Raw genomic sequence first — 72089 nt, 5'->3', positions numbered from 1 at the left:
GTTTATGTTCCAATTGTGGATGCTGGCAGCTTCCTCCACGCAGGAGGCACACAGTCCCGGAGGAGAAGAGACCGAGCCCCGAGGCACACACACCTACTGGGCAGAGCAAGTTGGCTTAACCTCCCGGGTCCCACTGGCTCCCGTGCTGTGTTCCAGGGTGGGAACAGATTGAGCCATCTGCTGGGTGGGGGACAGGACTCCGAAGCCACGTCACTAGAAACCCGTCTCCTCTACGGAGACATTCTCTTGGACCACACGCCCCATGTCGCTCTCATAAAAGCTACAAAAAGGCTCGATGGCCCTTGCAAAATGCAGTGTCTGTGGTGGTGGCTGGCAGTGACATCACACCACTTAGGGGAGAGAGATTTCCACATGTCCTTTATTCTTCTGGGAAATTTGCTGTCCACGCATTTAAAAAAAAAAAAAAAGATGTTTATGGCAAAATTTTAGCTCTTGTTATGAAGTAGTTTCATTCTTCTAAAATGTAAAATCTTCAAGGGCGCAGATTGTTTGCTGATTGCGCTCTGATACATCCCAAAGACCCAGAAAAGTACCTGGTGCAAACAGACCCGCAGTGAACATCTGCTGAATGTATTCATCCTTCCAGAGCACGGGGCTACGTCAGCATAGGACAAAGTCTCTGCCCTCACGGGAGTTTGGGGATGGAGACAAAATGGTCAAAAGACAAGCCATAGCGACCGTAAGCCTCACGGGGAATGAAGAGCACGTTCATCTCTGTGCCTAGATAGTGTCTGATGAGAAGCGTCTGGGTCAGAGTTGGTGTTTAATCAATTTCTCATTAATTCAGCCCAGCGAGCAGACGTGTCTTGGCCGCCACCTAAGAAAGCTACCATTTACTGAGCTCTTAATAAGTTCCATTCACAGGGATGAATGTTTCACACACATGAGCTCCTCGAATTCTCAAAACAAACACATAAACACCCTGTGACGGAGATTTTAAATATCTCCAGCGTTTAGATACGGAGCCGGAGCTCCTGGAGGGAAAATAACTTACTGGGGATGTTGAGTCAATGCCAGCGGGGGTAGGGATTCGGGTCTGTCTTGGTGGAGGGTCGGTGTTCACGCAAGCTCCCCACTCTCGTCTGCCCTGCCCAGGGTGTCCGGGGCTGGCCTGTCACCCACCGAAGCTCGGGGATTTCATGCCCACGTGTTCAAAAATCTGAGACCACATGATCATCTGGGAAACAACAGTCTCATTCCCCTTTCTCCCTCGAAGCCCCTGGGTGTTACGCCGCCGGGTCCCCTATTGCCACCCTGAGCACCGGCTCCCGGAAGCCAGAACGTCCTCAGCTTTTGGGTTTCCTGGGTTCGGCCCAAGGAGCAGCTATTCTCCTGTTTCCCGAGAATCACGAGGCGAGTGATCTATTTTTCTCCCTTGGCAGTTGAAATGTTATCCTGTCGGGTTGGATGGACTTGGCAGGCATGAATTAAAGAAAACCACCCAACTATCCCCATGTTCTCTTTCTCTGATGATTTTAATAGAAGTGTAACAAAATCCCTTGGGCCTTCATAACTGAGTCCCACCCCCAGCTTTCCAGAAAGCAGACAGGAACTCCCCAGGGAATGTCACATGCGAGGCGGTGCGGGTGACTCGACAGTGGGAAACGTGGAAGGAAAGGCTGGAGAGTTGGGAAAGAGGAGAGACCCTCTGATTCTGCCATGGCCAAGCATCGCAACGCACTCGCACAAACGAGCGGCTTCCGAGGTGATGTGGTCAAGGGGGAAGCTGGTCTCCAAGTCCTTGAGCCTGACATGCAGGGGCTGTGACTCACACGCTGGGTCTGGAGCGGACTAATGAGTTATGAACGAACTGCAGGCACTAAATCTGCATGTGTGTGTCTATGATCTATTTGTCAGCTGTTCATTTATCACTTCATAATATCAATCACCGCTTCTCAGTCTCCACGCATGGTGGACCAAGTGCTACCCGGGCAGCGAGGGAGACGGGCCTCTACCCAGAGAACATTCCATTTAAATTCATTAAACACACACATACACAGATACGGGATAGAGGTAAGAGCTCCCGCAAAGAAAATAGGAATGCCGGGGTGGGGAGTCAGTGTGTTGATGTGAAAGATACAAGTAACAGTAACAACAACAAAAATAGTAATACGATTTATTTCGTTTCTGCTATGTGCCGTGTACAGTGCTAAAAGCTCCACAGTGACTTTATAAGGACCTGTTACAATAAATGTCCTTACCCCTATTTTACAGATGAGAAAATTGAGGCTCAGAGAGATGAACATTTTTAGGTACCAGAGCTAGTACATAAAAGAAGCAAATTTAAACCCACCTCTTTCTGACTCCCAAACCTCTGCTCTTACTATTTTAATGCCGTGTATTTTAGGGGTATTAGTGGGAAATGTGGTACAGAGAACTCTGTTCTTTGAAGGAAACATTAAGAAAACAGAGAAGTGCCCTGGCCAGTTTGGCTCAGCGGTTAAAGCGTCGGCCTGCGGTCCGGAGAGACCCCCCGGGTTCGGTTCCCGCTGAGGGCATGTATCTCAGTTGCAGTTTGTCCCCGGCCCTGGTTGGTCGTGCGGGTGGCAGCCACTCGATGTGTCCCTTCACATTGATGTTTCTCTCTCTCTCTCTTTCCCTCCTGCTCTATCTGAACAAAGAATGAAAAATTGCCCTCGGGTGAGGATAAAAAATTAAAAAAAAAAAAGAAAACAGAGAAGTCTGAAACTTAATATAGGATCCTAGAAATATTCCTGAACTAGAAATCAGATTTAAATTCTGTTTTCTGCTACTTCTCTAATTGCTTTATACCTTGGGTAAGTCACAATACATCTCTTCTATCAAATTAAGGAGATTAATTTAATGCTGTTAAGGATTTCAGTGGAATATTTCTGGTGCCCAAATCCCACTCTACCCTACCTCAGGGTTCTCTATTGAAGGGGAGATTTGAGCAAGGCTACATAGCCAAATGGGGAACCATACGCCAGCATTTCAGGTGTAGGGCTCATTGGCTAAGTCCAACTAAAGCATCGTGGGCTCTGACGTTAGACAGGACCTTCCTTTCCCTACTCCCATCTAGCATGATTGGATCTGCATCGCACATTCTGAAATTACTCACAAAACTAGCTTCATGGATAAGAACACCAGCCTCCCTCAGCCGTGCGAGTGCAAATGTGGGTGAACTTTCCCTTCTAAAGGCACCAAAGCAGAAGCAGGAGAAGAAGCAGGAGAAAAGACGAATTTCTCTCCTCTACAAATGACTTCTAAGAGTATTCAGAGTCCATGATTGATGAAACCACCGCCCAAAAACATCCAGGGCTAACATTTAATGACTATCATTCAGACTGAGATGTGTCGTGACATTGTGGACTACCTATAAAGAAATGACTACGAGATTAAAAGCAGACTTTTAATCAGAACAATAGATATCAGAAGACAATAGCATAAGACATGCAGAGTGCTAAGGGAAAAATCATTGTCAACCTAGAATTTTGTACTCAGCTAAACTACTATTTAAGGGGAAGGGGGAAATCACACAATTCATCATGCACAGTTTCTCACTGAAAAGAATGATCAGAGGATAATGTGCTTCATGACATTATCAGTTCAAGAACCAGGAGTGCTCCTGGGCTCACACAACAGGTCTCCTCTCTCCCTGCTTTTGCTGTGCCTCTGCCCACAAGGCAGACTTGCAGGGCTAAGGCATGGACCCACCTGGAATCTGCCTCTCCTTCTAGACCCAGAACCCCAGAATTCCCTGCCCAAACACTCCAGAGTCTACTTACACATCCTATATGGGTCTCTTTCCCCAATCAGTTGTCCTGAGAGTGGGAGTTGCCACAAGTGGTCATACCCCAAAACCCAAGGGGTGGCCAGGAGGTAGCCGTTTGCAAGAGCTGTGAATGGAGCTTGGATGTACGGGAGGTGGGGACTATAAACGTGGATCTAAGGCCTTTGAACGTGAGGGATGAACCAGAGTGAAACAGGATGGTGCAAGCTGAAGCCCAAAGGCCAGGGGCCCACTCCTCCCAAGCCATGAGCTTCTGGCTTGGAAGTCCAAGACCTAAATTTGGACCTGGACCTCCAGCTTGTTAGGAAGATATGTTTGTCAAGAAGGAAAGAACATCATTTATTTAATCACGTGTAGACTTTCTTTACAAAGGTTGAAGGTTGGGGTGTAGGTATGGAGGCTTCCTTTTATGTTCTTGCTCCAAGCTCTGCAAATAGTAGGGGAAGTTGAGGATATAAGGGAGCTTTGGTAAAGGAACAGAGCATAAGAGACAACAGTAGGTATGGAAATTGATAAACCATGCCAATAAATTAATAAATTGGTGACCATAAGAAAACTAATGACTAATTTTTGTAGCTAAAGAGAAGGCTGGCATCTTATCATTCAAGAGGAGGATACAAGTAGTGATTAAATCTATATTCCATTTAAAAATCTTGGAGTTAATTATGCATGATAAAACAATAGAAAGTGGGGGGATGGGAACATCTGTAATAATGTCAACAATAAAAATAAAGGAAAAAATAGAAAGTTTAGGGTAAGTACTAAAGGGATAGATTTACTACTTAGTTTCTGAACTTAGAGAGGAAAAGAAAGGGAAATACATTGAACTCTATTAATTCAACAGAGGAAAAAAGGTAAAGAAAAACTGAAAGAAAGAGTGATACAGAAAAACTCCATATAAGACAGGAGAAATAAATTCACATTTTAATTTATATTTTAATAATTAAAATACATGTGAATGCAATGAAAACAACTATTAAAAGGCAGAAAATAGCAGTTTGGATAACATAAAGGAATAAAATTCAGCTACATGCTACCTAAGATACCCAACTGAAATAAAATCACACGGGTTGAAAATGAAGTTATGAAAAAAGATAAAGCATGTAAGCTCTAACCAAAAGAAAGCTTATTTTTAATGTTAATATCTGATAACAGAATTTAGAGCATTAATGCAAATAAAATGTGATACAACATAATATAAGGAGAAATCAACCAAGAAGAAATAGTAATCACAAATATATATGCTCCTAAAAAGCATAGTTTCTAATATATATGGAAAAACCCTAACAGGCACTTCCTTCATCAAAGTAGACCAAAAAAAGCAATGATATAGAAGATTTGAACCAAACATTACCAAGTTGGATATAATATCCATATTTCTATCTTTATATCTATAGACATTATCATTTTCCCTCTACTTAGAAAATGTACATTGTTCTCTTTCTTTTTAAAAAAAAAACGATTTGAGAGAGAGAGGAAGGGAAAGGTAGGAAGAGAGAGAAACATTGATGTGAGAGAAACATCATCCATCAGCTGCCTCCTGCACATCCCCTCCTGGGGATGGAGCCCACACCTGGCCATGTATATATTTACAACTAAATGATGAAAATACTAAATTTATAATTTGTTGGGATATAGCTAATGTGATACTTAAGTGGAAGTAACGCCAAGAAAAATTAACCCTAAAATAGAACATAATAAAATTTGAAAACAACAAGACAAGAGAAAGTATCAGATAGGAGGTTAGATAATAAAATTAATTTTTAAGGAATGACATCATACTCTTTATTTTATTTTTATTTATTTTTTATAATTATTTTTTTTATCCTCGCCCGAGGACATTTTTGCATTTATCTTCAGATAGAGCGGGAGGGTGAGGGGGGGAAGAGAGAAAGAGAAACATCGATGTGAGAGAGACACATGGACTGGTTGCCACCCACAGGACCCCAACCGGGGCCGGGGACAAACTACAACCAAGGTCCGTGCCCTTAGCGGGAACCGAACCCCGGTCTCTTTGGTCCACAGGTCGTTGCTCTAACTACTGAGCAAAACTGGCCAGGACTCTTGATAATAGTTTAAATAAAATACCCAACATTTAATTTCACTTTAAGAAGAAAAAGGAACAGAAATAAATAGCTGAATGTGAGATTTAAAAAAAAATTTCTTATGTATCAAACCTATGACTTTTTAAAAATCCCTCTAACTTCAATAGAAATATAGGAAGAAAATTACTGGTGCTATTGTCATTTTAAAAAAACATATTTCAATTGTAGTACGCTTTTCCTCCCCGCCACCAACATCGAAGCCCCTGGCGCATCCAGTCTCCTACTGCTGTTGCTTATATTATTTGTACTTGTCTAGGGTTATAAAACTTACATTGTGTTTTGCAATTAGAATTCCTCTAATTGTCAAATTTCGTTCTATTTTTGAATGGATTCAATAGCCACCAGTGTTTGTTTTTGTTTAGTTTTACCACAATTTTGCAATCTGGTGGTTCTTAATTTCTTTAAAAATCACTTTGTTGGCTGGTTTTGATTATTGAGTATTTTAGCCCAGAAATCTTCATTGAGTCCTTTGTGTTTTCTTCACGTAGGCGGTGTCTGCCTTTTCTCCTATTTTTCTGAATGGCATTTGGCTGGGTTAAATATGCCAGGGTTGACATTTATTCCTGTAGAATTTTGTAGACATTGCTTCATTACCTTCTGGAATTTTTCCCCCTTCTTTGGTAACTCACCTTTTCTGCCCAAATATCTAAAGCAATTCCTTAAAAATAATGTGTTTAGCCCTGGCCAGTTTGGCTCAGCAGTTAGAGCATCAGCCCGAGAAGAGTTGAGGGCTTGACTCCTGCGCAAGGGCATGAACGTCGGTTGCAGGTTCGATCCCCAGCCCCACTCAGTGTAGTGCAGGAGGCAACCAATCGATGTTCTCGTTCATCACTGTTTCTGTCTCTCTCTCCCTCTCCCGTCCTCTCTCTCTAAAATAAAATCAATAAAGAAAAAACATTCTTAATGCGCGAGGAGGCCTCAACTTGTTCACCGCCGCGCGTCTTTGTCCTTGATTCTCTGCCTTGCTTGTTTACCATCAGAGCTTCTCCTAACTGGATCGAACCGGGAAGGCAGCTGGACCCAGAACCCCTCTGGCGTGTGCAGTGCAGCTCCCGCACAGTGCAGGAGAGGCGGGCACCGAACTGAGCACCAGCTTCTGTCCCGAGTTCCCAGAATAAATCTCTTTCCAAATAATTTAAAGAGATTTAAAAAAAAAAAAAAGGCAGACTCTGTATGGCTGGTAAAAAGTTGGCATCAAAGGCAGATGATGGATTTGAATGGCAGTTTGCTGTATTTTCATGCTTTGAGTGACAGCATAAGTATCTCTCTGTTATTCCTGGCAAGGCAAAAAGCTCAAATTTTGCTTTAGGGTGGTTTTTTTTTTTCTTTGTCATTTTTTTTTTAAACTGTAGCAATGCAGTATTTTCCAAAAGTGAGAAAAAGCATTAGGTCACCTTCTCTACTGCTCTGGCCAAAGAAGTACTCCCTATGCTGTGTATTCTAGGACTTCTGTGAATGAAGTTAACCTTAAATTACAGTAACGCCCCAATACTCTCTTTGGGACATGTCCCCCAATTCAAGTGATTCTTCTTATTAGGTATTTCTTTATGATTCTGATTTTCCTTTCTTAATTTCCAAAATTTCTACCCATATTTATCTGAACTACATCTATCTATATCATGCTATAATCCTGACGTGGGGTTATGACCTCCATATTAAGAAAGGCATTTAAGCCCTGGCCGGTTTGGCTCAGCGGTTAGAGCATCGGCCTGCAGACCAGAGTCCCTGGTTCGGTTCCCACGAAGGGCACGTACCTTGGTTGTAGTTTGTCCCCAGCCCCAGTTGGGGTCGTGTGGGTGGTGACCACTTGATGTGTCTCTCTCATATCAATGTTTCTCTCTCTCTCTCTCTCTTCCTCCCTCTCTCCCTCCCGCTCTATCTGAAGATAAATAGGAAAATGTCTTTGGGTGAGGATAAAAAAAGGAAAAGGAAATCGTCAATACATTATAACGAATACATAAATTTAGCAAAGTCACAGAATATAAGACTAATTACATTTTAATTTTATTCTAGAGACTAACAATAAAATTTGGAAAATAAAATTAAGGAAACAACGACACGTACAACAGCTCTCCAAGCACATAATATCATATAATATACTTCGGGTATATGCAAAACTACAAATATTGCTAAAATTCAAGAGCTAAATAAATGGGGAGATATGCCATATTTATAGATTTAAAAATTCAATATTGTTATGTCAATCCTCTTGAAATTAATATCTGGTTTCAAAGCAATATCATTGAAAATCACCAAGCTTTTTATATAAAATGGGCAAATTGTTTATAAAATCATCTCAGAACCTCAAATGGGCCACCACCCTGGACGGCCAGTGACCTTCCAGCTCGGTGTGTGAGACCCACGTTGTGTGTTTCCTTCTCATTTCCTTGCACAGAGTGCTGACAAGACACATCAGTCTCTGCGATTGAGTCACATTCGCACTTTTCACTGTTTCCTATAATACTTCGATCAAAATCCAGTGACATTTCAGCAAGGGAAACCATCAACAAAACAAAAGGCAACCTACCGAATGGGGGAAGATATTTGCCAACGATATATCCAATAAGGGGTTAATATCCAAAATAGATAAGGGATTCATACAACTTCACACCAAAAAAGGAAAACAAAACGCAAACAATCCAAATAAAAAATGAGCGGAGGACCTTAATAGACATTTCTCCAAAGAGGACGTACAGGTGGCCAACTGACATGAAAAAATACTCAGCATCGCTAATCATCAGGGAAATGCAAATTACAAACATAATGAGAACTTGACACTGATATAATTTTAATAACTAATGTCACCCCAATACATTTAATAAAAAATTTTAAAGTGTTGACGATGATGTGGAAAAAATGAAACCCTTGTGCACTGTTGGTGGGATTGTAAACTGGTGCAGCCACTACTGAAAACAGTATGGAGGTTGCGTAAAACATTAAAAATAGAACTACTATGACCCAGCAATTCCAAAACACTCATTTTAAAAGGTATATGCACCTCTATGTGCATTGCAGAATTATTTACAATAGCCAAGATACGAAAGCAACCTAAGTGTCCATCTATAGATGAATAGGTAAAGAAAAAAGTGGTACATATGTATAGAGGAATATTACTCAGCCATAAAAAAGAATGAAACCTTGCCATTTGCAACAACATGGATGGACCTAGAGGGTATTATTCTAAGTGAAATAAGTCATACAGAGAACGACAAATGTCACATGATTTCACTTATATGTGAAATCTAAAAAACAAAATAAAACAAACAAACTCATAGATACAGGGGGAAAAAATTGTGGTTGCCAGAGGAGAGGAAAGCTGGGAAGAGGAGTGAAGAAAGTGAAGGGGTTAATAAGCACAAATTGCCCATAATAAACACAGCCACATTGTTGTAAAGCAAGGCATCGGGAACAGAGTCAATAACACTATAATAACTTATTAGCTATTATAACCAAATGTGAACACAGCAAAAGATAACTGAGCAGAGGTCTACCAGGAGGGGTACAGAGGGTGTGTTTGGAAATGTTTATCAACTTCCTTTTGTGAGGCCCAAGAACCAATGGGCAGTTTTCATAAAATAACAAAACTTTGGAACTAGGATCACCCGTTTTTACTCCTTTCTTTTACTGAAGAGAAAACTGGGGCCCAGAGAGGTCAAGTACTTTGCTCAGAATCACACAGCTGGCAATTAAACACCATCCCTAGAATCTAGATCTCAAGATTCCAGTAGGACGATTATGTGCTTCCTATATCTCAGAGTTGTGTCTATGGGGAAAGTGCATTCACCCATGAAACCAGTTATGACTAGAGCTGTAGATATCTTATGTTGATATTTTTCCGAAAAGTTGGGAAACAGAGGGTGGAGTCAGTGCCACGGGGCCAAGGAGATCTAGAGCGGACAACCTGAGCATCGCTCCCTGTCATCAGGAAACAGAAGCATTCCCTACCACTCCTCTCTTTGTGCCGCAGGATCCGGTCTCCAAAGGATGCTGCAGGCCAAAGCTTAGGCAGCAGTACCCATAATGGCTCTTTCAGCTCTCTGCTTGCCTTCCTTATTGAAACTTCATGGCTAATGAGACCCCTCTGAAGGGTCACTCCTAGAACTCAACAATGACAGTGGGGTCTGTGTGGAGGCATCTGAAAATATCATTTATTTGCCTTAAAATAAAGAAAGCATTTGTGTTCTTTGAGCGTGTCCTAACTGTTCATGGAGAACATCCAAAGTAAGCACTTTCTTTCCCAAAACCAGTTTTCAAGAAGGGTGTGTGTTACTTGCACTGCCAAGAACGAAGCTTTCATCGGTGACGCACTTGGGGGCTACAGTGGATTTCAAATACACACTCAGCTCATCTCTTAATAGATCAGCTATTCTTGGGAAATTTCAGTGGCCAAGTTTAAGAAATGTTCACAAAGGAAATTAAAATTTGAAGTCATCATTCAAAATACTGTCTTTAAAATGCACTGTTAATCCAAAGGAGCCTTTACAAAGTCAATCGACCCTTTGTATATCTCCTCACCACGGAAAGGTCTCTGGGAAAAGAGCAGGTACTATTCTTAGAAACCTCGTATTCATTTGCATACAGGGAAGCACTTTGTAAACTAAGCAGTCACTTCAACAAAGTAGCTTGTTGTCTTAAAAACATTTCTCAATAACAAATATGCTTGCAAAAGAACAATTGTTCTAGAAATTATTGACATCGTGACCTTCCATATGCCTGGTCACCTATTTGTGGCTACTCTTTGCTACTAGTCCAAGCTTTGGTACGAGGTGGTGGACTAAAGTTAGTTGCACTGTGGAATCTGAAACCGTAGCAACCGACTTGTCATACTCAATGACATTGAAATGCACTTGTCTGTCTTGCACTTTGAGGGTTATATCTTTCATTCCTGTCAGACTTCAGGGCATCACACACTGGTCATCTGGAACACACTGGTTGACTGAGTTATGCAGATCTTCCCAATGTTGACACAAAATCACATTTGTTAATATCACCGCCAATTTAATCAGATAAGTCTTTTAATATTGGGAAGCTGTTAAATTCGTGGTGGTGGATAAAATTTTCCTAGATTCTAATTTTATCTTCAAAACTTTGATTTCATCATTGGCAACAAATACTTGTTTTCCCCGAAGTGACCAGCTTCATTTGTTTTTTGAGAAAATGTCTGCCAAACACCTGAGTCTGAATAACCAGAGCATGTCATTCTTTCTTGCAAGTAAAAAATATATATATATTTCATAAATAAAGTGGTGAGCTTCTAATAGAAACACACAACTAAATGAATGGACAGAGAAGATATGAGAGATATAGAGATGCAGATATAGATACACACAGAGAGAGGAAATGGAATATTACACAGCAATAAAAAAGAATGAAATCTTGCCATTTGTGACAACACGGATGGACCTAGAGGGCATTACGCCGAGAGAGATAAGCCGGACAGAGAAAGACAAGCACTGTCTGTCACATCCTCTTCGTGTGCGTTATCAGGAATAGGCGGGATTTGGAACACGTCCTCCCAGTAAAGGAAATCACGTTTTAAAGGCCCAGTGGAAATAGCTCTTGAAAAACATCGTGACGAGTTAAGCGTAAATGAATCAAAAGTAGAAGGATTGGGTTTCCCTGGAAATACACGTCGGCTGAGAGATGAAGGGAGGGGGAAAATTTCCACCCAAGGTCCTTCAGAAAGAATCGGAATGTTTTGCCAAGAAATGACAACCTGTTTTTCCAACACTCATTTGAATTCTCTTGCCTTTCCTTTTCAGGCACCTGACAGAAAGGACTTGCTGCTCAGATGCTTTCCTCCACCCTGAAGTATGACTTTATTTCCGTGAAGTAAGGTCCAGGCTTTCTTCCCGTTCCACGCACGTCCGGGGCAGCCACAGTCCTGCAAGAACACCCGCGGAGCAGGGGAGGCACACGGTGCGCAGAAGTCCGGAGGAGGGCGCTGCTGAGCCTCTGATCACCGGCGTTCCCGGGCCAGCGTGGAATTGTGTTACCCCTCCCAGGTAACAGGCAGAAGTTCCCATCAGCAGTAAAGGCTGCCTTCCTGCAGGGGAAAGGGTGGGTGATGAGGGTGTGGTGTGCGAGGTGTGCCCTTGCTGCTGGCTCATTGGTCCCATTCTCCCCTGAAAGGCGGATCCTTCCTTCCCCAAACACTATAATAATGGACAGAAGAACAGTGGCTCTCTGGGTTTCAGTAACTACGTGTATCAAGAAGCTTTTGTGATGTAACAAACCGCAGAGAAATTTAGTAGCTTAAAAGAACAACGATTTATTATTTTTCAGTATCTTTGGGTTCTTTGGGTCTGGCCGGACTCAACCAGGGCTTGATGGTCCCGGACGGCCTCACGTCTCCGGGTTGTGGGTGATTTCTGTTGTCTCATCTTTCCATTTCCGTAGGTTCCAAATTATGTATATTAGTCACCCATTAAACTTTTTGTATATGGTGAGCTATTTTTTTGTCTCGTATTTTTCTCTAACGTTGATGTCATTAGATTGACGATGTATCTAGTTTTGCATTCTGATTTGAATTAGTAGAAATTACATTGTTAGAGTTTCTCCATCTTTAAAAGTGCTCCCAAATATCATTTTAGTACCTGCATAATATTATTTAACTTGGGGTATACCGCATAACTGAGGCAAGCCTTTTTCTTCTGTTGATACTTACATCATTCCTATGCTTCACAGTACACATCACACCGTGAAGAACGGCTTTGCAAACAGAATCTGAATGACGCTCTTGGATCTCTGAAAGGGTGATTGTTGTGTTGCAGGGTGTGAACTCTTCCAAGACCCTCGACGTTTCCAAAGCATGTGGCAGGAAGGGCCAAGCAGGTGCTCCCAGCAGGAGCGAGCGAGCGCAGCGAGGACGTGGTCACTGCAGCCTGGACAGCGAGCCCCACCCAGAGCCCTCCTGCAGCGTCCCTGGGAACCCGCATTTCGAGAACAAAAGAGAGAGGCGTGTTCTCGAGGTCAGAGAGGCAGCAGGTCTGAAATGTTGGGGAAGAAATCAGCCCCAGGAAGAACAAGAGGGGATGAGAATGACCTCTTGTGGGCAGGACCTCCCTAAGTTAACCTTTGTACGCCCCCTTCTTCCAGAACCTCCCACGGTGTTACACGTATGTAAGGTGATAAAATCCGTTTGCGTGAGGAAAGGCTAGTTTTCCCAATCCTGACTTTATTTAGTAGCAACTGCTTTCCTGACATTAAATCTCATATAGTTCTGTGTTTCTATCCGTTTGGACTCTGCATGTCTGCAGGTGATAAAAGCTTAAGACAGTAGATTAGGAGATTATCTGTCTGTTTATGAATAAGGTCCGGAGGTCAGTGCACAGGTTGCCAGGTCAGTTCCATGATCATCGAGGACCTCAGCACAGCGCCTCCACCCCACCGTCCAGGCTGCAGCGATCACGTCCTTGCTGCAGCCAATAGGGATGAGGGGAGGGATGACAAAGCGAGCCTCTCCACTCAAGGATGCTTCCAAGAATTTGCACATGGACCCTGAGGAGAAAGGCTGGGAAATGTAGTCCTTATTCTAAGCTGCCATGTGCTCAGCTAAAAATTGGGAATTCTATTACTATAGAAGGAGAAAATGCCACAGTATTTAACAAATTTATAAAGTATATGAAAGAAAATGTTAAGAGTACATTAAGGCTGGCCAGTATGACTCCGTTGATTGAGTGTCATCCCATGCACCAAGATGTCACCGGTTCAATTCCCAAGTCAGGGCCCATGCCTGAGTTGCTGGCTCGATCCCCAGCAGGAGGTGAGCAGGAGGCAGCCGATCGATGTTTCTACCTTTCTCCCCCTCTCCCTTCCTCTCTCTCTAAAATCATTTTTTTTTTAAAGAGTACGTTAAAGAAAATAAAAGTATATGAAAAACCTGAGGAAGAACAGCCAGAAGAAGAAGGTTTTGTTTGCCTCTTGGAATATGCAATCAAGTACTTCTAGCAGGGATTTGTCAATATGTCAAAAGCACTGTTCAAAGAAAGAAACCACCGCCTTCCTCGTCTCTCTCTCTCTCTCATCTACCCTCTCTGACCCTATTAGGGAGTCAGGGAGAAGGGAAGAGACCTTCTTTACCTGCTCCTGGCCTTGGCCAGGTGTCCAACAGCTCTAGCCTGGGGAAGAAGCAGCTGTCATTTGGAGTGAAACGAGTTGTGTTAGCACAAGAAATTGGACCATTTTAATTACTAAATTTCATAGTTCTGCTACGTAAAGTGACTGTAGAACTTTTTAGGATCGATAAAAGATCAGAAATGTCATCGGTGTGTCTGAGGGTTTTCTTCAGGAACAGGGAAGAGCTTTTCCTGCTGAGCGAAGTTCAAAGGGATAATGAGAAATAAAAGTAAAGATCGCTTGTGTTGACATTCCACGAGTATTTCTTGTACAAATGGGTACAATAACTACCTCGCAGGGCTGGTGTGTGTGTGTGTGTGTGTGTGTGTGTGTGTGTGTGTGGTGAAGATTTTAAAAAGGAATGTAAGAAAGCAGTAGAGAACAAGTCATGAAGAGGCATTAAATTAATGTTGGTTTCCTCCCTTGATTCATCCTATTCATTCAACAAATATGCGTTGGATTCACATTATTTGCCAGTGATGACTTTCAAAATAAAGACACAGAGGGAGCCCTGGACGGTTTTGCTCAGCGGTTAGAGCGTCGGCCTGTGGTCCCGAGAGACCCGGGTTCAGCTCCCGCTAAGGGCACGTACCTCGGTTGCAGTTAGTCCCCGGCCCTGGTTGGGTTGTGCAGGTGGCAACCACTCGACGTGTCCCTTTCACATCGATGTTTCTCTCTCTCTCTCTCCCTCCCACTCTGTCTGAACAAAATATCAAAGAAATGTCCTCGGGTGAAGATTAAAAAAAAAAAAAGACACAGAAGGAGGGGCAGGAAATCATAGCTAACAGTAGAGATGGATTTTTTAAAAAATCTTAGCTCAGGTTTTCTTTCCTAAAGAGAATTCGATGTATGTGACTTACTCCCACCTGGGGAGTAGCTGTTGAAATTTTACACAAAATTTCCAGGAGGGGCCCAGCACTTGAGGCCTGGAATCTCAACCACGTTTCATTGACAGAGTCATCCTACAACATGTGTCTTGAGTTTTCTGAGCTCGTTTCGTTATTCTTCTGTTAAAAGCTGATGCCAACTCACATGGGTCCACACGCAGATGTGACACACAGGGTCTGGAGCCATTTCCTGGGGGTAATGGGTGGAAACGTCCGTTTTCTCCATTAACGTGGAGAATTGCCTGTGGTGCTTTCCCAGCTAGCCTAGAATGCCACACGGTTTATCTTTAGTGACACCTAGTGGCCCCGTGTTGTAACGAGCACACTGTTGGGCTGGAAGCTTTCCCAGGCTTGGGTATTGGGCCGAAAGGGGCTGGGATTGGGTTTGCTTTTCACCCTGAACCTCGTCAAATAGTCACGTGAGAAACCTGACTCAGTATCATGTCCATTCAGAATCTGGGTCCCACTCCTGCTTGTAAAGGAGAATTTGATATCTGTGCGCCCAAATCATGGATGGGATGTCAAAAATCTCTGGAAGTGAGGTGCTATGTGATGATAACTGTAGAGCAGCTCCCTTGTCCCCCTTTGGAAGCTGGGGAGGTGTGGGGGGAAGGAGAGAAACCCTGTCAAAAGTTTCCTTTCTTTGGCTGGAGCAGAGTCATGCTACCGACATTTTTAGAGAGAAAGACGTCAATGGTTCACATTGTTCTGTCTGGTTTGAACTTGTGATTATTTAAAAACAAAATGAAAACCAGAATTTGACATTCCAGATTTGAAAGCCATTTCAAGATCATTTTATAACAGACCCAACTGTGGTTCAGCACTTATTTATCTCGCTCTGTCTTTTGTTTTCTCTCCACCCACAGATTATAAAAGAAATTGGACAGAGTCCATGAATTCCCAGAGAATAGAAAAATTTAATTCAATATGACATTCTTTTTTCTTCCTGAGTTTTAAATAGAGACAAGCACAAAAATAATATAGCCAATACTCATATCCATATTTTCTTTAAAAAAATATTATAGAAAAAGTTGGCCTTTCCCCCCATCCCAATCCCCCCTTCACTGTACACATTTATCCTCCCAACCCATGTTTAGTAAAAGTAATTTTCTCTCTACATACACACTTATCAGAAATATTCTGTGTTTTACGTCTATAAATATTATTGCACTGAAGGTATCATTCTATAATTTGTGTGGGTTTTTTTTGTGGCTATTCATGTGTAGATATATAATCTCAGTCTGTTGTTTTAACTGTTGCGTTCCATTGTGTGAAGAGATTACAATTTTTTTTGTCCATTCTCTTACTGTAAGAATTTTTTCCAATACCTTTTTCCTCTGAAAAACAATGCTGTGTAAGTAGTTTTATAACAGTGAAGTAATAACTTTAAAAATTTTGTTCCTCCATAAAAGCAATGAGAACACTGGAAAAATTGTCAAAATCAACTTTTTCAGAACTCGGGGAATTAATCAAAGGCTTGCAATCATCTAAGACATGTTTATTTCTAAGAATGGCTGAAAACCAACAGCAGCTATGAACATCAGTGGCCTCGCCACTATTAGAGAGAGCAGAATAGATTGATAGCTTCCCCCAAATCCTCCATCACTATTTGACTTATTTGTTACCTTCCTGAAAAAAGGACCATTCACAGGGCTTGTTTGTGTTTCATCTAACTCAAAGCTCTTCCAGGGCAAACAGGGCTGTTCCCAGAGCATTTGTCAAAACCAACCAGTGGCAATTGTTTAACACTGCAGCTGCCTGAGACGGCGAGACAAGTTGGGGCCAATAAGAAGCTGACCAAAAAAACTTAAAGGGAAAAATTAGGGAATGAGATGCTCACAGTGGGCTTTGAAGACTCTGACATATTCTTGGAAATCTAGAAATCATGCTCATGGCAAGAAAAGACCTGAGAAGATTCTAAGCTCTCACCTCTGGGCAACCTTGAGGTTCTTTGCAGTCTAAGGCAGGTGTTATAAATCGCTGGACGTGTGAATAGCATTCCTCAACACACAGAGCTCCTTGGCAAAGGTCGGAAGACTTATTTTAAGAAAACCTGCCATATTAGTAGCTAACTGAACAGCGACTTCAGGGAACACATGACAAAAAATATAAACTTGACAAAATAAGTCAAGTCACTAAATTCACAAAATAAAACCAGAGCAGGCAAATCCATGGAGACAGCAAGTAGATTCGTGTGTGCCAGGTGCTAGAGGAAGAGGGAGCCACAGAATGACTGCAGATGGGCACAGGATTTCTTTTGGGGTTGATGAAAATGTTCTCAAATTAGATAGTGCTGATGATCATACAATATATTCAAATACATTATAAATATATTCAGAACTACTAAATTGTACCCTTTAAAAGGATGCATTTTATGGAATGTGAATTATATCTTATAAAAAAAAATGCTGAAATGAACATCCTTACGATTTGTCTCCTAGAGCACAAATTGTACAAATGTGTCTAAGTCTATGGACCCACAATCGGAGATGCTGGGTTGTAGGTTTTCGGTTTTGCTAGGACTTGACAAATTGTTCCAAAGTAGCTATATCCATTTATACTTTCTTCAGAGGCATGAGAAAGTTCCCGTTTCTTTCTACCTTCACCATTCTTTGAACTTAATAGATTTTAAAATGTCTACTTATTTTTAGTTATTATTTTATTTCTACTTATTTGTTGTGAAATGGCATTTCATTGGTTTGCATTTCTATGACTCCAAGGGGGATTAAGCGTCTTTTAATATTTATTGACCATTCAGTTTATTCTTCTGTGAATTTTCTGTTCATATCCTTTGCCCACCTTCGATGGGGCTGTTGGTTTGCAGAACTACCTTTCAGTGCTGGTAACACACGAACCAAAGTTTTCTCTCCTCGGTGGCAACAGGTAAGCACTGGAGGCCACCTGAGCATGTCACTGCTTTCTAGGCACAAACCACGTCTGTTCCAGAATGGAATCTTTGAAGTATGTGGTTGCCATGACAAGGGGCAACATTTCAAAGGATTCCTTTGGTTGATCGAGTACTTTACCTTTGGCTAAGAGGTAGAGCCTCTTCTCTGCCCTACGTCACCAACAACTACAGAAAAATTACACACACGTAAGTGACTTCTCTCCTATTGATCCTTCAGTCAGTCAAAGGCCCACCTTCTTTCTAGCCTTGACTACTTAGTGTTTGTTCCGTTAACAGAAAGAAGTATGGATGTATTAGAATTTATTTCACCGTGGGCCCTTTTCTAAAGCTTTTACCAGATTTACTGATTGGAAGAGTTTATCTTTGTTCATTAATCTCCTAACTTCAGGTCTATTTTCTCTCCCACCACCTGACTACATCCCTCCTGTCTTGCCGACAGACACCTTGAGCACCTATGTTAACACAGAGAAGTCTAAACCAACCAATGGTTGACACCCACAAACACTTGGTCTTCCTCCAACCACTCAAAGGTCTGAAATCAAACTCCCCTCTAGAGACCTTCCATTTTCCTCAATGAAATAAAAAAAATTCATCAAGTAGTGAAAAGCTCATGAGACTAAATAGTTTAAATATCAGTAAAAAATGTTGGTCACAATGTATGTATTAAAGTAAATCAAACACATGGAAAAACATTCAATAGGAAAAATTAGAAAGGGGGAGATTTTAGAGCTGTTCTATAATTTCTTCAGGTGTGTATGGAATCCTGTGAGAGTTTTTGACTGAATTCTGCCAACAACCTACATGACCTTGGGAGAAGACCTTGAGTATCAGATGAGAGAGCAGCCCATGACAACCACTTGAGTCCAGCCATGTGAGTCAATACTGCATCCTATCTATTTAAAATCATAAACAGAGCTTGAACTTCCGACCTACGGAAGCTGTCAAATAATAAATGGGAAGTTTTTAAGCTATTAAGTTTGTGGTAATTTGTTGCACAACAATAGAAAATTAATACAACCTATATACCATGTAACATAGTAGTAACAAAACTGATAAAGCAAAACTGTAGGAAAGTCGCTGGTTCATGTATTAATACAAAATACTCTTTTGCAGCATTAGTGTAGAAGACTGACTCACCTCTGTCGGCATGTCATCAAGAACTCATAAACCAAGTAAGAGTCCAAGAGTTAGTAGAGACAGAGGTAAGTATGTGTATATGTGTGTATGTGTGTGTGAGAGAGAGACCCACACATCAATCTCTATCCATGAAACAAAGATAGACATCTTTTTTTCTAATGCTCACAAAAAAGTATATTCATAAAGGATAACCATATATTAGGCTAGAAATTTCTGTATAAATCCAAAAATCTTGAAATCACAGAAATATTCTCTGATTACAATGCCAAAAAAAAAAAGTAGTAAGGAATTTATGAAACAAACACAAAAAATGACCTACTATTTTCCATCTAAACTATTCTACTTTAAAGAATTCTTGGGTCAAAGAGAAAGTTAATACAGAAATTAGAGAATATTGACAATACTACATCTTAGAACCTGTAACACACAACCAAAACGAGAGAAAGAGAAAAATCCAAAACCTTAACTACTTAGAATAATAAACTAGAAAGAATGAGCATAAACAGCCCAGCCAGTGTGGCTCGGTGGATTGAGTGTTGTCCTAGGGACTGAGAGGTTACCTAGTTCCATTTCCGGTCAGGGCACATGTCCAGGTTTGGGGCTTGATCACCAGTAGGGGGCGTGCAGGAGGCAGCCAATTGATGTTTCTCACATCAATGTTTCTATTTCTCTCTCCTTCCTCTCTCTCTAAAAAAGTCAGTAAAAACCATATTTTTAAAAAATGGTCATAAACAAAACAAACATACAAAACAAGAAGTGAGAACAAGAACAGGAAAATAAATCCAAAAAAGGCAGAAGTAAAGACAGCCTACATTAAAGAGGAAGCCGAATTCTTGAATTCCATAAGAAAAAAAATAGTAGGACTAACGAATGGATTAAAAAATCGGATACTTTCTCTTGAGGAGGACATTTTGCTTCTGTGATCTTTTTTTCCAAGACCCTGTATTCCCAGGCTAATCATGAGAAAAACACCAGATTAATGCAAATTGAGGGATATTCTACAAAATGCCTGACCAGTACTCTTCCACCTCTCAAGGTCATGACCCCAAAAAGACTGTAAAACAGCAACAGATCAGATCCAAGGAAATTAAGGAGACACGATGATCACCTGCCATGAGGGATTCTGGATTGGCTCCTGAAACAGGAAGAGGACACAGGCGGAAAAACTACTGCAACCCAAATAAATCCTATAGTGTAGTTAATAACACTGTTCCACTACTGACTTCTTAGTTTTGACAAATGTGCCCCGGGTAAGTGGGATGTTAACGTCACGGAGAACTGTCGGTGAGGGGCATATGAAAACTCTGTTCTAGCTTTGCGACTTTTCTGTAAATCTCAAATTATTCCAGATAATTAAACTAAGCAAAATAAGCCAGTCGGAGATAGATAAATATCACATAATCTCATTTATATGAACAAAATAAACTGATGAACAAAACAGGACCAGAGGCATGGATCACGGAACAGACTGAGAGACCTCAGGGGAGAGGGGATGGGGACTCGGAAGAGATCAGCCAAAGAACATATATGCATGTATGCGTAGCCCATGGACAGAGAGTAATGGGGTGAAGGCCTGGGGGGGGGGGCTGGGTACAGGAGAATAAAGGGGGGGATTGGGGACATCTATAATAATGTCAACAATTTTTAAAACAATCAGACATTATAAAAAATAAAAATATATATATTTTTAAAAGAATTATAAAAGTTCTAAAAAAAATCTAAATAAATTAAAATGAAAGACATAAAAATAATCACCAAAGTACTAGCTCCTCAAGGTTTTAGAAGGGGCTTTTACCAAACATATCAGTACTTAATGACTACAATTCAAATTAAATAATTTTGATAACAGAGAAATTTAAAAGGCACTCATATTCTTTCCCATGAAGTAAATATCTCAAAAATAATACAGTTTTTCTTTCCAGCTTTTTATTTTGATATTGCTAATCCTCACCCAAGGATATTTTTCCATTGATATTTTTAGATGAGAGTGGAAGAGAGGGGGAGGGGGGAGAGAGAAACATCAATGTGAGAGAGACACATGGATTGGTTGCCTCCTACACAACCCCAATGGGGGCTGGGATTGAACCTACAACCCACGTATGTGCCCTTGACCGGATATTGAACCTGAGACCCTTCGATCTCTGGGCTGACACTCTAACCACTGAGCAAACTGGCCAGGGCACCTTTCCAATTTTAATATACTTTTTTCCAATAACGGTGGATGGAATGTCCAGAAACGGCATATGACAGCAGTAATAAAGATCATCTTTGTTCTGTTCTTAAATGAGAATGCTTCTAATTATTTCCTTATTATAGCTGGTTCTGGCTTTTGTGTCTACATACCCCATTAAGAAATTAACTGCTTATCTATATTATTATGAATTGCAACCAGTAGATTCAAAACTTTACCAGAATTTTTTGCCTCAATAAAAATTATCATGAATTTTTTTTTTTAGCAATTAATGTTGAGAATTATATTATTGGTTTTCTTTTCTTGAACCATCTTTGCACGTTGGGAATAAATACCACTTGGTTCTAGTTCAGTATTCTTTTAATACGTTTCTGTGTCCTGTTTGCTAATCTCTTTGTTAAGTGCTGTCAGTAAGATTCCTAATGAATTTGTTTGAAGTTTCAGTATGTGTGTGGGGGTCTGTTGGGCTTGGCCATCAGGGTCATACTAGCTTCCGATTTGGGGACATGCCCCACTCAGTGATAAGATACTAAATGTACTTCCTTTTAACTGGTCTCCTTTTCTCCCTGACCAGTAAGCAATCTCCAGATTTTGCAGTCCGTTGTGAAATGGCACCACCTGGTAAGTTATAGACTGTAAGGACATTAATAGAACTAGAAACTCTTGTTGGGGGGGGACACGGGGCTGGGAGAATCCCTGTTCTTTCTCTCCATCACGAGGCTGTCGTAATTAATGCTTAAAAAACGTGTGTGGGAGAAAATAGCAGTTTGGTTGAACACTGTGTTTAGCGTGTTCCCTACAACGCCCTGTTCTTGCTCATCCTCTGCACCCCTGGAAATGACCTTCGATACTACTTCAAAAGGAGGCAAGTTGGACTTGGAATCCCACTGTGTGTCCACCCACCCTCTCGACAGGTCTGCTACAGTGTCTCATACCCTTCCCACCAAACGGCGTCCGATGTAATGAGCAACGGGAAGAGGACACGAAGTCACGCTGTGGGCAGACGAAATGTACATATTTCCCGATTCACAGCCACAACCCCAGAAAAATAAAGATGGGCGGAGCTGCGAGAGCGCGAACACCCCTTCCCACCCCAATAAGAGCAATAGCGGCATCGCATTTATATAGCGTGCGAGGCATGTTCTAAGGGCTCCGAAAAGTAACTCGTTTAATCCCCACAACAAACAGCCCTACAGGGTAAGAGCTACCATCACCCCACTTGGCAGAGGAGGAAACTGAGACAGGAGGTGATCTGCCCATGGTCACGTCACTACCAAGTGTCAGAGGCAGGACACAAACCCACGGAGTCTCGTTCCAGAGTCACTGATGTAAGCACCAAGCTATCCTACGGCAACCCTGAAACCAAGCATCCCGCCTGTCATGGGAGTGGAGGAAGGCCTGAAAATAATTATGAGACCGAAGATGTTCCATAAACAGGGTTCCGTACTAACAATAATGGCAACGCTGTTGTAGTAACTCGAAGATGGGGCAAATCCATAGGATCGAGTCGGTAAGGAAGACAGTGACTCGGGAGGGATCGCAGGGTCGGAGGCTGGCAGAACATTGGGACGGCAGCTACAGGAAAAACAGAACCGCTTTTCAGTCTTCTCAACCAAAAGCGTGGTACTCACTTTCCCAAACGTGCATATTCCTCCTCTGGGTGGATGCACAGGACCCCAGCACAGCTGCACACTGTAGGGTGGAAACAGGGGCACGGGAGCTGGTGGTGTCGGGGGGCTTGGAAACTTTGTCCTCCGTTTACCCATCTGTACATGTGTGTGCATTGCTTTCAAAAGTGTTTACATAGCCCTGGCTGGTTTGGCTCAGCGGTTGGAGCATCGGCCTGTGGACCAGAGAGTCCCGGGTTCGGTTCCCACTAGGGGCACGTACCAAAAAAAAAAGTCAATAAAAGTTTATTGAAAGAGAGGTGTCTATAGACAACCTAAGTTTCATCACTGGTCAAACAATGCATTTATATCTCAATTTGCAATACAAGGTCCAATAAAATCCAGAAGAACCACAATACTGAGCGTGTACAGTATAGTGACAAGGGTTGGGGGGCTTCTGCAGTATGGGAAATAATTTCAGTGATTTGGGGAATGGTGGGCACATTTATTCTGTGTGTGGCCTCCAGCTCTCTCCGTATCGGGCCTTTGCAAGGGTGGTGGGGACAGGACACCAGCAACAGTGTCACTGCGTTCGGTGAAACCCCGGCACCAACGGCGAGCCTCGCAGGGAAGGGCTCAGGATATCCGTGCCCCCGGCTCAGCTAGCTCCTCTCTCCGCACTTGCTGGCGTTTTGCTGTTGTCTAGATCCCAGTGATCTAGAGCTGAAGGGAAAAGTGAGGCGCACAGAGTCCTCGAGAGGACCGAGTCTGGCTCCCCTTGAGCATTCCCAGGATTCTTTGGGAATCATTAGAGGGGAGACCACATTACTCCGGATAACGAGGACGATGATAATCCCATTTCCCCCAGGCCAAGGTGGCATCAGAAACATGCATTATATGCATTTGCTTTGAAACATCTGAGGTTTAAAGGAACTAGTGAAATCGGCATGACTCCAATTTTTCTGGCCAAGAATGACAACAGATATGGAACGAAAATGTCAGTGCTATAAGATCTGCATAAAAAGCAGATGGTCAGCTCAGGAGAAAGCCAACATAATAAATCTGGACGCGCAAGGCCACCAGACTGGCCCTAAGTCCCGTGTTGTGAGATACGTTACAAGGTACAGATTCCCAGGACTGTGGCCGGTTTAGCATTGACTGTGGGCTCCAGTGAAGATTCACAGTGATCAGGGAGCAATTGAAAATGAGTTACAAGGGAACTTGGAGTAGAAGTCAAAGCCAGAATGACAACCACGCCTCCCAGAGGAAGCCCTGCGGGATTCCCAGGAACACTGGTGAGCATGTCGTCTATTCCGAGCAAGAACAAAAAACCTAACTGGGGAATGCAGGTGACGTTTCTGGCCAATCCCGACACATGACACCCCCTGAGAGCCCGTTTCCAGAAGCTCACGGACCCCCGTTGCTTACCGGTGCACGCTAGGGGTTTGCAGCCGTGACCGTCAGCGATGACAGGGCGCCATGAAGGCATGTGGACAAGGCAGGGACACGCGTGGGGCAGTCACTCAGCAAGAGATGTGACCTTCAGGGAAAGGGGGCAGAACAATAATCTGGTGGTGGAGTTCTAGTGACAACACGTGGCTCCCTGGAAAAATGAGACACTAGCCAGCGGATGGGAGGCGGAGGTCACGTTCCCCAGAGCTGAATGACCACAGCTCCAGTGTCCTGTGGGAGGGCACCGGAAGGCGCCTCCCTCACAGCTGTGTCAGGAAATGCGGTGACAGCACAGTGGTTGGCTGGGAGAGGCCAGCACCTGGTACTGTGGGTCTCGACTGCAGTTGCCTTGTTGCAACACTTCCATGAACGCTTGGGCTTCTATTCCAGTCCCATGTGGCCCCGTGATGCCTTGAGTCTCCCAGGTCTGTTATCCTAGATTCTTCTTTTCCCTGATACAGGAGCACAAGGCTGCCCACCTATGGGACGTATTTGCAGGCGTCTTAAATGACCAAGCCATAATCCTGTCTGTGAACTCCAGGTACGATAAGCTGTAGTTCTCTCTTATCTCACCGATCGACTACCTTTAAAATGCAATAGCGGTGAATCACAATGGTGAAGGAAAAAAAACGATTCCGAATTCCACCATCCTAATTCAACAAGTATTTCTTCCTTTCTCATGTCCTTTCCCCATCGTTCTGTGTTACCTGGGTAGGCAGACCATTTCATTCTTGCAGAGTCATGCGCAGATGGCACACTCATTTTTCCGTAATACTTTCGATGTGGGCATTTTGTCTTGTTTTTATTCTTCGTTGTAATCATATGGTTATTTTAACGGCGGTGGAGTACAGCCAAACTTTGGAATTTTCTAAATTACGTTTCACTAAAATTATGATAATCATCTTTGCACATGAAAGATTGTATCTTCTCTGAAATACTTCTTTGAAACATCACTCTGCGAGGGAGGGTACTGGTTCAGATGACAGGCAACCATGAAAATGTCCGGCTGCTGGGGTTCCTGATGGGTCAACGGCCCCAGAAAGTCGGCAGGCTGGATCCTCCCGGACCTTGGCTTCTGATGACCAGCATGGTGGGACAAAAACTCCAGTGGGCGACGTGGCTGGAGGAACCCCCATCAGCCTGCCCAAACCTTCCTTGGAACTTGTGGCCTAAGACTCTTCCTCTCCTAATCTCCCACCTCGCTCTCTCCTTCTCTTGGACACCTTGTGCCCTCTAACCCTTATTTTGGCCTCTGCTTCCCCTGAACTCCAATTGATGCAGATGGGACGGACCTTCTTAGGGCTTTTAACTAACACTGTCAATTTGTTGAAGAACTGCACTAGTCATGAATGCGTGTTCGAAACCTAGTCACCTACATGTACATATACCTTTTTCTATGTTGCTGATATAATCGGTTCAACTATTTGCCTCGTTTTTTAAAAATTCTTATCCCTTTCCATATAAGCAAGATTCAAGACTTTCCATGTTCATGCATGTACGAATTTTCTCACGTGGGAATTTTTTCATGTCCTTTGCCAGTATATTAGGATGTTAGTGGTGGTTTGGGTTTCATAAGCTGCTTGGGGTGTTTTTACTGTTTTTCAATGCGTTCCCCTTTTATCTCGCCAGCTTTGTGGATCCCCTTCTGCAGTTTGAAGCTCAGTTGAAGATAATAGAGGCGTCCTTTAAAATGGTATTTTCTATACCAAGCCTTGAAGAAGTGAAAGAAATGGGGAGCAGCAAAGGTGGCAAGGAGGACCTGGAGGTGAGAGTCGCTCCCTTTCATCGCGATGAGACACGGCCATGCACACAGCAGCCTTGCGCAGTGTCGCTCCACAGGTCACGACCTCGGTGACTTTCTCCTTGCTCTCCTTAGATACAGGAGACACAGCACTTCTCAGTACTACACCCCTGGACTGAGGAATTCTCAACCCAGTGGGATTTAATGGGTAGTATGGGTTTTATAGGAACAACTGGGTAAATGGATTTTTGGTTAACTGGTTAAGCGAGGACACGGAGTGTACTGGAAAGTTCTGCAAAGAAGGAAATGTGAGCAGAGAAAGGTGGAGGTGGGAAGATTCCCACAGTGAGATCAGCAATGTGTGTGGTCTCTGTTCCCTCAGCCTAGCTTCCCAGGGCACCGGCCAGGGGGTGCAGAGGAAACACATGGCATATGGCACATGGCTCTCATCACCATAGCTACTGCCCCCCTTCCTACCTGCAGTTTCTGGGAAGAACTCAGGACACAGGATGCAAAACTATAGACAATGGGGTAAAGGCCTATGGAAGGCTGGCTGGCTGGTTGTACAACATTTTTTTTGTGTTTCAGGAATTATACCAAAGTATTTTAAACATATATGAGGACACTCTTCTGATCTTAGTGTCTAAGGACATCTACAAACTGCAGATCTTAAAGGTACAGTAAAGGGAAAATGAGCACTTCTGATTTTGTGTTGCAAATCTGGTGGCTGAAAAAATTTTTTTCTCCCAGGGTGTGCAAGTATCTTCCAAGTGAAATCACTTCCCTTTATTTGAATTACAGAGACACCCTTTTAAGAATTCAGTTTGGGGAGGATGGCGTGACCAAACACTTGGGAAGGCAAGTGCTGTGTGGCAATGTAAGAGATCCCCACAGGGGGCGGCAGAGAGCCAGGTGATCAGCCTGCACTCTGTTCAGGTCCACAGAACCGTGAGCCTTGCCTGACAGGGTCTGTATTCACCCTATTCCCTAACAACTCTGGGGCTAGGGAGTGCGTGAGCATCCTATCGTCATGGATACCGTGGCACGGCAGGAAACCCTAACAATTACCCCAAACCCACTTTCACATCCGAGACCTCGCTCACTGTGTCTTCAAGGTCCCAGTCAGGGACAGAAGACTTCGCTGGCTAGCTCAGGGTCTTTAATTTTGCAATCCCTACATGAAGGCATGAGAGGAGGTAGCAGTCTGGAGATACTACACAACCATGTGAAGTTACTCCACCAGGAGCACCTGTGGGTCGTCCGAATCATAAAACACACGGAAGGAAAGAAGCAGAATCGGTACCTATGAGGCCAAGACGGACTGTGGAGGAAGTGAAATAATTGAGTTAACTGGTACCTAATTCGAGCCAAATGTTTTCTGCACATTTTTAAAATTTCGACTTCACAACTTGCTCAAGTATCATTCTTGCTCCATGATTACAGCCCTCTCCCCAGGCTGCTCTCGCACCCCTGACCCCCCAAGCTGAGTGCTGAGCAGGTCCCCTGTGACTCTGAGCTGAGTACTTCCCACATGGGCTCTCTCATTTGATGCTAACATAACCCTGCGAGGCCCCAGCCAGTTCGGCTCAGCAGTTAGAGCATCGGATTCCCGGGCAAGGGCATGTACCTGAGTTGCAGGTTTGATCCCCAGCCCTGGCAACCAATCACTGTGTCTCTCTCACATCAGTTTCTCTCTCTCTCTCTCTCTCTCTCTCTCTCTCTCTCTCCTTTCCTTCCACTCGATCTAAAAACACCAATGAAAAGATATTCTCAGGTGAGGATTAACACAAACATTAAACATTTTAGCGATATTAAAGAATAGTGATGAAGTTACCATTGTTTCTCCCAGTTAGCAGCTCCTCGGGCTTGGGAGCCTGTTACTTACCCATCTCACACCTTCCACGTCTAGAAACTCCCCCGGTTCTCAGAAAGTGCTGCCTCACCCCTGGGAACGGAGAGGCTGGCCCCCCGGAAACAGACGCGCTGCCCTAGGAAATGAGCCCCAGAACAGGTGCACGCGGTGGGAGCAAGGGGAGGGGACACGGGCCAACCACTGGCATGAATGCGGTGGGGCCACAGGCTGCCCCGAGAAGGGTTAATAGCGACAGGCCTGGGAAGCAGGGGCAGGGGTCCTTCCCTTCCCAAGGTCCCCTGAGGATGCAGGACAAACAGAGGTTACAGCAGGACGGCCTGGAACCCAGATCCGCGAGCCCGTTTCCACTGGGCGGCCCGCCAGGACCGCACGCAGCAACCACGCGCCAGGAAATCCCTGGGCGGTGAATCCGGAAAGAACATTCTAGGACGAGGTGACATTTCAGGATCAGATAATAGTTCAATTCTTTAAAAACTGAAAACCGGGCCCTGTGATTTTTTAAAAAGAGAAAGAGAGAGAGAGAGAGAGAGAGAGAGAGAGAGAGAGAGAGAGCGAGCCCTGGCCGGTTTGGCTCAGCGGTTAGAGCATCGGCCTGTGGTCCAGAGAGACCCGGGTTCGGTTCCCGCTAAGGGCACGTACCTCAGTTGCAGTTTGTCCCCGGCCCTGGTCGGTCGTGCGGGTGGCAGCCACTCGATGTGTGCCTTTCACGTCGATGTTTCTCTCCCTCTCTCTGTTCCTCTCTCTCCCTCCCGCTCTCTCGGAACAGAAAATGGAAAAATGTCCTCGGGTGAGGATTAAAAGAGGGCGAAAGAGAGAGAGGGAGAGAGAGAGAGAGAGAGGGAGAGAGAGAGAGAGAGAGGGAGAGAGAGAGAGGGAGAGAATGTGTATTTTGAAAGAAAAGGAACAGAAGCCACCAAGGAGCCGCGTGGCCGCGGGTTCAACCTCAGGACACCTGCCACGTGCGTGTTGGAGCGGATGCTGGTAAACTTGTCGGGTAGAATCAATGAAACAACACGCAGGTGTAACCACTGTAGTAGAAGGAGTGTCCCGGTAGGTAGTAGTATCCTGGCTGGTTGTTGTGTTTTAAATAAATACAGGTTAGGTGAGAAATCATCAGAGACCGAGGGGACCCTTGGCGTGGCGAAGCTGCCGCTGTTTCCGAAACGGAAGCCCCGTGCTTCCAGCGTGGCTCTTGTGGCTTCCCGCAGGAAATGGCCGTGTGGATGAGCGAGGACAGCTCGTACCAGCAGGAGAGAGTCATGGTGATCATCACCAGGGTGCTGAACTTCGCGTCCAGGAAAGTCCGGGGACACGTAAGTCATGGCGCGCGGCCTGGCCACCTGCTTCTGGGCTGCGTGTGCGCACTGCGCGGTCCCCACACCTGGGTCCCGAGAGCATCGGGTGCCAGCTGGGACGGCTGTGCCCGTCGGTGGGTGTCGGGAACGCAGCCGGTAGCCCGCGTGCCTGTCAGTCAGCAGAATTGCTCAGACGACAACGCCTCGCGCTTTCCCCCGACGGCAAGAGTGTGTCCGAACCCGCTGTTTCCTTCCTGTCTTCATCCTCCTCTGTAGACCGCAGTCGGTGTTATCTGTAACCTTCGAAAGTCTTCCATCTTTCCTTTCCTTCTTATTTCTCCTTTTTCTATCATCTTTTTAAACCGCTCTTTGTGTTGAATGTATACAAGTGATTCTCAGGTACTTTCCTTCAAACATGCTGGAGGTAGAGCCAAAGTCTTCCTTTACGGCTCTCTGCACCCCAATCCCTGCTCCTGCCCAGCACCCTTCAGACAGATCCACCAGGCACACAAGGGACACACAGCTTCGTTCCCTAGCTTCGCTAAAGTCACATCACGCTTACCTACGGTTCTGCAAGTTGCTTTATTTTTTTCAAAAACATTATGTCCTACAGATATTTTCATAGATTTATTTCATTCTTTTAACCACAGCATGTATTCCATACCTTTAATATGTTATACCCTATTTAACTGTTCTTTAGCCGATAGACTGGATAGTTTGGTATATTCTGTGTGTGGCTTTTTTTCCTATTTCAAACAATACCAACAAAACAGTCATCTTTGCAAGTACGTGGGTATGTATAAAAGCTTAGAAAGATAATAAATCGAAAAGTAGGAATGGATTGAAGGTGAGTCACACACACGGGCCCCCCCGTTTGCATTCCTCGAACATCAGAGAGCCCATTTCCTCACAGCTTCACAAACATGGGGTGTCACCAGACCTCCCCATTGCTGCCTTTCAGACGGAGAAGGGACAGGTGTCTCGGAACTGCCGACATTTCTGGGGCTTCTCTGTTGAGAGCTCACTGCCTGCCTTTTATACTATCTGTGGCCACGTCTCACTCTTGGGGGTGCTCAGTCTCTCTCGGTGGTCACCGTCCCCTGCACACGTGAGAGAATGAACGTGTGAATTCACACGTGAGCAGAGGCTCTCATGCACTGCTGAGGGTTCCTAGCCTGGACTGCGATCGGCCTGCGTGGACAGAACCACCGCTCTGTTCTGCAATGTCTGCTCCAGGCCACCAGGTGGAAGCAGACCAGCGTTTCCAGGGAAACCAGGAGCTCATCATCCCAGAAGCATCAAACTTGACTAACTTAACTTTCTCTTTAAACAATGTCTTCTACAGATGGCTACGCCAATGAAATTAATGGGGGTGGGTAAATACGTCTATAAAATAACCAAAATGTCACTGATAAATATTTAAACTATTTTAATGAATTAAACGCTGAGCAGCCCACACGCTTGAACTTTGTACCTCCATGACACGAAATCCATGAAGATGGGTTCTGCCCTTCTCTAACTGAAATAACTATCAATTCTGTCCTCGGGAGTAGCCACCTAACCCCTAACCGCTCCATTCACTGACTAAAGACTTTTTCTTCATAAATTACTCTAGCCTGTGCCTTCCAGAGTCTGAGGCTCGGGTCCTACTGAACAATCCTGCCCCATTCATACTCTTTCAGGAATATGCTTCCTCTTACATGACCTATGTGCCCATCTGGATGAAACAAAAAACAAAAACACTGCTACAATCAGAGAATGTTTGTCCCTTCAATTAAACTATTAAAAACATGGGAACTAAACATGTCATCTTAAAGCATTGAAAGAGAGTTTTCCTCGGTCTGTTCTTTTGGCACCGGGGAATCTAAAAAAATGGGAGGAAGATTCCCAAAGTTAACAGACGGGCACATGCCTTTGCCTCCTCCCTCCGGAGTCCTCCCACAGTGATAGTCATGGCATTGGTGGGAGGTGCCAAGCCCCAGCCCCAGGGAACGAGCGGAGGGTTCTCAGTGGGCAAGCAGTGTCTACACACTTCTGGATGAGAGAAGGGACCCGATGGGAGCGGATAGAGACTGAGCGGCCAGGGCACAGGAACTTGGGGTGGGGGACACTGCAAAGCAAGGCAGTGTGCCCTGTGGAACCCCAGAGGGGCTGGAGCTATGGAGCCCAGGTCGTGATGATGGGTGGGAGGCAGAGGAAGGCTGGAAACATGCATGAACTAAAGGATGCAATGCAGGTTCATGCAGAAGACTCTAGATTGCTCCCCTCCTCCTTGACCCACACACTCTATTCCGAGGGGACAGGAGCCCACTGGCAGGCAAAAGCTGAGAAAATTTTTTTCTCAAAACAATCATCAGTTCCCCAAGAAAAGTATCTTGATTCTGCTGTTTAGATCTACATGACCCCATCTCTCCACCTCATCATTCTAAAGTGAAGCCCCGTTGACAAGCTTGCTCAGGTGGAAAACCCCACCAAGAGAAAACCCCACGGTCTTCCACATGACCAGACAACCAAGACCTGCCAGCAACTCCCCAAACACGAGAGACCAACCAGCGTGAAGGGAAGACACGGCGATCGGAATAGACCATCGGTGCAGATGGTAACTTAGGCTCAGAAAGAGTCGATGAGACGTGTGTGTGACTCCTAAAACAGGGACAATCCCAAGGCATCCAAGAAGCAAGAGTTTATCTTCCCTCCTTCCTCTGAGATCATCATTCTCAGCATGCTAGTTCAGTTATGCTCTTAGTAATGAGCCAGCCACTTCACATTCTCCTTCAGACTGTGTGTAAGAGAGAGAGAGAGAGAGAGAGAGAGAGAGAGAGAGAGAGAGAGAGAGAGAGAAGGGTAAATGGGGGGGTGAGGTATGGGTAAGTCAAGCAACATGAGAGGCAGGGCTAAGGATGCATGAGAGAGGGAGAAAGAAGGAGAAAGAGGCCTCGGGGTCCCCCTGGAGGGCTGACTTGGACTCTACTTTTACCACCACCATTTGCTCCAATCATCAAAGCATTTATCTAGGAAAACTAGCCACTGTCTTAGAGACAGGAAGATTCTGCAGGCCCACTAGCTTATCAAACCCACATGTGGACACAGCCCTTTAAAAACAAAACAAACCATAACAGAAACACATCGGTGACGGTACTTACACCTTCGCGAAAACAAAATGTCTCTTCCACTCTCCTCTCCTCTTTTACGTCTCCACCCCCTCCTCCTCTGTTTGCATTTGATCAGGCCAGACAGATCAGTCGAGATGGAAATCTAAAGAGTGGGGCAGGCTATGTGTGCAAGAAGTTGCAGGGAACGATACATACGTGTTGTGGTCGTAGCTTTGACATCAGAAGTAAATGCTCTGGGTTTAGAAAATGAATTGCCCTGGGAAAAATCAGAGTCCTTTCAGAAGGAAAAGCCACATTTCTCCAGTGGCTGTCAGAGTCATCTGAAGCTTCCCATGCAGGGAGACGGGAGCGTGAGAGGGTTCGGATATCGGACCCTCAGACTCCCCCCAAGTATCCTGGGAATTGGCTACCTGCAAATTGCTACCTGGTTTATGAAATACAAACTAACAGGGACCCAACAAGTGAGTCACCGTTATCTCTGGGCACTTTGCTACAAATTGTCCTTTTTGTCATCCATGGTACCGCCTGAGTCTCCACAATGAGTGTTATAAGTTAGCATTGGTTATGTGCGTGTCCTAGATGAGAAAACTAAAGCTCAGTGAAAGAGCCCAGATGGGAACACAGATCGGTGGACTCTGAAGCTCACCCTCTTCTGTAGATACGTTAGAGGTTGAGGTGCAGACATTTAATATTGACTCTGCACAGCAGTACATCTGTCTCCTTTGTTTTCCACCAGGCGACGGTGGACGCTCCGTGTCTGGGGTTCCTAGCAGCAGAACTGTCCCTTTTGTGTTCCCACACTGACCCGGCCATCACACAGCAAGCGTCTTTGGGGATCTATTACCTCCTCTGCATTGCAAAGTGCCAGAAGGGTAAGAAAGAGTCACCATCTTTTCTCAGAGTTCCTAAGAGTCCGTTACCAAGATCGGAACAAAACCCTATAAAAATAGAAAGGAGAAAAACAATAAGAGAACAGCAGATTCTTTGAGAAGGTCAGGAGGGACATTAGAGAGAAGACACAAATCACCAGTATCAGGAATGACAGAGATGATGTCACTAGAAATTGTATGGGTATTGTAAGAATAATAAGGGATATTATGAACAACTTTATGCCAGTGAATTTAACAACGTAGATTCATTCGTTGAAAACACAAATTACCAAAGCTCACTCAAGAAGGAACGAATAACCTGAATATTCTACATCTTTCAAAGAAAATGAATTTCTAGTTAAAAGCCTTCTTACAAAGAACACTCCAGACACACAAAGCAAACTCCAGCAAATATCCAAGGAAGAATATACCAATTCTATACAAATTCATGCAGAAATGGGAGGATGAGGGAACACTTACCAACTCATTTCATGAGGCTGGCATTATTCTTATACCAAAAGCACATAAAGACATTACAAGGGGGAAAAAAAAAGCACTACAGACCAACATCTCTCAAAAACACAGATGCAAAATTTTCGACAAGTTTAGCAAATCAAATACTACGATACATAAAAAGAATAATAAACCATGACCATATAAAATTTATCCCAGGAATGAAATATCAATTTTGCATTTGAAAATCAACCAGTGTAACATCCTATATATATTTTTTAAGAAAGTTTTAAACTTTTTTTCTTTATTGATTTGAGAGAGAGAAGAAGGAAGAAAGAGAGAGAGAGAGAGTGAAATCAATGAGAGAGAATATCAATTGGCTGCCTCCTGCATGCCCCCCACTGGGGATCAGGCCCACAACCTAGGCATGTCCCTTGACTGGGAATCGAACCGGTGACCTCTTGGTGCATGGGTCAGTGCTCAACCACTGAGCCACACCAGCTGGGTGTAATACCCTATATTAACAGATGAAAAAAAAAATAACTAGATAACTATTTCAGTAGGTACAGAAAAAGCATTTGACAAAATTCAACATCCATTTCTGATAAAATAATAATAATAATAATAATAATAATAATAAACAACTCTCAGAAAACTAGGAATAAAAAGAAAGCTTCCTCTACCTGCTAAAGTACATCTATGAGAAACCTACAGCTAACATTATACTTAACAGTGAAATACCAAATGATTTCCCCAAAAGAACAGGAAAAAGACACGGATGTGACTGTCATCCCGTCTATTCAACATGGTACTAAACAGAGTCCAGAAATAGACCCACATACACATGGTCAAATGAATTTTGACCAAGTTTCAAAGTTATTTTAATTCAGTGGAGAAAAGATAAATTTTAATAAATAGTATCTAAAAAATGGGTTATTTGTAGGCAAAAAGATACTTTTTTTTTCAGTAATACTAGCTTTTTAAAAAATGTATCTTTATTGCCCAGTCGGTGTGACTCAGTAGTTGAGCATCGGCCAAGAGGTTGCTGGTTCGATTCTCGGTCAGGACACACGCCCAGGTTATGGGCCAGATCCCCAGTGGGGGGCATGCAGGAGGCGGCCAATCAATGTTCCCTCTTGATATCTCTATCTATCTTCTTCTCCCTTCCCCTCTCTCTAAAATCAATAAAGAAAAAAATTGTATCTTTATTGTTGAAAGTATTACAGATAATCCCCCCCCACTGACCTCCTCTACCCTGCTCCCGCCCCACCCCCATACCTGCACCACAGTACTGTCTGTGTCCACTGGTTGTGCATATATACAGATCAGTTCTTTGGTTTATCTTTTCCCGACCCCACCCCCCACTCCCTTCCCTCTGAGGTTCCTCATTCTGTTCCCTGCTTCCATGTCTCTGGATCTATTCTGTTCATCAGTTTATTTTGTTCATCAGATTCCACGTATAAGTGAGATCATTTCATACATGTACAAAAGCTAATTCAAAGTGGATCATGGTGCTAAATGTAAAACTTAAAACTATGAAACTAGAAGAAATCTTTGTACTTGGATTAGGCAAGGATTTCTCAAATATACCACCAAAAACATGACTCATGAATGAGAAGAAAATGATAAATTAAATGTTTCCGCTCTTTGAAAGACACTGTGAAGAGAATAGCTAAGCAACAGACTGGGAGAAAATATTACCAAGTCATAGATCTGATAAAAGACTTGGACCCAGAATTTAAAAAGAACGCTTGAAACCCAGTAAGAAAACAGACGGCCGAATTTAAGAAATAATAGATTTGAACAGTCATTTCACCAACGAAGCATGAATGGCAAGAAAGTACATCAAACCATGTTCAATATATAGTAAAAAAAAAAAAAAAAAAGTACATTAAAGCTGCCCTGAGATGCTGCCGCACACCCATTAGAAGGCCTGGAATTGGAGACTGACCACACCACATGTTTCTGCAGGCACGAGGCACGGGACCCTTTCACGTGACTGCAGGAAACGTGGAAGGACACAAGTCTGGGAAATCACTGGCAGTATGCTAAAGGTTAAATACACATCTACCATGTGACCATGTGACCCCGTCATTCCGCAACTTAGTATTAGAGAAATAAAAACAAATATTTGTAAAAAGACTTGCACATCAATGTGGATAGCACCTTTATCTGTAATAGTCAAAAACTGAAAACAACCCAAATGACCATCGGTCAGCAGGTGAGCAGATAAACAGACAATGGTATATACGTGCAATGAAATAGCATTCAGTAGAGAGGAATGAACTGTTGATACAAGCAACAGCATGGATGAATCGCAAATAATTTTGCCAAGCAAAAGATGCTAAATGACAAAAGAGTACATGCCAGGTAATTCCACTTACATGAAACTCGAAAATGCAAGCTTAGCAGAGAGCGGGTCAACAGTTGCCCTTGGGTCAGGGGGTGGTCCAGGGAGCAGGTGTCAGGGGTTCCCAAAGAGCACAAGAAAACTTTTGGAGGCCGTGACTATGCTGTTTCGCTTTATTGTGGTAATGTGTTCATGAATATACACATAAAAAATTTACCAAGTTGTAGGCTTTAAATACGTTGTGTGTCGATTGTATCTCTATAAAGCTGTTAATAAACAACATCATTTGGCAAAGCAGCAGGATACAAAATTAACATCAAGAAATTGAAAGCATTCTTATACACCAATGATGAACTCACAGAGAAACTAAAATAACAATCCTATTTACCACTGTAGAAAAAAAAAAAAAGATACCTAGGAATAAACTTAACCAAAGAAGTAAAGGACCTGTTCTCAGAAATCTACAGGACATTGAAAAAAGAAATAGAGGAAGGCCCTGGCCAGTTTGGCTCAGCAGTTGGAGTGTCGGCCTGCAAACCAGAGAGTCCCGGGTTCGGTTCTCGCTGAGGGCACGTGCCTCGGCTGTAGTTTGTCCCCGGCCCCAGTTGGGGTCATGTGAGTGGCAACCACTCGATGTGTCTCTCTCGCATCGATGTTTCTCTCTCTTTCTTCCCCTCTCTCTTCCCCCCTCTCTCCTGCTCTATCTGAAGATAGGTGCAAAAGATGTCCTCGAGTAAGGATTAAAAAAAAAAAGAAAGAAATAGAGGAAGATATAAAAAAGTTAAAGCATATACTTTGTTTATAGATTGGAAGAATTAACACGATTAAAATGTCCATACTACCCAAAGCAATCTATGAATTTAATATAATCCCCATTAAAATACCAATGACATATTTCATGGAACTAGATCAAATACTCCAAAAGTTTATATGGAACCAAAAAAGACCCCGAATAGCCACAGCAATCTTGAAAAAGAACAAAGTAGGAGGGATCACATTTTCACTGATACAATGCCTAAGGCAAGAGAAACAAAGGGAAAAAAAATGAATAAATGGGACTATGTCAAACTTCTGCACAGCAAAAGGAACAAGCATCAAAATGGAAAAGGAACCCACTATATAGGAGAGCATAACTGCCAATGATACATCAGATAAGGAGCTAATTTCCAAAATATAGAGTACTCATACAACTCAACAAAAGGAAGACAAAGAACCCAATTAAAAAAATGGCAGAGGACCTAAATAGACACCTCTTCAAATAGGACATACAAATGGCCGAGAGACATGAAAAAATGTTCAACATCACTAATCGTCAGAGAGATGCAAATTAAAACAACTATGAGGTATCACCTCACACCTGTCAGAATGGCTGCCATCAGTAAATCATCAAACAACAAGTGCTGGCGAGGGTGTGGAGAAAAGGGGACTCTAGTACCCTGCTGGTGGGAATGCAGACTGGTGCAGCCACCATGGAAAACAATATGGTGTTTTCTCAAAAAATTAAAAATGGAGCTGCCATTTGACCCAGTGATCCCACTTCTAGGAATATACCCTAAGAAGCCTGAAACACCAATCGGAAAGAATATATGTACCCCTATGTTCATAGCAGCACTATTTACAATTGCTAAGATCTGGAAACAGCCCAAGTGTCCATCAGTAGACAAATGGATAAAAAAGCTGTGGTACATATACACAATGGAGTACTATGCAGCTGTAAGAAAGAAAGGTCTCTTATCCCTTGAGATGACTGAGAGGGGCCTGGAGAGTATTATGCTAAGCGAAATAAGTCACTCAGAGAAAGACAAATATCACATGATCTCACTTATCTGTGGAATATAATAAACAATACAAGCAGATGAACAAAACAGACCCAGAGACATAGAAGTAGAGTACAGACTGACAAACCTCAGAAGAGGGGGATGGGAAGAAAAGAAATAAACCACAGAACTTATATGCATGTCTGCGTAACCAATGAACATAGACAACAATGCTCAGGGAGAGGTGGGTGGGATTGGGAGGAGGGTGTCAAAGCGGGAAAAAGGAGAAACAGCTGTACCAACAATAAATGAATGAAAATTGCAAAAATTAAAAAAAAAAAAATCATTTTAAACCCCACCTGCTCTGGCACTAACGACATCTGCACCTGAGGCTTTGGTTGAGTGCTCTGGCTTTCTGGGACACCACCCCCTAGCCCACCAGCCTCCCAACCCCCCAGCTCCCCAACCCCCCAGCCGCCCAGCCCTGGCAAAATGCCTTCAAGTCCACTCTTCTACCAACAGGCACCCCAGTAACAATGCATCTGATGCCTGAGTGCATTGACAGCTGGTCAACCTAGGAAAATGATCTACTCTTCATGCACATGTTACCGAGGCCTCTCTGAAACGCTTTATGAATTCTGGGTCAGCGCAGGCATAGAAGTGTATGTGATGAAACTATCCCCAGGCCGTTCAGGGGTCAGAAAACTTCAGCTCTCCAGAACTGGAGAAATCGGAAAGAGCAATGGCATGGAAGGGACCAGTAATCAAATGTCAAACAAAAGACCTCAAACTCTTTTCTTTAACACTATAGATACTGGAGCAAATAAAATTGCAAAGTGTGACAAGTGTGGAAGCCGCTGTTACCTGCCTTCACCCTCCGCTATCGAATTCCTACCCAGCATCTTGCAAGGAGAAAAATCCAAAATCGCTCAGGTAACTTAGCCCCCGCTTCTTCTTACGGCTTTTGTTGCATGTGTGTTATTGTTTTCTATGGCCACAAAATTTATATTTTAATAGTCTTTTAAATCCTCACCGAGGATATTTTCCCACTGATTTTTAGATAGAATGGACGGGAGAGGGGGAAAGAGAGAGAGAGAGAGAAGCATCGATGTGAGAGAGACACATTGATTGGTTGTCTCCAGCACAACCCTGACCAGGGCCAGGGACCTAACCTGCAACCCAGGTACGTGCCCTTGACCAGGAATCAAACCCTCAACCCTTCGGTCCGAGGGCCAATGCTCTAACTACTGAGCAAAACCGGCCAGGGCAATATTTTATTTTATATATATGGACTAAACACAAGAAATACACATACATAGGGAAACAATGTGGCTCATTCATCTGTCTTAACTGAGAAATGTATACACATGTAACTTTGTTCACATTTCATGGCCCATGGTCCGTGGACAGCCCTCTCACTTGAGAAAGGAATCGTTTGCACTGTGTTTTGTGTACCTCGGTCACGGACTCTTTCTTCTCTTCCTGACTCTTGGGCCTTCTCTGGGAGAGAAAAGGCCACACCCCTTCTGGCCCCGCCCTCTTCTGCATCTCCTACTAACAGGCTTGTCGCCAATCTGAGCAAAGCCATTTCCAAAGCTGGAGAAGTCGATAATGATTTCTAATATCTGAGTAGCTCAGTTGGGGTAAAAATCAATATTTTATATTTCCTCTTCATTTGAATGCCGTGGTTTGCTACTTCTCCTGGGCCTGCCCCCGAGCTGACTTACCCAGAGGAGAATATTGTAATTGCTTTAAAAATCAGAAAAAAAGCCCTGGCCGGTTTGGCTCAGCGGTTAGAGCGTCAGCCTGTGGTCCACAGAGACCCGGGTTCGGTTCCTGCTAAGGAAACTGTACCTTGGCTGCAGTTTGTCCCCGGCCCTGGTTGGGTCGTGTGGGTGGCGGCCACTCGATGTGTCCCTTTCACATCGATGTTTCTCTCTCTTCCTCTCTCTCCTTCCCGCTCTATCTGAGTAAAAAATGGAAAAATGTCCTCGGGTGAGGATAAAAATAAATAAATAAATAAATAAATAAATAAATAAATAAACAAACAAATAAATAAAAATCAGGAAAATAGATACATAAAAATAAATAAATAAATTAGCTTGAATTAGAGTCCCCGTCATACCAACACAGTTGTAAATGGTAACCTTTAACCTTTCGTAATGGAGGGAGAGGTCCGCACAGCACAAGTGCCTGGCCCAGGAGCTCCCCTGTGCTGTCCCAGGTTAGGCTGATGGAGGTGAGGCTGGAGGTCACGGCTCGCTCTTTTGGTTTCAGAGTATCGGACAAGCCTTAATGCCATCCTTGCTGACCGACTTTGTGTGGAGTCTCTTTCTGAGAGTCAGTTCACCTCACCAGGCTTTTGCAAAGGAGGCGGCCGCTATACTGAAACTGACGCTGGAGTCCCACGCCTACAAGGTCACCACGGTGAGATCCATGACAGTGAGCAGGGGAGCCCAGGACTCACCCTCGAAAGAGTTCCTGTCGCCTGTGTTCTGTATCGACTTCTCTGCATATCTAGTTCTTGCCGTGGCATCATTGTGTCAGTGATTAAGTGAGGCTTTTTTTGTGAAACATTTCAAGCACACCAAAAAGTGCAGAAAATAATGTAATGAACATGTCACCCACCAATCACACCCACACATAATGTTTTCCGGGATTTGCTTCGAAATGTTTAAAGAAATACATGAAATACATGAATAACAATGAAATAGCACAGCTATCATTCAAAAACCTCCTCTAGCCATTAAGGGAAGTCCTCGAGGCCGTTCAGCTTTGGGGCTGGCTGCCGGGCAAAATGAAAGGTGGGACTCCTCATTCAAAACAAAGTACCGCTCAGTGTCCAAACGTTTGAGGTTCTTCCTTTTTCTCCTCTCTCTCTCTCTCTCTCTCTCTCTCTCTCTCTCTTCTCTCTCTCTCAATTTCTCATGGTGTTTTTATTTTCCATTTAAAGACTCTCTAAGTAAAAAACAACTAAAGTTTTTAAACTATTAGCATGAATGTCACCATCCATCATTATATTGTGCAAGGCCAGCTATGGATGTAAATATAAGAGCATTTAACTCAACAAAATGATGCAATGCATAGCTTTTACGTGCACGCTTTTCATTCCTCCCAGAAGAGTGGCGATACTACCCCAAACTTGGTTGTTTTTATTTCACTTCTTGTCATTCGCACATTCTCTATCTTCGGCTTACTGACGAGGAAGAAAAGACGGAAAGGGAAGGGTCTATGGGTTCCCAGTCTTCCTCTCTCCTTCTGTGCTATCACTTTCAGCCTAAGTGCTTCTCTTTTACTTGTCTTGATTTTCCCACCGAACCCCTACCTCTCACGGGCTCCCTGGAATTCTGTGCACAGGAACCACGGCTGGCTCCCGTGTCACACCGTCTCCTCTGCTCACACGCATGCTCCCTTGTCCCATGGGATGTCACTTACAAAACACAAGCTCAAAGACGAAACCACTAAAAACATCAAGATGCCAATAGCTGAGCTTTCAGTAAAGTGAGGGACCTTCTGAGGGGGGACCCTGTGCAGAGGCACAGGCACATGCCCATGGATGGTGACTTGAGGGCGGCCGTTCAGGACCTTCTCCTGACTGCAGTGTTATGTGCTGGACATAAACTAGCGCTCGGGCTCAGGAGCCGAGAACCGGAGCGGGGAAGTGAAGCTTCTCGTGGGTCTGTCTCCCCAGGCGGCCACACGGGGCTTTCTGGGAGGAGCACATGGCACCAGGGAAGTGCTCAAGGGCAAGTCATCTCCTTGAGAAAACCAAGTTCTCCTCTCGTGCAGGGAGACAGGGGGGCGAGGTAAAGCCACGCACGTCCCTGGAGAGGAAAAGGAGGCAAAGCAGCCGACAGTGGAGCAAACTCATTAAACGGCGAAAAAAAACCTCAGCGACGGGGGTCAGCAACTCAACGCCCCATCCCGGCTCCCACACACAATTGAACTACTGAATGCAGTGGGCTCTTCTCTCAAACAGGGTTCGGTTCTGAAATCAGTTATACTGAAAAGTTGTGTGTGGCTAAAATAATCCCATAAAATCCCCTAAACGGCACAGGGAGCATGTGGCCTCACCGTCTCCGCACAGAGCTAACACGGGAGGTCTTCCCTTGAGGATGAAAGCAGGCAGGACATCGCTGCTACACCTGGGCAGCAGGGACATAGCTGGCTTGTTCAGGGGCATGCTGCCTTCTAGGAAGGGGGGGTTCTAAACCCAGTAGTTAATACAGTGATACCTCAGTTCTCGAACGCCTCGGTTTTCGACCAAATCGGGATTCGAGAAACTTTTGTCTCGGAATCCGAACAAATATTTGGAACTCGAACTTCCGAGATGAGCCGAGTTGAGCCGAATGGCGTTCATTCGGCCCAGTGCGCCTTGCTCGCGTCATCAGTGTGAGTGCAGAGAGAGAGTCACGCTTTGTGGAGTCACGCTTTCCTATTGGGTTTCATTGCTTCGGTTCTCGAACAATTCGGTTCTCGACCGTCCTCCTGGAACGAATTATGTTCGAGAACCGAGGTATCACTGTAGTTATGGAGAAGAATAACGGGTTAGTATCTCCCACTTCAAGTTCCCCATGGCACACACGTGGTAGGAGAAATGTCAGTACTACTTAACACCTCACCTTTTTCTCTTGACTTCAGAAGAGGGTGTTGCACGGGTAATTGAATTCTATTTGAGACAATTACAACGGAATATAAATGTACTTCAACTTTTCATCTTATGACTTCTGAGGAGGAGTCTTTTCAAAATAAGTGAGGCGATCTGGGTGGATCAAATCTGATGTTGACTATACAAGCATTGATTTGAAGCAAATCACTCTCCTTATTCAAGAATGAATAAAAGCGGGGGGTGGGGGATAAAACTAACATGGGGCCTATGAATATAATTTTCAGATCCTGACTCAGTGTTTACAATTCTTGGCCATTTCTCCAACACATAGTTCACCCCTTCAGTATGCAGATTCATCTTAATTGCCAAAAATAAGTGTTATTAATTAATTTTTGTTACAGATGTTTCTCCTTTTTCTCTCACTGAGACCCTCCTCTGGATCCTGCCCCCTCACAGCGTTGTTGTCCGTGTCCGTTGGTTACACAGACATGCATATAAGTTCTTTGGTTTATCTCCTCCCTTCCCCCCTCCTCTCCCCTGAGGTCTGTCAGTCTGATCCCTACCTCTATGTCTCTGGGTCTATTCTGTTCATCAGCTTATTTTATTCATTATAGTCCACAAATAAGTGAGATCATGTGATATTTGTCTTTCTCTGATAGGCTTATTTCACTTAGCATAATATTCTCCAGGTCCCTCCATGTCGTTTCAAAGGATAAGAGATCTTTCTTTCTTACAGCTGCATAGTGTCCCATTGTGTATATGTACCAGAGCTTTTTATTCCACTCAAAAAATTTTTTTGAAGTATATAGTTCCATTGTTATTCTGTTCCATTATTTGAATTTCTTCTTAAAAGATTAGTATAATATAAATATATAATATATATATGTTTTCTATATTGAGCTAATATGTGCTCTATAATAAAGTCATCTACACTCCCAAAATAAACTTTTAAAAAAATGGATATTTTCCCACTATCAATAAATGTACAGGTAGGTAGGTTTATTCCTCATCCAAATATATATTTTGTATTGCACGGTCATGCACATAAAAAGGCGCCCCACTGGTATTTATTTGTGTGTTAACCGCGGCCTTGGTTATTTTGAGGACTGAGTTCTGACGTGCAAGAAATGCCTGGATGTAGAGGGACTACGGCACAGGAGAACCCTGTTGACCTGTGAAATGCCTTCTCCAGGTGTCTAAGATTGTGGATGCCATTTATACGAAATTGTGTGAGGACCCTTCTCACGGGATGAAGCTCACTCTGTTGCGGGTCATCACCTTGTTGACACGCACATCGCCGAAAAAGGTCATCTTTCAGCTCATGGACTACCCAGTCCCAGCAGACAGGTAAGGCCCCTGGCCCCTGCCACAGGCTTTGCGCACGGCGCCCAGAGGTCAAGCACACCTGGATGCCAGAGGTCAGGCACACCTGGATCCCAGGTGCTTTTCTTCTTTTTTTTTTTCTGAAGGTGAATATCTACCTTTGCATCACATAGGAAGACTGTAAGGCTTCAATAAGATCACAGACATCATTCACACGCTCAGACAATTCCTGGCACACAGCAGACCATCAAGACACGATCGTTGTCAGTATTATTTCGCGGAGGCTTTAAATTGTGCCCTGCGTGTCCCACAGGAACCAACCTCTTCTCCAAGTGATAATGAGGTTTCTCCTTCACATGTGATAAAATCCACAGTGCCCTTTTCTCATTTACGAAAGACAGACGTGATCAATTTCCACCCACCAATGAAATAATGAGATAGTCAGAATTCCCAGATATCACTGGGAGTCCCCTATCCCTTAACTGTTTATTGGAAATTCACGATCTGGGCTCACAAGAAAGATTTAAGGAGAAAATAATGCTGCTGGGAGCTGCGGCTGAGACCCCGACAGGCACGGTGGAAGAGATGAGTACGTTACTTCGCTCCATTTCCACAGCGTGCACGTGGGGAAGAGAGAGCTACTTCTCTACTATCGACCGTGTAAAAGGCGGGAAGTGATACTATGGAATAGATTCGGGTTTTGGAAACGAAGGAGTCTGAATTCTACCCCAGCTACGCCACGTTTCCATAAACTGCCTGACCCTCCATTTCCTCTTCTGCGCAACGGAAAAAGTTCTTTTTAGCTTTAAAGCTGTTACATGGGTTCAATGAGTTAAGCTCTGCGAAAGGCCATCGAAAACAGCAAAATGCCAAACCATTTCTATGACCGACTTTCTTTTTCCAACGGAAAGGTTATTTTTCTTTAGGAAGCTTAACCTCACAAAGAAACCTGAGACAATCCCTGAAAACTAAAAAATCTTCATAAGGCACAGTGGCCTTCACTCGGGAACTGGGTGGAAAAGGTCGCCAGCCTCCGACGTGTGCGGAGGAGAGGGAGGTGCCCGCGCGGGTGGAGGATAACCCAGTACTGGCAAGGAAGCAGTACAAGCAGCAGGTGTGAAGGAGGACCAGAAAGCAGGATCGAGTTAGGTGAACTTGATAAAACAGCCCCCCGCAGTCTTGTGCAATAGGAGGTGAGGTAGAAAAAAATGAGGGTTAGGAGGTAAGCTACATCAGAAAAACAGAAGGAGTTCAGCTGCTGTGGCTCAGTGGTTGAGCGTTGATCCTGCACCAGGTCACCAGTTCGATTCCCGGTCAGGGCACATGCCCAGGTTGTGGGCCCGATCCCCAGTGGGGGGCGTGCAGGAGGTGGCCAACTGATGTTCTTTCTCATCAATGTTTCTCTCTCTCTCTACCTCTCCCTTCCTCTCTCTCTAATATAGAAAAATAAATTTTTGTTTTAAAAAAAACAGAGGGAAGACCTGATCAGCCAGAGGTATAACCAAGCACTAAGGGAATGGGATGAGCATACGAGATGTTGTGTCCATGTGGCTTTAAGCATGGTTCTAAGAGACAGGGGCGGTTGAGTAATGGGTTCCAGAAAACTGGGTAAGTTCCAGGGGACCAGGCCCTCACATAGGAACCTAAATGCAAAGAGAACTGAGCGGTAGGGTTCGGAACCCAGCAAGGAGTGACAAGGGACCAGGAGCATACCAGCAGAGGTCCGTAGCCGTTTTTCAAATGAGCAGTCCTAAGAATAATCCTGAAGTGTGGCCAGGTATGCAGGGAAAGGACCTAGGGGCCTGGAGGTTGAGAGGCCAGGATTCTAGTCACATCTGTGTCACTAATTAAATGTGTGACATTTGACAAGATGGCTCACTGTTCTGAGCTATTAATTTTAATTTTTTAACTTGACATTTAATTTTCTAATCTTTTAATTCATATAGTTTTTAATTTAGTTTTTTTCCATTGGTGTGTTTATTTATATATTAATTTGCATTGCCATTCCAGTGTTTAAATATTCTATTATCCCTGGACAAACTAGCTCACAAGGTGGGTAGAACAGAGTATGGGGGGAGGGGGACAGAAAGCTGTTCAGTTCTTCACATTGAGCTGAACAGGTACTTAAACAGGAAATAAGCTTGCAGGCTTTGCAGACTTTTTTTGTTTTTTAATTATTGTTGAAAGTATTAAAGATGGCCCTCCTTCTTCCGCATCGACACCCTCCTCTCCACCACACCCCCCACACCTTCACAGTACTGTTTGTCTGTGTCCACTGGTTATGCATACATGCATATAAGTTCTTTGGTTAATTTCTTCCCGCCCCTCCCCATCCCTCTTCCCTCCAAAGTTTGTCAGTCTGTTTTCTACACCCAGGTCTCTGGATCTATTTTGTTCATCAGCTTATTTTGTCCATTATATTCTACAAATAAGTGAGATCATGGGATACTTGTCTTTCTCTGACTGGCTTATTTCACTTAGCAGATTTTATTTTTTAATATTTTTTCTTTATTGATTTTAAAGAGAGAGGAAGAGAGAGGGAGAGAGAGAAACATCAATGAGAGAGAACATCGATTGGCTGCCTCCTGCATGCCCCACTGGGGATCGGGCCCACAACCTGGGCACGTGCCCTGACTGGGAATCGAACCAGCGACCTCTTGGTGCATTGGCCGATGCTCAACCACTGAGCCACACTGGCCAGGCCAGGCTGTAGTTTTTTTAATCCTCACCCAAAAATATTCTTTCATTGACCTTCAGACAGAGTCGGAGGCGGGGGGGGGGGGGCATCCGATTGGTTGCCTCTCACACGACCCCAACCAGGGCCGGGAATCACACCGCAACCAAGGTATGTGCCCTTGACCAGAATCAAATCCTCAACCCTTTGGTCCGCAGGCCGAGGCTCTAACCGCTGAGCCACACCAGCCAGGGCAGCAGATTATATTTTTATTACGGAAAACTTTCCTCTGTTTTCCCAAGACAAGAAGACCCCAAGGGGTCGTTTGAAAATGGGAATGTCCACTTGCTGCGGACTGGCGTGCAGTGTCTTTTCTGCCACAGAAAGATGCACACGCAAGGCCGCCCCCCGACCCTGCGCCACGCGGAGCGGGCGGGATTCGACCCCTGCGGTTCTCAGCACGCGGCGGGCTGTGTTCGCAGCACGTTGATACTGATGTGGCAGGCAGCCGGGTCCGAGTCCGCCGTGGCCCCCTTCGTGCTCAAGACAACCTTGCTGATCCTGAAAGGGAAGCCCGGGGAGATGCAGGACAGCTACGTGGACAGGCGGCGGTCCTCTCTCGACGCGACGAATATGATGCCCGTGGCGGTGAGCGAGGGGAAGCACCTCTTTCCCTGGTGGGTGATCCTGGCCGGAAATTCCCGCCTGCCCCGGCTTGTCCTGCTCCCTTTCAGTCCCGCTCATCCACGCATTCACCCACCTCGGATTTGCGGGGTGCCCGCTGTACGCCACTCACAGCAGGTGCTCGTGAGACCCAGAGGATGAACCAGACAGGGTGCCGTGTGTCAGGCGACAGAAAGCTCAGGAGGGATCCCGAGGGCTGTGGCGGAAAGAAAGCGACGGAGAGGGTTGAGGCAAGCTGGTCAGGGCGGGCCTCTGCGGAGGTGACATCTACCCGACACCTGCGCGAGGTGAGGGAGGGACCCTGGCAACTGTCTGGGCAGCAGCGGTCTAGACAGAGAGAAGGGCAAAGCCCCCTAGTGATGGCAGCTCCTGGTGGTCCCCGGAGGCCAGGAGGAGGAGCACTCGGGACAGGACGGAACAAGGGCGGCAGCATAGCAGATGGTCACCAGAGAGGTAGCCACCAGCCGATCACACACACTTGTCGCACTTGTGTCCCTCATTGCACATCTCCCCAGGGCCAACCCCACCATTCCCGGAGCCCACTTGGGTCTCACAGCGACACGGAAAATAATGGAGGGGCCGCACCAACGGGAGGCTGTGAGCGGGTTTCTCGGACGTGGTCAGCCCGTGGGCCGGATGGTCTGTTAGTGGCCTGGCCTGCCCCCTCGCCCTCTCCTGGCCCGGACGGGTGAAGCGCAGGGAGGAGCTGGCTACTGCTCGGCCTCGTTTCATGGCCACAGATGAAGGCGGTGCTGGGAGCTGCGCCCTCCTTGGGGACCAGCTGGCTTCCTGCTGGTCTGGCAGCGGGGCGGGGACTGCCCTCTGCAGGAGCTCACTGCCCTGCTTGGCACATCCCTGGCTCCGGATGGACTTGGCAGCTGTTATCGGGGGAAGGAACACACACACACACGGTTCAGGCTGCCTTCAAGGTGTCCTGGGTTCAGCGGGACAGCGACATCCTTGACTCTCTCCTCCCCTAGGCGTCCCAGGCCCTGTGCACGTTGCTGCCCTCTTGCTCCTACAAGAAAGCGGTGGCCCAGTTCTTCCCTCAGCTCCTGATGGCCCTCATGTTTCAACTCTTCTACAGCAGCAGCATGACCGGGGAGAAGGAGGGCAGTCTCTCGTGAGCTGGCGGTGCCCCCCGGGTTCACGGGGCGGGCACCTCTATAGTCCCGTGGGCGGTGTGTGCTCTTAGTACGTTTTTCCTTCTGTGAAGGGTGAAATGCCTTCAGCAAAGTAACTACCCTGAGTCCCCAGAAGCCAGCCAGGACCTTTGCTGAGTGTAGGTGCAGTGTCTAAAGACCCACTTCCACAGAACGTGGCCTATTCCCGCTACGACGGGCACCCCAGGGAGACAGCGCAGAGCAGCCGGGACGGGAAGGCAGACCGGGTGGATCGGCCCTGCGCCCTCTGCAGGGTGCTCTCGGGGCGGCCAGTGTGGGAGACGACATACACGGGGTGCTCTGCAGGATGTGGGCTTGCGAGAGCGGACCCTTGTGCCAGGCGCGAGGCATGGGGTTCAGCTCTTCCCTGTCCCCCGAGAGAGGACAGCGAGCCCTGCTGCCCCCTGAGAAAATCTGAGCCCGGCTGTCTGCTATTTGCCCTCATCTGGCGTGGACTCCCAGGCCAGGCGGAACCCTAAAACACAGCCCCATTCGGATATATAATCCACTCTGTCTTTTAAGCAGATACCCAGGTAAATGAGAATATGTGCTATGTATTTAAAGCATCCAAGGAAGAAAAGCGACAGACACTTTGAGCAAGAGATCACATCAGTTCACATATTTTGCTAATGAGCTGTTACGAAGCAGACAGACGAAGAGGCTGCTCAGGGTCAATCCTAGGCTGCCCACGCTAGAGCTTCAGTGGAAGCCTGCTCCCCCCCGAACCATTCATCAGGATGGAGAAAGAGCATTTAGTGGTCTCCTTCCTTTCTTTAAAAAAAAGGTGTTTTTCCTTTATTGATTTTAGAGAGAGAGAGAGAAACGTGGATGAGAGAGAACAACAATTGGCCGCCTCCTGCATGCCCCCCACTGGGGATGGGGCCCACAACCTGGGCATGTGCCCTGACTGGGAATTGAACCGGCGACCTCTTGGTGCCTGGGTCGGCACTCAACCAGTGAGCCACACCGGCCGGACGGTCTCCTTCCTTTCAAATGTCCCCTCTCCCCAAACCAGCATTCTGCCCAGTACGGATTGAAAAGGGGGGTCCCGTGTGTTAGTTACGGGAAGGCCACGGTCCGGGGTGACTGTGCTCCCCTGTGGCGTCCTAGCTATGCCCGGGACGCCCTGCGAGTTCTGCTGAATTGCTCCGGACTGCAGCAGGTGGATGTCATTCTGAAGAAGAAGAACTTCTGGAATCAGGTCTCCCAGGTGCTGTTTCACCTCCACGGGATCTACCTGGTTGCCAAGTAAGAATGGGCTCTGTCGGCACAGGGTTCTGGGTCTCTGTCTCACCGTCTCCGTCTGTCCCCAGGGAAGCCACCCTCCGACGTCCACACCCACTCCAGCTTCCCACTCTCTCCTCAGGCTCCGAATTGCCATGGGATTCCTCCTCCTCTGCTTATTGGAGGAGCTGATACTCCCCTTGCCCTTGTGCCTGGTGAAGCAGGTTCCTAACTCCCCTCTATCCACGGACAGGTTACTCTCTCTGGCACGGACCAGAGAGAGTCTGACCTTTCTCTCCTCTGTTGTTTGCTCCTTCCTGCTCTGTGCGCCACAGACAGCGATCATGGTGCTGCCTCCTGAAAGAGGTTTGAGAAAACCCGTGCTCAATGCGAAAAATGCATTTGGCAAAGTGTAATGTAAGAGGACTTTGGTTTTTCTTGTCCTAGAAAGATTTCTTTTTTTTTTTTTCTAGTTAGCCTGTCAAGTAGATAGCAAGCTTCTGATTATAGGGATCAGATTTGCTGATCAAGAATCGAGATACAGCCTGGCCAGTGTGGTTCGGTTCGTTGAGCACCACCCTTGCAGCAGGAGGTCATCTGTTCAATTCCCAGTCAGGGCACATGCCCAGGTTGCTGCTGGATCTCCAGTGGGGCGTGGACAGGAGGCGGCCGATCAATGTTTCTTTCTCATCGCTATTTCTGTCTCTCCCGCTCTCTCCTTTCCTCTCTCTCTGAAATCAATAAAAACATTTAAAAAAAGAATCAAGATACAATCTTGACAACATGACAGTCCAGATGAAGTTGTGATTGACCCAGAAAATGCATTCTACTTGGTCTCTGGGTTCCTGGGGGCTTTACAACAGCACCTTATTTGCACACAGATTTCAGGAACACATCTTGTTTTGTAGAAGTGTAGTTCACCTGCACCCTGCAAACGGCCCCCAGGTAAGAGTCACTCTGTCCTTCGTAATTCTGGATCTTCGTGCTCAAAGTACGATCCACAGACCAGCAGTCACAGCAACACCTGGGAGTTACAAATGCAGGGTCTCATGGCCCACACCAGACCTCCTGAGTCAGTCTGCACGTCAGCAAGCTTCCCCGGGCGATCTGTGCGCGCGTGAACGTTCCAGACGCACTGGGATAGAGCATCCACCTGGAGCCTTCAAACGAATGCGCGTCACGTGGTCTTTCCCAGTCCTGCCACAACCTGTCTGAGCCCCGCCAGTGTGTCAGGACAGCTCTGGGCCTGGCAAGTGCCCGGGTGTGTCATGGAGAAGGACTTTAACTCAGAGCTCACCGCCTCTTCTCCAGAGGAGCACCAACCCTCTCCTTCCTTACATCATTTAAAGGAAGGACTTGGTCTATGACCACAAAGGTGACCCGCATGGCCATCCGGGGTTGCCGAGACCCTTATTTTCACTCCCTTGGTCTGGCACTGAGGGGGTTGTGGCAGTACAGGGCATTCTGTCCTGCAGCACAGCCTGGGAGACAGCAAAGAGCAGAGGCATTAAGAATGTCAGTGACCCAGGTGCATATACTTCCCTGCAGTCTCTGTAGAATTACACTGCAGCTGCCATTTGCCTTGGACTAGGGAAGGTTAGAGAATAGCTTGGTATCTGGGTGGGACAAAATATAAGGATAACAATTCTCTCTTATCTACCACTAGCATTTACTGATACACAAAGTGTTCTTGGCTAATTCAGTGCCTCCTCCTTTACAGAACTCTCGGTGAATGTAACTTTCCGCAGTTTCCAGAAACCCTGCATTATCTCTACAAGCTCTCGGTGGAAGGTCCGAGAAGGTCAGAGGACAGTGTGATCACAGTAATTTTCCTCACTGAAGTGAGTTTTTATTAGGAGACATTGTTCTCATTTCCTTTTCCTGCCCAAACTTAACCAACACCCTGACCTTTTATCTCCCTCTCCGACAATTTCACCGCAAGTCAAGACAATGGTAGATACCAGAGGTTGCAGGGTGAGGCGGAAACACATCTGGATTATGGACTAGTTGGACCGTCAGCCTGCTCCTGGGGTTGGCTTTTGTCATTTCTGCAGGGTGCAGATTTGCACAAACACTATTTTTGAACTACCTTTCATGTACCTCTGCATGCCTATTAAAGTCTATCAAGGGATCACTGAGTTCACTAAAGATAGTAGGTAATATCTAGGATCTAAATGACACTTCAGTCTGTCTGGGGTGGGGGTGGGGGGGAACAGGAGGGCAGGAATGGGCAGATAACTGGGAGAAATAAAGAGGCAGAACTCTATTGCTTTGTATATGAATATTATACCATAAATTGTAATGTGTTCTAGAGTCAAGCAAATTAAGGAAATCCTTTTGGGTCTAACTTTAGTTTTTGCTAAATAATTAACTACCTAACTAAACATCAATTAATCAATAAGCATTAAATTCACTACTCACTGGTGATACTACCTTCATTAATTTCATACACATATGCACATAGGCGCACACACAAGCACACACATTAGGGCCTGTCTCAGGTGACTGTGAGGGTCCATTTATCCTTCATTCTTGTGGGAGCATTCACAGGGTTGCATTGTGGCGGTTTGCAAACACATTTTAATATCCAGCAAAGCACCTTCTCCTCAACTCTTCTTTTCAAAATTTCTTTTGTCTTTCCTATATGTTTGTTCCTCCAGTTAAATGTTTTAAAAACTTTGCCATGTTTAAAGGAAAAAATACTTTTGCCGAAATTATTGTAATCGCATTAGTGCTATGAGCTTCTTAGGAATATTTGATATTTTTATAATATTTTCATTTTTCTTTCTTATTCAACATTTAGTCATTTTCATATACATTTTACATGTTAATTTTGGAATTATTAAGTAGCTTATGTATTTTAAATTTTCAGTGGAATGTGGCCTTTCCATTTAGATTTTCAAGCTCATTGTTGCTGAATGTTTCGAAAAATTCAAGTATTATCTTGAATTCAGCTACTTTCCTGTGCTCTTAGAGTAATTCTAACAGTATTGTAGTTGATTCTCTTGGGTTTTCTAGTTATATGATCCTAATGTATGAAAAAATGAGGATAATATTGTTACCTGTGTTTAAATCATTACTTTTATTTTCCCGAATCATGTGTTTTTGCCTTGGCCTTTACAGTTCCATTTCGTGAACCATCTTCTCTCTCTTTTGCCCACTTACCTGTTACGACCTAAGTGTTTTTCTCAGTGAATTGTACGATTCTCTCTCTCTTCCTCTCCCTCTGACACACAACTTTGTGAGGGATAGCAAGTAACTTACGAACACAGTGCTTTGACTATACATCCTTAGTGGGGTATAGTTTAAGGACAAAATTCTTTTAAAAAACATTCACTTTTACTTGGCGGTTTATTGACATTGTATGTTGATAACATAATTTGAAACTATGGTGTGCAGTAGAAAGCAGAAAGCAGATAAGTAAATATATGAATGTTATTAGGCACCAAGTTTTCCAGTTAAGAGAAAGATGACGCAAACATAAAACTGTAATAAGGCAACATAAACTGTGTTTTATTGTATTTGAATCGACTATATCAACATTGTCGAGATGAACTTATGACTAAAAAAATAAAAATGTATTTCTTAGCTCAAGTAAAGGCCCAAAAGACATGCTATGCCCATAACAATGAGTATATTCTAGTACCCACTTCCAATGGTCCTAATTCTATTAATCACTAAAAGGAACCTTGTCTCCTTAAAGCAATGGATAATTTCAGGGAGCAAGGAAAACAGAACATGAGCCTGGGACTTGTAAGTCTTCCACAAGCAAAGAAATGCTCAGTAGATGGGTCCTTTCAAAGGACATTAGAGTCAACTTGTAGGAGCTCCTACTGGCCAAATTTGAATATCAAAAGATATAATAAATGCAAATAATTGTAATGTGTTTTAAAAAACTGTAATGCCTAAATCCTTGGTAATACTCAAAATTGGAAAGTTGGTGGGGGGGGGGGGGGGCGGGGGGAGAGGCCAGCCAGTAAATGTAGAAAGAATGCTGGAAGTAAAAAAAATAAAAAAAATTAAAAAAAAATCACCATTTTGCAAGTTCCAAGGTAATAAGTGAATGAAAAAAAATTATTAATAATTTTAAAACCATAAGAAAAGGTTGTTAGAGAACACAGTATTCAGTCGGTACCAAATCATCACCCCATAGATTAATGACCAATTACACGAGGGAAGCATGCCCTTCCCTTTTGATGCCTGGTGATGTGCACCAGAAATCTCCGTGGGAATACGTATGAGTGTTTGGAGTTTGAGGGTGACTTATGTTCCAGTTGTACTGAAAATGTCTTGATCTCGATACCTGAAGCAGAAAACACACATTGGCCTTTACTCTGCTTAGGAACGTGTTAGCTGTTTTCTTTCAGCTGCTGAATAAATTCTTCAAGGACCCATTCCCAGACGAATTTCTGGTTCTCTTCCGGAACTGGGTCAAAGACTCCAACCCCACAGTCAGCAAACTGAGCCTGCAGAAAATCGCCAGTATGGCGCCAGTGATCAATCAGGTAGGCGCGTGTGTGTGTGTGTGTGTGTGTGTGTGTGTGTGTGTGTGTGTGATTGGTGGCTGCCGGTGCCATCCCGGTCACCAGCTGAGACTTGGTGTTGCTCAATATCCTTCCTGGTGTTTTATCACTAGGGGATCTGAGTGGGCTGGAAGGAATGTGTTAAATCAATGTAGTGGCATTATCACCTAGTTCCTATCTTTCCCAGAAAAAGCATTCATCACACTCAGACTTTTTCAGCATTGTCCTACACGAACACCCTTCTTACAGTCCAAACCACACACATAAATTATTTCCCCTCCAACATACACACGTGCACGCATGTCCAGTACCACCTGTTAGCACTCCCTCAACTTTGTCTTTCTTCTATAACACGTTCCTCCTTCACCCATACGCGGTCACACTCTCCTCCTTTTTCAATGATCAGTGCAAGTCGAATTCTGATCGCTAGCAGCCTCACCAGCTATGAGCACTTCCTTCGATTTTATATCAGTGCTTCTCCACGTGTAATTCTGAACCAGCAGCATAAGCATAAGCCAAGCATAAGCATGGAAACTTGTAAGCAATGCAACTTGTCAGGCCTTAGTCCAGGCCTATGGACTCAAGACATCCCGGGGGTGGGGCCCATCCATCTGTGTTTTCAGAATCCACCAGGAGATTTTAGTACAGGTTCAACCTGAGAACCACCGTCTTATATGAGTTCTCATTGAGTTACCTGACTATATCTTACCTTCCGGGAGCGTTGACCCGAAGTGTAGCCCTATGATTTGCAACTCCCTCGTGAATTTCAAAGTGTTTTGCACAACGCTAAGAGTGTTGCTGTCCTGTAAATCACTGTTGATTTAATAGTATATTTCATAACAAATCTTTGCTTATCTATAAGCATAAGCCACAAAAATGTAAAGCCAGAGAGCACCCATGTTGCATTCAGAATGAAGTAAGCCATGGTCTACTTGCTTCAAAGTCCATGTACATGATTTTAGTAAACAGCAAGTTCGGTGTTGCCTTGTCTATTGCTCTTCCCGGAGTTATTAACACCTGAAAGGAGACTCTGTGTCACAGTCATCAAGGAGAGTGAAAGTGTTACCGGACTGAGGTTTCACATATTATCTCTTGGTAAAGACTCAACTTTCCTGCCGGACCCAGCAGCCTCTGGCTATGATTTTGGCAAATAGCACTTATTCCTTTTACTTCTCTCCAGCCTTTCTTTTTCTCCTTCGGTGTCTTGTATTCTTGTTTTTCCTTGCCTTAAATTCTGTTTGTCCCTAATCTGCAACTGACTCCCATGACCTGGCTCAGCACCCCAGTGGCTCTCACGTCCCAACAGGTTACCCTCACCCACTTTAGAGGGCATTCTGCCAGGGGTGTGTCAATAAATTGTGTTGAACCATCAGCTCAATGGAAATAAGACCAGTTTCCCTGGTGTACATACTCTCACCATGGCTGACTTCAAGCTATCCAAAGGATATGATGAAACATGGGGCTGGGAAGAGATGTACCACATGGTACATCTGTAGCTCATGGTACAGATAGAACACATGTAAATCCCCTCAAGGGCACATAAGAGTGAAAGGTGGCAAAATAAACAGGAAGTGATAAGCTTTGAGAATTTATCGCTATTGTTTTTATTTACTTCCAAGTTTATGAACTTTGATTTTTCAGCAGTGACTTCTGTTCAACAACCAGCTCACACAGTGTTTTACCACCGACTAGGTGAACCAGCTCCGGCAAACGCCACCACGTGCTCTCCAGAAGCAGAGGTGTGCGTGCCAGACGCTGGCTCGAGCCTCCTTCTCCTTCCCCAACCCCACCATGTTCCTCCTTTTCTGTGTAGATAGAAAATATGTCCAGCATAGTCTTATCCATCCTGGAGGCCTTCGTTTCCAAAGACAAGACTGTGATAATCCGGGCCTTGCTTACCCTTCGAAGACTTTTAAACAAACTGGACAAGGTGACCTACTCATCCCTGTGTACCAGAATTGCTTCCAGCTACTGCCCGCTGATGGATCATGTGAGTTACAGTTAGAGGTGCGAGCTCCTTAGGTTTGATAGTTCAGCTGAAGCCCCCGCTGAGGCAATGATATTATATCCCAGAACAAGTCAACTGAAGGCAGTCATTTTGTGCACCATGTCTTGTCACGATCACAATATCAGTCAGGTAAGTACTGTCTTTTTTTTTTTTTAACTACATTATGGGGACCTGAAAACATCTACCCAGAAGACAAGAGAATGAAAGAATCGCCTCTGTCCTTGGATGAAAGAAATTGTAGCGTAGTGGTTCTATATTGGTTCACCCTGGATCTGCACTTCCTGGGTTCAAAGCCTGTCGCGGACTAGCTGTGACATCTGAGCAGGTGATTCAGTACCCCACCGGTAAGAGAGTGTGGCAGGTGTCCTGTGGGGGTTAGAGATGATGTAGAGTGCCCCAAGTGGGTGTGTTGTCATCATATAAAACTTTCAGATAAAAAGTATCTCATCAGAAAGTTGTGTGTTTTAAAAATTCTCATTTTGTATGGTAAATGTGTTGGATGACAGTAATTTATTTTAGTAAGTACAAACATTTTGGTATGCCATGGGGAATCTATTTATTTTTGAAGACTTTTGGAGTGAGTTGTTTGTGAACCAGACAATTATTTTATCACAAATTATCTTGCCAAATTTTATAAGTTCTTAATTGTTCAGATTTCATTGAAGAAGAACACAGTATTATTAGATCACAGGAAGATAAAATTTAGCGGCAAAAAAAAATTTTTTTAAGGACATAATGATGACAATAGTAATAATAATAGTGGCTGAAATTTATTGAGAATTTGCTTAATGCCAAGTATTATTCTAAGGGACATGCATTATCACATATAATTCTCTAAACAACTCTGTTACTATTATCCAGCCAACATATAAGACTGAAGCAAAGAAAAGTGAGTTTTGGCCAAGTTCACATAACTAATAACTATGTTACCATGTTTCCCATTTTAAAAGTAAAAAAAAAAAAAAAAATGATCAAGTTTATTCAATGTATGGGGGACAAAACAGGGATTTCAACACATACCAGGGTACTCAAAAGCTGTTTCCACTGGTCTTACACATAGCCTTTCAGAGGCTAGCATGTCTTCCTGCAGCTCAAGGATACAAACAGGTAACCCACAGGTGACTGCAACCTGCAAGTGTGTATGTTTAGCCCTCAAACAGAATACATTTGATATTTTTAAATTGGGAGATTTCTCACAGAAATCTGAATTGTGAATGAAATGTCAGAAGATCTCAGAACAATGGACCCCACAAACCCACTTGGCAACAGTCTGTGGGAGCTGGGTGTCCTTGAGAGAGGGGCCAGGGTCCTCTTCTGTTCATGTTCCTTTACTTTCCTGCTCTCCTTAAACACTCCCCACTCTGTTCATTTTTTAATTTTTTCTCACCCGAGGACACTTTTGCATCCATCTTCAGAGAGGGAGGGAGGAAGGGAGGGAGGGAGGGAGGGAGGGAGGGAGGGAGGGAGGGAGGGAGGGAGGGAGGGAGGGAAGAAGAGAGAGAGAGAAACATGGAGGTGAGAGAGACACATCGAGTGGCTGCCACCCACATGACCTCAACCAGGCCTGGGGACAAACTGCAACCAAGGTTCATGCCCCTAGCGGGAACTGAACCTGGGCCTCTCTGGTCCGCAGGCCGATGCTCCAACCACTGAGCCAAACCGGCCAGGGCCCTACTCTATTCATTTACATCACTGTCCAGCCCCTGCCACCTGATTTAATTACCAGTGCTTTCGGTTTAGACTTTGATAGCCATTAATTACCCCTGGGAAGGAACATATGAAACCATAGTCATTTGTATTTCGTTGGGCATATATCTGATATATTCCTGAGAATAGAAAGGAAAAGATTTTTTTTTAATGAAGTCATAAACATTTCTTAAAAACTGGAAGGTAATATGATATTTTCAAAAACTGACCTCCGACTTGCCATTTTTCTCTTGGAATCTTTACAATCCAATCAGCATTCTCTTTGGCATCAGCGAGCCCCGGGAAACCTGGGTCCATGTCAGGAGGCCGATGCTCCATTGGCACTCCCTGGCCACCCTGCCTTCGGGTACAGCCTGGCTACTCTAAGAATCTTTACAGCAATTACTCCAAGTTAGACGGGTGCTGCAATTTCTATCTTTAATACATTATTAAACACTGTCTTCCTGAATTTAAGGGACTTACTACAGTGATACCTCGGTTCTCGAACGCCTCGGATTTCGACCAAATCGGTATTCGACCAGGAGATTCGAGAAACTTTTGTCTTGGAATCCGAACAAATATTTGGAACTCGAACTTCCGAGATGAGCCGAGTTGAGCCGAATGGCGTTCATTCGGCCCAGCGCGCCTTGCTCGCGTCATCAGTGTGAGTGCAGAGAGAGAGTCACGCTTTGTGGAGAGAGTCACGCTTTACACTGAATTGAACCCTTAGACATACTGTACACTTTTATTTCTTGTTGAGACTTATGTTTTTCTACATATTATATACAAATTAGGCCAGTAAATGGGCATTTTCTGGGGCTTGGAACGAATTAATCCAGTTTGGTTTCATTGCTTCGGTTCTCGAACAATTTGGTTCTCGACCGTCCTCCTGGAACGAATTATGTTCGAGAACCGAGGTATCACTGTATTCACATTTTAAATGCAGTCTGATCTTTGGTGAGCACATCTCACTTAAAACTGAACCAAGAGCCGGCTACTTAGATAGACCCAAGGTGAAGCTTTGCTAAAAAATAACTTGTAATGATTTCATATGTGTGTATATATACATATACATATATACTATACACACTTATGTAGCATAGATACATACACATGTATAAATAGATATCCCACTGTTTAAAGCAAGAGGCCTTAGAAAGATCCGAAAATGTGGCTTTTCTCTGCTCAAATCACAGAGCGACGGAGGCATCCGAAGCCTGGCCATCCGGCACTTTGGTGAACTGCTCAATGACATGTGTCAGTACACATGGATGCTGAATGCTGTGTTTCTTGACGCCCTGGTGCCGTTGATCCTGTACCTGGAGGATACAGAGACCAGAGTCGTGACGGTGTGTCCTGCGTTCTTGTTCCTCTTAGTGTGGCAGAGACGCGCCACGTTCCAGGTAACACTGGGGCAAGAGATGCTCATCGACTGTGTTCGGCTTTGCAGGCGTGTAAACACACACTGTCCATCTGCGCCTCGCAACTGAAGTGGTCGATATCGCATCTGCTCATGGACCAATATTACAATTTTGAGCTGGTGGTGCTCAACATCTGCAACGATATCGTAAGTGGCTCTTCAGTGTTTCCTAGCGTGCGTTACAGGAAGAACATGTAAGGGTCTCCAAAGCGAAGGCAAGGGGGCCAGGACAAGGGTGAATCTTGGAGCAGGAAGGCAAAGGGAAAAAATACTACTAAATGAGCGATAACAGCTAGGGCTGGAGGCCAGAGAAAATGAACGATTTCTGTTTCCTCTTCCTCAACATTGATCATCTACCTAACCTTCTTCCTCCAACCACCCACCTGGAGATTTGGATGGGTGTAAAGATAGGAGCAGCTCTGCAGATCACAGAAAGGAAAACCGGAAATATCTGGCCCCTGCCTAGCGAGCTGGTCCTCTGAGCACCCGCACGCGCTGCAGGGACAGATGGGCGCATGCTACCCACGGGCTGGGAACACACGGTTGGGTTTGGGAATCGTATAACTGACTGAAAGATACCTGCAAAATGAAAAGTTCATCCATAGAAATCTCACGTTTTAAACAGGACTTTATTTGGTGTAAGCAACCAGGTCCTTTGTTCTAGAAGCCTCTCGGAGAAGAAGCAAATGCCCTTTTTCAAATACTGAGAGTGTGTTCCCCCTCTTTATTCTCAGTTTATTTCTCACGGGGGCTACCTTACGGACCTGATATCTGATAGCTTAGGGTTCCTAAGCAGTTCCCGAGTATACCTGAGGAGAGCATCCGTTATCTTAATAGGTAAGTGAAATTCAACTCTCATGTCCGAATTTGTCTGAAAGGGTACGGCAGGAAGTCTTCCTTGAAAAAAATTATAAATCTTTTTTTATTCTGATGGCCAGCACCCATCATGGTGAGCCCTGTGACAAATAAAGGTTAATGTGTGTGATTAGAATAAAGTTCTGTTTTACAGTACACAGTGAGTGTAGCTGTGTGACTAAATTGTTATGCAAAGTATACGTATTCAACAAGGATGATTTCCAAATTTAACCAGACGGCTTGCCGCTGCTCACTATTCCCCTTCACGGTTCAAAAATCACTACCCAGGGAATAAGAATATGTCTGAAAATACAAACACCATCTTCAACAAAACTTGTAACCACAACTCTTAACAGACGAGGATGAGCTATCAAATCCAGTAAAGTTTCAAAAAAAAAAAGTAGGTTTGGCTGCAATGCTGGAAGATTCTGAGAGAAGACAACTAAAGCTTTCGATCTTAGACAAACCTGAAACCCTGCCCAACGAGTTTTTTCCCACTAGATTCTCACCATGAAGATCAAAATTGACAGGCCTTTATTAGGAATGACAGGAAGTGAGCTCCCAACTTGGTAATGGATTTCCACTTGACCCTACTTGGCACCAAGGGGTAGAGAGACAAGAGGCCTCAGGAAATGTACAGTCTCATCATCGTGGAGGGAGGAGACTGTTGGTCCAAGTAGAAGACAAACTGAATTATGGTCAGTACCAGAGCCGCAATCTGTGCTGGTCAGAGTAGAGCAAAGGAACGTACACACACACACACACACACACACACACACAACCAGGGGTCACAAGAACTTTATTTCAAACCAGAAAGAACTGCTACTCTGCATTCTACCTTGGTACTTTCCACAAACCATCCTCTGCATATAACTATTGCAAGATCCAAAAATAAGTAATTTTTTAAAAAGGAAATGGCATTGTCTTTCTACAGAGGTGTTTCCGGGGGCGGGGGGAGGAGAGAAAAAAAGAAAGAAGAACAAATTCCACAAAATGTTTCTACAGAGCGGATGAAAATCATGAAAAAATCTCCATGAATTTAAAACATTTTTTTTTAGTTCTCACCCAAGGATATTTTTCTATTTATCTTCAGATAGAGTGGGAGGAGGCAGGGAGGCAGGGAGGGAAGGGAGGGAGGGAGGGAGGGAGGGAGGGAGGGAGGGAAGGAGAGACATCAAAGCGAAAGAGACACATCAACTGGTTGCCTCCCGCAGGACCCCAACCAGGGCCGAACTCCACCGAGGTACGTGCCCTTGACCGGAATTGAACCCACAACTCATTGGTCGGTGGGTCAATGCTCTAACCACTGAGCCAAACCGGCCAAGACTAAAACATTTTGAAATAAAGATCTGAAGCATACATAGAAACACACAGTTGATGGGGTAATGGGAATACATGAAAAATAAGTTTTCAAAGTATAGGGGCCACGTATAAGAAAAAATATGTAACCATCACACAAGAAAACTGCACTAAAACCAGCAGAAGAGGACATAGATATTGTTGATGACCCGGTAAGGGACAGGGAGTACAGGGTTGAGAAATGCAGGCAAAAGGAAATGAAAACCAGCCACAAACAGTTTGAAAAATTAAGGAGAAATGATAGATACGAAAGATTGAAAAAGAGATGAAAATACGCATAAAGAAAGAAAAAAATGAACAATGAGAACAGAAAAGAATTAAAGATATAATTTAAGAAATTTTTTTAAAGACTTGATTAAATATACTGATGTTAAGTAATATTTCAATACATATTTTATAACGAACACAACAATAAGACATTTCCTAATAAAGTTATGGAACTTCAGAGTTAGAGAATTCTTTGAGAGTTTTGGCAATAAAAAGTCACTTATAAGTTAAACAATAAATCTGGCCTTTGATCTCTCCTCTTCAATATTCTAAAATATAGTAGAAGAACACCTACAAAATCCTAAGTGGGAAAAAATGTGACTGAAAAATTATATCCAACTATTAAGATAACAGGAAAACATTTTTGAAAACACAAGAACTCAAAATAAACACAAGAACTCAAAATCCTTCTTGAAGAAATCATTAAAGGATGGAATTCAGCCAACTCACTCAGGAATGAATGGCTACATTATTGCAAAAGGACATGCAGTATATACTTACCTGCGGGGACTCCACTATTTTTGCTTTTCCCCAGGCCTGGACAGGCTGGCCTCTGTAGTCTACAGCCCCCCAAGCTCCCTTGCCAGTTTGCTTCCAAGGGTATGCTTAATATTCGGTAATAATTGTGACAGTGTTACTCCCAAACTGTCTCATCAAGAATCCCCACTGCACACCTGTTGAGAAATACTGACCGAGTTCAATTCAATTGTAAATAAAAATGCCAACAGGTAACTTCACAGACCTTGACAAGTCAATTCTAAATGTAGGCAGAAAATGAAAGGCCAAGGTACTCCTGAGGAAATGATGTGGGCTTGTTGTCTCAGCAGGTATAAAGATTTATTATAAAGTTACAGAATGAGCCCTGGCCAGTTTGGCTCAGCGGTTAGAGGGTCGGCCCACGGTCCAGAGAGACCTGGGCTCGGTTCCCACTAAGGGCATGTACCTCTGTTGCAGTTTGTCCCTGGCACCGTTAGGGTGGTGCGGGTGGTAGCCACTCAATGTGTCTCTCTCACATCAATGTTTCTCTTTCTCTCTCCCTCCTGCTCTATCTGAAGATAAATGCAAAAAAGTCCTCGGGTGCAAATAAAAATAAATAAATAAAATAAAGTTACAGAATGCTAGACATTCTGTTACTCACTCAAGCAAAGACAGACAGAACTGGGAAACAGAATAGAAAGCCTAGAAACAGATCCACACATGTTCAGCGACCCTGCAACACAGTAGGAAAAGGAGTTTTTTCTCTTAATGGTGCTGGGTCAGTTACATAGGTACATGAGAAATATCTTGACACCCTTGTGGCTTTGGCTCAATGATTAGAGCATTGGCCTGAGGACCAAGGGGTCAAGTGTTCAATTCCCAGTCAAGGGCATGTACCTGGGTTGCAGGTTTGATCCCCGGCCCCGGTTGGCATCATGCAGGGAGGCAATCAATTGATATGTCTCTCTCGCATCAATATTTCTCTCTCGCATCAATATTTCTCTCTCTCTCTCCCCTTCTCCCTTCCTCCCACTCTATCTTAAAAAAATCTATGGAAAAATGTCCTCGTGTGAAGATTAACAACAACAACAAAAAAGATATATAGATATAGATATAGATATAGATATAGATATAGATATAGATATAGATATAGATATAGATATAGATATAGATATAGATATAGATATACTGTATGCCGTATAATTCCAGTTGGATCTACAATCCAAAAGTGTAAAAGGTAAAACCATAAAGCTTCTAGAAGCAAATATAGGAGAAACCTTTATGATATTCTTGAGCAGGCAAAGATTTCCTAATAGGACCTAAAAACTTCACTAACCATAAATAGAAAAGACAATAAATTGGACTACATTAAAAATAAAGACTTATGTTCATTTAAAAACAAAACAATATAAATATGAAAGTTTGGCTACAGGGTAGGAGAAGATATTTGTAACATGTGTAACAAGGAAAAAGATTAGTATCCAGAACTTTTTTTTAAATGTCTACAAATAAATAAGATGAAGACAGGCAACTATATATAAGAACAGGAAAGAGACTTACTTGAATGAGCATTTCACAAAAGAAATATCCAATGGCCAATAAATATACAAAACTCTTATGAATCATCACACACACACACAAAAATGAATTAAAATCACAGTGTGGCCCTGGCCGGTTTGGCTCAGCGGTTGGAGCGTCGACCTGCAGTCCTGAGAGACCCGAGTTCGGTTCCCACTAAGGGCACGTACCTCGGTTGCAGTTTGTCCCCGGCCCTGGTTGGTCGTGCGGGTGGCAGCCACTCGATGTGTCCCTTTCATGTCGATGTTTCTCTCTCTCTCTCTGTTCCTCTCTCTCCCTCCCACTCTACCTGAACAAAAAATGGGAAAGTGTCCTCGGGTGAGGATAAAAAAAAAAAAAAAAAATCCCAGTGTGATACTATTACCAAACCCATGAGAATGATTCAAAAGAAAAAGACTAACAGCGGAGAGTGTGGAGCAACGGAAACATCCATACACCAACGAGGGAAGTAAAAACTGCTACAACCACTTTACACTGGTAGTAACCACTGAAGGTGAACATAGTATATCCATTAGTCAGTAAATCCAGTGCCAGCTATATACCAAACAGCAATGCATATAAATGTACAGCAAAATTCATGTACAAGAATGCCATAGAACACCATTATTTGTGATAGCTCCAAATTGGAAACAACACATTGACCAGCAGCCGCAGCAGCGTGAACGTGCTGAATTCATAGGACGGAATATCGCATAGCTGGGTTCAGCAAACTCTCTAGACGTCCCAGTAGTACCTATTTTAGGCCTAGAGTACCATATGGTCTACGTCAGCAATTTTCAACGGGTGTGCCATGAGAATTTTTAAAACTTGCAATACCTGACTATTTCATTGGGGGCACTGACCTCTTCCCTTCGGTTGTCGAATTTTAAAAAATGACGACAGCCAACACAATAGCCGTCCGGTGTAAATGAATCAAAATGATACCTATTTTTTTTGTCAGATCGGCAAAAAATACATATTTGGGTGTGCCGTCGAATTTCAGTAATTAGTTTACATGTGCGGTGAGAAAGGTTGAACATGGCTGGGCTGTCACAAGCGCTCAGCTCTGCTGGCGTGGGCGGACGCAGCCAGAGATGACCCGTGCACAGATGAGCCCCTGAGCATGGCGGTGTTCAAGAAAACGTCATCGGCCAACCTCTGCCACGTGGTAGTGAAAATAAATGAACTATGGCTCTACTAGAGAGCATAGACAAATGTCAGATAAAGTTGAGCAAGAGAAGGCGGACACAAAAGAATGTATTCTGAGGGAGGATGGAGCAGATTGGGAAAGAGCTTGGGGAAGGTTCTGGGACGCCAGTCATATTCTATTTAGTGACCGAGGTGGCAGCCAGAGTGTTCACCTTGTGGCCCTTCATTGATCTGTGCGGTTAGGACGTGTGCATGTTTATACACATATTTTTCAGTAAATAGTTTTATTAAGTTAATAAGTATAGGAGAGCACCCAAGGATAGGCTAGAGATGCTTTGCTTTGAAGGCGGCAATGAAGGTAACTAGATAACGTCAGAGCACGTGTTTTCATAACGTATGTTGGGGCTTTCTTTCGTGCATAGGGTACTTGACATCATTGGGTGGCCATCTACTGCTCAGAGATGACATTGAAGCCATTCTTGAGGGTAAGTGTTGAAGGCATAATGAGATCTTCATGCATAGGTCTAAATAAATTCACGACTTGTGATTCTGTTCACATGAGTTCTATAACAGCGCTGGGGATGGGAGGAGGGTGGTGGTCAGGAGGGGATCAATGGAAGAACTGGGTTAAGGGGCACCCTTTTTTCCTTTTTATTCTCCTTCATTCATTCTCATTCTGCGTGTGTGCGTGTGTGTCTGTCTCTCTCTCTGACTTATCATCTTAGAGCCCCTAGGAACAACAGAGAGTTGAGAACTGATTCACTCATTCATGCAACAGAGATTTTTTTCCAGCTCTAGTCTAGCTGCTGGGGATACGGCAGCAAACAAAACCAAGCTCCTGCCCTCAGAGTTTAAGCCTTAGGAGCTGGCAATGTGCATCCGCAGCTACAAGCGGGACTTAAGAAGGGTAGTGTTCATTCTATCAAAATGTCGGGATCTTTGGCATCTCTCTCTCAGCCTCTGTTTCCCCACCAGGATCAGAATTACAAACAGGTGAGGTAGAACAGTTTCAGATTTACAGCAAAATTGAGTGGAACGTCCAGAGATTCCCCATACACTTCCTGCCCCCGCACATGCGCAGTCTCCCCGTTATCGACATCCCCCACTACGTGGTACCTTTGTTAGGATTGATGAACCTACATGGACACATCGTTTTCTTCCTTTTTCTTATTCATGTATCCACTCGTTTATTCAGTACGTATTTCAGAGACAAATTCTCGATGTCTCTCCAAACCTTTTTCTTCTTTCTCTCCTCCTGCTCCTGTCTCTCTCTCTCTTATCTAAATCTGTCCCCTTTCCCCCCCTATTTCTTTCTTTTTTTAAAAATCCTCACTGGAGGATATTTTTCCATTGGTTTTCAGATAGAGCGGGAGGGAGGACGGAAGGAAGAGAGAGAGAGAAACATCGATGTGAACGTGACACATCGATTGGGTGCCTCCCGCACACACCAACCAGGGCCAGGGATTGAACTGCAACTGAGATACACACCCTTAACGGGAATCGAACCCTCAACTCTTTGGACCGCAGGCTGACTCTTTAGCTGCTGAGCCAGACCAGCCAGGGCTTCCCTATTTTTTTTTTTTTTAAGAAGGAAAAAAATTATTTCCTGCAAGCCCAGGATCTGTAAATAATCAGATTAGTGTGTCATTATATACACAACCCCAGACATTTTTTAAAGAATGTGTCACTACATGCTTATTTTCAAAGTGATCATAACTTTTATAGTATTTTCACGTATTCACATATCACAGACCTCTTTCCTGCCAAGAATTATGGATCGACATCCTCGTGTTGACGTGCGTGTGCTATTTCATTTTATGACATTCCCAATTTTTAAGTCTTTCCCTATTAATGGACATTTAGACTGAGTCCAAGTTTTTTCATCATTACGAGCCGTACTGAGCGTACTGAGCCTCTCCATGGATATATGTGTATGCTGTCCAGTAGGATGCTCAGCACAGAGCAGACCTTCAATAAAGGTTTAGGGAATATTTCCATTTTTCTTTTAATAATATGTCTGGATAAAACTTCCTGGACGCTATTAGTCAAAGGAATAACAGTTGGGGGCGGGGGAGGAGAAGATGGAGGGGAACACTGGCCGGTGAGGCTGTTGAGAGTCAGAGCACCTCAGACTCGGAGACAGACGCCTTGGACTAACGGGGGCCCTTCTGCTGTTACAGTGGTCGACCGAGTGCTCCAGGATGAGGACCCCGTGGTCAAGGACTTGGCGAAAATAACCCACGACCTTTTAAAGAAAGAGGCCCATAAACTGACCTCCTCGGTCATTAAACAGAGCTTCCGAAGGCTGTTCAGCTTTATCTATATGAAAAAAGCGAAGGCTCTTTATAATTATAACCTCAGCGAGCACAGGACAGAAAGTTCTGTTGAGATGGAACAAAACCAGGAATTAGGAAGACATTTTGTGCAGGAATAAGACACTTACCAGTGCCTGGGAGCCCGGCTCGGAAGAGGAATGGTTTTCCTTTCCCTCCTGATACCCTACGTCTATCTGTAGATGCTTTTCTGAAGGGTGCCAGGGGCCAGGTCACCGTACCTTCTTCACTGTCTTCGAATACAGAAATCTGTTGCCTCTCTAGGTCTGACGGTGGTCAGAAGGCTTAACTCATCAAACCCACTAATAAAATTTAAAAATCATATAAGCAAAGTGTTTGGTGAGAAGCTCTTGACTTAAGCATCTAAGGAACACCTTCTAAGGACCAGACAGTGTGCCGGGCAGTGGGCACATTGGGATAACACCGACAAGGAAGGTCACCGTCTAGTGATGCTCAATCTGGGTATTTCCATCCTGCTGGGATGAATCCCTGCCATAAGGGAGTCTTCACAAAGGAGAAAATGGAACTCGCAAGGGGAGAGGGAGGGAGGCAGGGAACTGTTTGCCAGGAGGCACAGACACTGAGGCATGAAGAATGGGGGGAAGGTGGAGAGTTTGTTGTGGATCCAAGTGGGTAAGATGGGTACCAGGGTGATCAGGGTGATCACTCTGTAAGTCACATACATGTCTAATCACCGGGGTGTGCACCTGAAACTAATATAATATTATATATATGTCAATTGTCATTAAAAGAAAAAATTATTAAAAAGAATGGGGAGAGCTGAGACCCAAGGGGAACGTGATACGGTGCACCTGACCTTACACTTTTTGAACTGAGAACGTGAGCGTCAATCACAGCGGCTTCCCACTGCCGCCAGCACCCACTGCAACATGTTGCTCTGGTTTGTAAGAAAACTGCTACATAATGTTGGTCTTCGGAGACCCTGCTTGGCTGAAGGGCACAGGCTCATGTTCCTCTTTCCTCCCAGACTCCCGCCCAGAAGAAACCACTCGGCCACAGGAAACTACTTCGAGTGAGATGAAAGCCCCCTTTCCTCTGTCCGGTGTGGTGGCTTCCTAACGGGTCAACTTGGAGTGCGCGCACACTCTCGTCGCTCCGGGGGCTCCCTCCCTGGTGTGGCCCAGCAGCCCCCGCCTCTCCCAGATCCTCCATCAGCGGCTCTGACTTCCGGGCCAGGTGGGCTGAGCTCTGCTGACAAAGGACACCAGGCCTCCTGTTTGACACCAAGAGCAGCATCATCGATGATGGAGGCAGTGGGAGACGGGCACAGTCCCAAGCTTGTGGGTTCCACCTTGCTCTCGCTCTCCAACCTGACACCCACCCTCCCTTCCCATCCCAAGGACCTGCCCCGTAGACTTCAAGTCCAAGCAGCGGGTGTGAAGTTGGCAGCTTGCAGAGACCACTCATTGTCGTTCACAGTCAAATCCTGGTTCTGCTTCTCTGGTTGAATCCTGATGGATGTATCTGAGATGTATTTTCCAGGCCCCTTTGATCGAGCAGCTGGGTGTGGCTCGTGTGTGTGTGTGTGTTTTCCCCTTAACACTCTGTATACTTTTCATTGCATTTATCAGATTGTGGTGAAATTACTCATGTCCTTCTCTTTCTGCCCCACAAAACTGGAGTTTCTGGAAAGCAGATGTTGTATCTTACACTTGGTTGGGTACTTGAGAACTCACAGCCTCCAGCACTTAATACATGCTCGGTGAATATTGCCAGATGACCCAACTCCCAGCAGGACAGATTGCCCTTGTACTTGAATAATAAAAATGTTCAGATGTTTATGAGTATTGCTATTAAAAATAACGAGTGGCTCATTGGATTGAGCATTGTCCCGGGGACTGAGCAGTCCCCAATCGATTCCGGGTCAGGGCGCATGCCCAGGTCTCGAGCTCCATCCCCAGTGGGGGGCATGTAGGAGGCAGCCAATAGATGGTTCTCTCTTACATTGATGTTTCTATCTCTTTCTCCCTCTCCCCTTCTCTCTCTAAAAATCAATCAATAAAAAAATTTTTAATAATAATAATAAAAATAATGAGAGAATGGATTATTTGAATTTATCCTTTACTCCATATGATTTCATATTACCCTGAGGTCCCAGACTTCACTTTTCCAAATCAGGGCAAATTTACTTTTCTACCTTCTAAACCAGCAGGCTGTCTCGTGTGATAGGCTGAATAATAAGCTCCCCGAAGACATCCAATCCCTGATCTCCAGAATCTGCGAATCTGTTACCTTCCATGGCAAAAGGAATCTTCCAGATGTAATTAAATTAAGAAATCTTGAGATGGGGTAGGACCAATGTGATCGATCACAGGGCCTTTCTAAGAGGAGAGTGGGAAGTCGGAGAGAAAAACGATTCTTGACGATGCTGCGATGCTGGCTTGGAGGATGGAAGTGGGAGTCCCGAGCCAAGGAACGCAACTCTGGAAGCGAAGAAGGCGAGAAAACAGATTCCCTGCTGGAGCTTCCGGAGTGAGCACGGCCCTGCCCACACCGTGATTTCAGCCCTTTGAACACGACTTTGGGTGTCTGACCTTCGGAACTGGAAGAAAATGTAGTTGTGTTGCTTTAAGCCACTCTGGTTGGAGCAGCAATTGGAAACTAATACAGTTAGATCTCGACAAAACAAGCATCACGTCCCCCTCCAACAATTAAATACACACCCAGAGACATAGCCCCGAATACAGTGGACCTCACAGGAATTTTGAGGGTTCTATAAAAGCTGATATTCCGAAGGAATCTGAGTCGCAGAGAGGTTGGGTTAATCATCACACAACTTAGGGAGAGGGAGGTAGTGGTACATTTAAGCTCGGAAACATCAGCCCCAGGGCTCGCAATGACCACCCGAATAGACATTTTTCCAAAGAAGACGTACAGATGGCCAAAGCCATGGGGAAATGTGCCCCGCACCCCTAGTCATCAGGGAAGTGCAGATCAAAACCGCAATGAGATATCACCTCACACCTGTCAGACTGGCCATTATCAAAAAAGGCGAAAAAATACCAAGTGTTGGCGAGGCTGTTGAGGAAAGGGAGCCCTGCTGCATTGCAGGTCGGACTGCGAACCGGTGTGGCCCCCACAGAAAGCGGTCTGGAGACGCCTCAGAAATGGAGAGGGAACTACCATGTGACCCAGCGATTCCAGTTCCGGGAGTCTAGGCAAAGAAAAAAAAATACTAATGTAAAAGAGATCTGCACCTTTATGCCTGTTGCAGCATTGTTCAGAATAGCCAAGATGTGGAATAAATCTAAGTGTCCATAAATCGATGAATGGATAAAGAAAAAATATGCAGTGTTTATGGTTACCAACCCCAACCAAATCTGAATCCCGGATGTGCCTTTTTTAGCTACTATGACTCTATTCCTAAAGCATTATCAGCCCCAAACTTGGGATTTGTAGTAAATTTTAGTAAGAAACTGCCAGACTGTATTGCAAAGTGGCTGTACCAGTCTACATTTCTCTCCCCACCTTTTTTTTTTTAATCCTCACCCGAGGATATTTTTGTATTTATCTTTAGATAGAGTGGAAGGGAGAAAGGGAGGGAGAGAGAGAGAAATATCGATGGGAGAGAGACACATCGACTGGTTGCCACCCACACAACCCCAACCAGGGCCGGGGACAAACTGCAACCGAGGTACATGCCCTTAGCAAGAACCAAACCCAGGACTCTGGTCCACGGGCCAACTCTCTAACCACTGAGCCAAACCAGCCAGGGCATTCTCTCTCCACTTTTTAATCCCCACTGCCAACCAGCTAGATCCAGTTATCATTACTCCTATTAAAACAGGCTTCTGGCCCTGGCTGGTTTGGCTCAGCGGTTAGAGCGTCGGCCTGCGGTCCAGAGAGACCCGGGTTCAGTTCCCACTAAGGGCACGTACGTTGGTTGCAGTTTGTCCCCGGCCCTGGTTGGTCATGTGGGTGGCAGCCACTCAATGTGTCCCTTTCACGTCGATGTTTCTCTCTCTCTCTCTCTCTCTCCCTCCCACTCTATCTCAACAAAAAATGGAAAAAAGTGTCCTCAGGTGAGGATAAAAAAAAAAAACAGGCCTCTGTCACAGTCCATTGTACACCAGATTACTCTGCTGAAGCCAGCCTCTAAACCCATTACTCCTGCCCAAAGCCTTCGTTGCTGCTCTTTCCCCATTTAAATCACGTGCAAGGCATCTCCCAATATGGCTTAACCTACTTTTCCCGTTGTACTTATATCTATGCTCCGGATTAACTGTATGATTCACGGTTTGATCCCTAAAGAAGCCCATCTTTGTGTCTAAATCTAAATCTAAACTCTTTCCTCCTGGGTCAGACTTTGTACTTGTTCCCCTGGAGAAGGCTGAGCTATGGGTCCAATGGCCACAAAGGGTGGGTTTGGGTAGATCTCGAGAACAGCCATCCTTTTGCAAAGAGCCCCAGGTGAGGTTATTACAGTGTCTTCACTATCCGCAGACATGGGAGGTGGGTATGAGAGCCTCAGAGTAGCTCAAGGCTTCAAGAGTCTCAGCTTCAATGAAAGGCTTGATGAGGCTGGTGATACAGCCTATGTCGTGATCCTAAACCCTGCAAAGGTCAGCTTTGTTCTGATTTCAAGCAAGGTTAGCGCTGAAGCTACAAGAAATAAGAGATTCTTTTAGATTCGCCACAGGGGCTCTCTGGCTCTCTGCCCGTGCGTTGCACTAAGAGTCTGAAGACTGGAGTTTCTCCTTTTCATCTTAAGTGCTTCCGCGTGCCCAGAGGTAGCCATCCCTCCCACTGATGTTGCGTTGTGGTCATCGTTGTCACACAGGTAAGTGCCTCAGCCACGGGTTCCCCAAGGCCCTTGCTTCCGTGGGTACTTCCTCGCAATCAGACACCGGCGATGATATGGTTAATATGTCGTAGATTACTGCATCCTGATTCACTTTTGCCGAGGAGCTCAGCAGTACATTCAAGTCCAAGGACATGACCAAACCAACTCCCAAGTCTCATTTCTGAGTGTCATTGCCATGGACCATTTCTGGTGCCAACTTCTGTATCAGTCGGTGTCCAGTTAGGAGATAGACACCTCCCTGATGATTTTAACATAGAAAGTGTCACATTAAACACTGTTGGTGAGACAGCAAAGACTCTGAAAGGCGGAAAGAGAACACAGAGCA

General features: G+C 44.5%; 1 protein-coding gene across 1 annotated transcript; it reads left to right on the top strand.

Moving 5' to 3' along the window:
• Positions 1-21667: 21667 nt before the first annotated feature.
• On the top strand, positions 21668-67040 carry MROH9 (maestro heat like repeat family member 9; the record flags this gene model as incomplete). Its single annotated transcript, XM_036272008.1, is given in 20 exon segments — positions 21668-21739; positions 24639-24718; positions 25807-25942; positions 26507-26593; positions 29000-29104; positions 32936-33071; positions 38440-38561; positions 39906-40055; positions 43430-43584; positions 46717-46882; positions 47899-48041; positions 49192-49329; positions 51026-51146; positions 53673-53810; positions 55642-55818; positions 58719-58871; positions 58973-59089; positions 59677-59779; positions 65029-65091; positions 66787-67040. Coding segments are annotated over 20 exon segments (2616 nt in total), but the record flags the coding sequence as incomplete, so codon positions are not given.
• Positions 67041-72089: the final 5049 nt, after the last annotated feature.

This window comes from Molossus molossus, unplaced genomic scaffold, assembly GCF_014108415.1.
Source record: "Molossus molossus isolate mMolMol1 unplaced genomic scaffold, mMolMol1.p scaffold_m16_p_20, whole genome shotgun sequence".
Lineage (NCBI taxonomy): Eukaryota > Metazoa > Chordata > Mammalia > Chiroptera > Molossidae > Molossus > Molossus molossus.
The sequence above is the reverse complement of the archived record's forward strand: the minus strand, read 5'-3'. Positions and strand labels throughout refer to the sequence as shown.